A 68,626-nucleotide genomic window follows, 5' to 3' on the forward strand; every position below is an offset into this window, starting at 1 on the left:
AAACATCTTGTGTTTTTACATCTTACACAATCCCCAATGCTCATCATTAATTACTCAATAAGCATTCGGTGATTCTACTCTTCATCCCTTGTGCCAAAAAGTTACATGGATCTGAAATAGATGCTTATGGACAGGTGGGTCTTAAGGTCCCGTCTAAAATGCTTCTTAGGGATGGGACTCATTGCCCACCTGTCCTTCCTTTATTGGAAGTAGAGGTTATTCCTTTTGGCAGTGGTCCCACAATCTCACCCTTGAAACCCTGCTCAGTATGTTGTCATCTGGTGGTAGTGACATACAATAGAGAGGCACCGAGAGGTGGCTGTGATCTTAGAGATCACCAAAGAAGCACATAGTAGTACTTAATAGACACTTCTTGAATTGCCCTGAGTTGCCCAAGGACTCTAAATCTGATAGTAGGTGATTCAGAACTCTAAACCTTTCCCTGGTCTCCTGACTTCTTAGTTGAAAGCATTTTCACTATCTCTGGCTTTTGATTTTTGTATCTCTGATCTGGCATTACCAAAAGACAAAATGAAAAAAAACAAAAACAAAAAACACCTCATTCAGTCTGTTTTCTCCTTTGCATTCTTGAGTCTTTCTTTTGTATTTTGCACAACAGGGGGTCCCACTGATTCCCTAATTGGCTTCCTGTGTTTGGTTTATTTAAAGCATCCCTTTCTCTTATTATTAGCTGAGTAGAATGTCCCACAAATAATATTTTGGCCCTGCTACTTTCCAGTTTAATTCTGAGGAAGGTCAGTACAGACAGAAAGAGACAAGCTGATCAGCATGGGTCACACAAGTAACGGAGTGTGACACCTCGACCAAAGGCATAATGGACTCCTGCCCTCTAGACCAGTTTTGAGGGAACTGCTCTGGGTGGATGGGGAGCATTCTTTGGTTTGCACCTCTGGTTAAGAAAAGTTAGAGCCCTGATGAGTCTGGTAGTGGGGCAGGCCTATTAAGAAGCACAGACAGATTCCCAAACCAAAATTTCTTTCAATATGGTCATGGCCTACCAGTATAGCTTCATTCTTGTCTGGGGAAAAAAAAAAAAAAAGGTCTCACTGTTAGGAAGTTCTCCCTCTTACCTAATCTGAATCTAGTCTGCAGCATTTAATTCATTTCTCTTATTATTACTATGTTTTTTCCTATGACTTTAACAGCCTCATATCTGAAAGGTGCTTTGCACTTTCCAGATGCTGTCATGTGAGTGGCCCCACTTGATCCTGGCAACAACACCACGAGTGAGATAGGGAAAATATTGTCCTCACTTTATAGATGAGCAGAGACTCTGAGAAAGGATGTGACCTGTCCCCATCTCGTTCAGGGACCCACAAGTAGCTAATCAACAGTAAGGCTAGGACTAGAAGCTGGATTTTCTGTCCTTGGTCTGCATGCTTGTTCTAGATTTCTGCAATAGCCTTTTAGCCAATCTTTTCCACTTTCAGGGTTGTCCCACTCCAGTCCTTGAAAGAGGTAGTTTCAGAGCATAGAGAAGTGCATTATAATTGTACTAAAGAGACTGATCTGCGGACATGCCTAGCCTTATCACATGGTATAGTTTGAACTCAGAATGAGAGGAACCAGTTCTTAATAGACTGCAGCCAATGTCTCCTCAGGATCTAGAACAGTTGCTTGGCACATTCTCAATATTTTTTTATTGATTTCATTGTCTGTGCCCCCACCAGCTTCTCTCGATCATGCTTCGAACACAAAAGTCAGTACCTTTCCTTGAAGAACAGATGAATGCGTGCTGGAGGTGTAATGAGGGCGAGGAGCACAGCGTGGGGAGGAGAGGAGGCTCTCAGAGAATGTTTCAGGGAAGAGGTTGCTATTAAAGATGAACGGTTGAGGGAAGAGAAGGACAGACAACGGTGAGGGGACAGTCCAGACAGAAGGAAAGCCAGGAACCAAGGCTCCACGAAGGCGCAGGGCGTGTTTAGGAAACGGCAGATAACTTGATGTGCCCGAGGCATCACGTTACTGGCTATTTCCAGTAAGTGTGTATGAGAAGAGGCTGGACAGGGAGGCTGAGAGCAGATTGTGAAACTGGCTTTTGTCCAAAGGCTGAGGGGAGTCATTAAAGGTTTCTGAGCAGAGAAGGGACCTGCTTGGAGCTGGGTTGAGAGGTGGGGGGACTGGGGCCTGTTCCGGAGCCGGCTGGGTGCTGGCTCCAGCTCTGATACCTTGAGCTTTTTCCTGGCATACTTAGATCTGCGTACCCGTTTTAGGGAATAATGTGTGGATAGAAGTTGCGGATCCCAGCTCCAGCCCTCCCCAGCTGAGACGTTTTGGAACAAAGCTCTCGGTTTCTCCGGACCTCAGGATTGATTCCATTCACGTCCTTTGCTAGTTTTCCTTCATCATTATTCCATGCATTCATTTTAAAAGGCAACTTTGAACGAGGCTTTAATGACATATAGCAGAACGGCAAAGCCATATATATAAAAGGCAACGTTTTCTCAAAGATCATACGGGCTGTTATAACAAAGTAGGTAGAGAAAAACGGGCATCGTTATCAATAACTTTTGTCGATTTAAAAACTCAGTTCTCTACCACACACACACTCAGGCACACTCTTCTCTGTGCCCCAAAAGCTCTGCGCCAGAGAGACAGGGGTGGTCCGCCACCTCTTCCTCACCTCACTTGCCTCAGCAGAATTACTGAGCAAGCCCCAGCAATTCCTCCTCCTGACTAGAGCTTCTTGGCATCTACTCCTCTCCACCTCCATCGCCTCCTTCGTAGTCTGAACTTGTATCTCATCTGGACTTCAAAAATGTCCCACCCGCTCAGCCTCTCTTGCCTGCCTCTAATCCTTCCTCAAATGGCAGCCAGAGTGACCTTTTAAAAATAAATCCACACAGGGGTCAGTTACATCCAAAGCAAATATGGCCAAAGCTAAGATTTAACAAAGCTGGTTGGCGATTATCCAAGGTGTGTTTTATTATTTTTATGCCTCTCTGAGTGCTGGAAATATTTAATAATAAAAAAGTTTTAAACAAAAACATCTGATCATGCTACTCCCACACTCCCCTTGCTTAAAGCGGCTTTGAGGATGAAGACGAACTACTATCCCTGCTTTCCACCACTTCTTCCTTTTGATTCTTATTATGGAAAATCTCAAACACGCACGAAAGTAGAATGAAGAATAGTAGGAACCCCCTGAACCTGGCCCCCACCGGGCTGCTTCCTAAGGCCTGTGAGGGCCTGCGTGACAGAGTCCTTCCCGGCTCTCCAGCTTCCTTCTGCATATACTACCTTCTTACTCAAGTCTGGCCACCCTGGCCTTCCTTCTCTTTTTCTAATGGGCAGCTTCCTTCCCATCTCAGGACTTCAGTAAGATACCCTTTCTCAGGGAGGCTGTCCCTGACATCACAGCCTGGATCTCCTGTCAAACACATTCACAACGCCTTCTCCTTCTCCTTCATCCCACTCAATGGAACATTGAGGCTTTCTGTGTCTTTCTCCCTCACCAGGCTGTAAGCTGCAGCGTTCAGCGGGGACCACAGGCACGGGAAACACTATGTATGATGTGACAGGCGCGGTGAGTGAGGGGGGTGTAGAATGCCGTTGGGAGCCCAGAGGAAGTCCACTCACCCCTGGATAGCCCTCCCAGATGAAGTGGCATTCAAGTTGCATTTGGAAGGATATTTAATAGTTTGTCATGGAGAGGCTATGTGGGAAAGGGATAATACAGAGAGGGAAGGAAAGAGGCCTAGAGGAAGGAAACTGCGGGATGTGTGCAGTCAACACAAGGAGGTCGTCAGTAGCTAAAGGGGGAGTCCGTGGGGTGGGCAGTAAAAGGGTAGGCTGTGCATGACAGAAGATAAGGCTAGAAAGGTGCATTGGGTCAGAGCGGGAAACTCGTTGAGTGCCACGCTAAGGAGCCTGGATTTAAAACTGGCAGCGAGGAACCAGAAGACGGCTCCACACTCAATCCAATCAAGCTAAAATTATTATATATTTTATACTTTATATAATTACTTAGGGGTTACCTACTTCAGCCATCTGCCTATTACAGTTGAAAAACTGAGGCCTGACCATGGTCTTGTGTTCCCGCTTCCCTTATTCTTAACTCATCAGTATGTCAAACCCCAGGGGACAGAAAACTGTGGCAGGTTGGCAGGAAGGCCCTGGAAAAGGTGAGGAAGATGAAGCTTCCTCCCTCCTCATAGAGTGAATAAGAGCATGGCCCCTCTCCTGGCCTTGGGAGGAGGCCACCCCGGAACTGGAAAACTTGGACATCCTAGTGCTGACCCCAAACCCCAAATGTGCCATCTCCTTGGGGATGGTGATTGTCTGGCTTGTGGTGGCCTCCTGGGAACGGGCCAAAGACACGGAGCAGAGTGCCAGGGAGTTCCCGCTAGTGCTCGAGAGCTGGTGGCAGCCAAGAGGCAACGCTGCACCATTAAGGTGTTTGTCAAGCAGCTAAGCTGGGCATTGTGGGCGAGCCTGAGGGCCCTTTTCAGACTGGCTGTAAGTGAAAAGGAAAAAAAAAAAAAAAAGACGGCACTTGGAGGCAAACCAGAGCTAGCGTGGAGGGTGTAGCATGGCAGAGAGAACCCTCCCTAGGAGGCAGGGATGCTAGCTCCATTTCCTCTCTCAACTTGCTCTGTGATTTTGGATAAGTCATTTCTCCCTTCATGTTTTATCTTGCTCTTCTGCAAAACAAGTGTATTAAATCAGATGGTTTCAAAGTATGTTGACCAGTGAATTTTCTAGATACCTGAATGGTTAAGCCTTCAAGTTTCAGATTTTAAAAAATTAGTTATAATGGAGGTGGGCTCAGTGGCAAGGCTGGGACCTCAGTGGTATGGGTGGAGGAGGAAGCAGGGCTCTGGCAAGACAGGAGCTGGGGGACTGACACGATGTTAGGGCTGATCCCTGAGGCATCACCACAGCGTGATGGTGGCCCATCTCTTGCCGGAGAGTGTGGGAGCAAGAACACAGACAACAACATTGTGAGAGTCCTTACTTTCTGCCAGAATCTGCTAAATGCTTCTCATGCATGTATTCATTCCCTACTGCTGCAGAAACAAACTACCACAAACTTAGTGGCTTCTAACACAGATTTCTCATCTTCTGGAGGTCAGAAGTCTGAAACGGGACTTACCAGGACTAAAAGCAAGGTCTCTGTAGGGCTGGCTTCCTTCTGAAGACTCAAGGGAGAATTCATACCTGGCCTTTTCTGGCTTCTAGAGGCCGTCCACGCGGGTTCCTTGGCGTGCAGCCCCTTCCAGCATGGCGCCACTCTGACACGTGCTTCTGTCGTCACCTCTCCTGCTCTGACTCTGACCCTCTTGCCTGCCTCTTACAAGGAACCTTGGGATTACATTGAGCCCACTTGGATGACCTAGGATAATCTCCCCACCTGAAGATCCTTACCTTCATCCCATCTATAAAGGCTCCTTTGCCACGTGAGTTCACAGAGCCATGGGGTCCAGGGGTTAGGATGTAGCCATCTTTGGACGGCTGTTATTTCATCTACCACAGTGCATCATCTCACTGGATCCTCCTCACAAGTCTTCTTTTTCATTCTCTGTTTAACAAATGGAGAAAAGGAACCTTAAAAAAGTGAGGTCATTTGCCCGAGGAAAGAGCTGGACAGAGCAAGATTAGGTAATATTTGACAATGTAGTGATATCTTGGTCCCAAGTGACCTGGCTTTTTAGATAGGACCCTACCCAGTTCCCAGGTGTACAGGGACTAGAGTCTCACTGTCTGGAGAAGACCGGGAACAAGCAGGGAATCTGAGACCTTGAGAAACAGATTAAGGTCATAGCAATCTCAGCTTGGGACCTAAGTGCCAGACAGGGAAACCGAGGTAAAAACCCAGAGTGAGAACTGAGCTCACATAGCAATGCATGGGGAAAGTGATGTTAGGCCACTCTTGATGGCAATGTACAATAACACAATGGAATCTCAATGTTGGCGTGTTGATGGGCCCTGAAGTTAGGACGAGCCCAGGAGATGGGCAGGTGAAGGACCCAGAGATGACGGCAGAGCTGAGGCACCGAGAGCAGGGCTGGCTATTGAGCTAATTTTCTAAGTGGGTGACATGTTCCTGCCTCAGTACGTCAGAGGTGAGAGTGCACACGGCATGCCCATTCCTTCGTGGCACGAGGTCGTCACTCCCGACAGCGATGGGTCCTTACCGCTGCGCTTCTGCACTTTAGCAGGCAGCTGAATCACCTCAGGTGCTCATGGTTTAAAAATGCAGATTCCCAGTTTCCAGCCTCACACAGTCCGGTTTCATAGGGTCTCGGTTCAGAGTCGGGAATATGCACTTTTAACAAGCTCCCTGAACCCTGCAATGCTGACGGCCCATGACACACGAGGACTGTGCGCTGAGACCCAGCCTTGGTGACGGGGCTGCCGTACAGCGAGGTGTTTAGAGTTGCCTGTCACCTCTCAAGAAAATAATAGTCATTATTATTGCTATGTTTTACTGAGGACTTACTACACGTCTTATGTTATTTCATCTCCACAACCACTCCACGAGTCACGTGCTAATGACACGACACGGATGGAGGAAGCGAGCGTGAGGGAGGTTGAATAATTTACCTCAGGTCGTGCAACAAATAAATGGAAGAATTAGGATTTGAACCGAACACAGTTTGTCTCCAGAGCGTACATTCCTAGCCACGACCCTACACGTCCTCTTGAGCTGCCTTACTCCTCACCCCTCAGCAGACCCCACATCAAGGCCACTCCTGCCCATCTGCCCAGATGAGGAAACCGGTTCTCACCCTGAGCCTCGACTTGGGAGGCTCCTGACTGATGCCGTGTGCTTTCCCTCAAACAAAATATAGGGTTGAATGGACCCTTGAAGGATAGTCAAGGCAGCTCTATATGGGAATCTTTGTATAGTAGTGGTTCTCAATCCGGGGCAATTTTGCCCACCCTCAGGGAGACTTTCGGCAATGTCTAGAGACGGTTTTTTTGTTTGTCACAGCTGAGGGGGTGGTGCTACTAGTATTCTAATTGAAGAAACCAGGGATTCTGCTAAACGTCCTACAGAGCACAGGACGCCCCCCCCACACACACACCGAAGAATGATCTGGCCCAAACTCCCGGTAGTGCTGAGTTTGAGAGGGCCTGTCCTACAACAAGTTCTGACCAGATGACTCTCCCTCTCCGCCCACACTTCCACTCATTTTCATTTAATAAATAAGTATCCAAGCCAGGCCCTGAGCTAGGTGTTAGGGTACTGCGGTGGAGAAGGCAGACTACGGGCCCTCCCTCGGGCACTACGCAGTCAAGAGACCAGTTAACAGCATGTGATGACAACACTGCGTGATAAGAATTGTGATAAGTTAAGGGGTCAAGGAAGGCCTCCCCAGAGAGAGGAGCGTGATCTTGATAGAAGGAACAATGTATGGAAGGGTCTGGAAGACTTAGAACACACTGAAACACAGAGTGCTAGGTGGGGAATGGTAGAAGAGGCTGCAGAGGTAGTCAGGAGTCAAGTCATGAAGGCTCTTTGTTTTTTAAAACCACTTTACTGAGGTATAATTGACACCCAAAAAACTGTACATATTTAACATAGGCAGCTTAATGAGTTTGGAGATAAACACCTGTGAAACCATCACCACAGTCTATGCCATGAATAAACCCATCCCTTCCAGAGGTTTCCTCCTGCCCTCGTTATTTATCATTATTATTTTGTGCTAAGAACACTTAAGATCTGCCCTCTTAGCAAATTTTTTAAGCATATAGTACAGTACTGTTAACTCTAGGCACTATGCTGCACAGTAGATCTCTGGAACTTACTAATCTTGTGAAATACTGTACCCTTTGACTAATACCTCTGGTTCCCTCTCCCTGGAAGGCTCTTGATGGAAAGCCCTTGAAGCCTCGGGGGTAATGGTACTTTCTGTTCCCTCTTTAGGTCTCTCGCTCAGATGTCACTTCCACGGGGCCACCTTCCCTGACCATCCTTTATAAAATGGTTGTCCCATCCCTCTTAGCTCCTCAACCTGCTTTATTTGTCACAGAACTTATTGCCCCATGGTTCTTCCACTAGCCTGTAACTCGAAATTAACAAGAATGTTTCTGTTTGCTGTTCTATCCCAGAGCCTAGCATACGGTGCCTGGTACATAGTAGTAAGTCCTTGAAGACTTACTGAATGAATGAATGAATGAATGGACAGAAGCACATCTGATGTTTAGGAAGTAGAACCAATAGTTCTTTGGTAAAAGATGGATGTGGGCTGTGAAGGAGAAGGTAGAGTCATGGGTCATATGAGGCTTCTGGCTGGTAAGTGGGTAGGTGTTGGTGCCCGGCACCGGGGTCACAGCAGAAGAGTATGGAGCTATGATGTTAGGTAAGACAGCACTCTTTAGGAGTGTGAGGTGTAAGATGTCCTGGGAGGGGAAAGAGATGCCTGTCCCAGTTGTCTGACAATATGGAATGCCTGGTTTCATACATATCTGGGTCTGAATCCTGCCACTTATGAACTTTGTGACTCTGGATGCTTAATTCTCTGAACCTGTTTCTTCATCTGCACATAGGGGGATTCCTACCTCCTGGGGCCATTGCATTCTAGGGTGCCTAGCACAATGCCAGGTATATAGTTGGCATTCTAATACAGTAGCTATTATCATTGTTGGTATAATTAGAACATCTTTGTTTCAAAGTCGTTTCCTATCGTGAGTCAAGATCTATGTCCTATAATCTGTGCTGGTCTTAGGTTTGCCCTCTGTGTCAACCAGAATAAATCTCCTTCATCCATAGTCAGTTGGCTTTATGAAGACTGGCATGTTCCCTGCAGCTCCCCCTTCTCCAACCTAAACATCCCTCATATTTCCCACCTAGGACATGGTTCATATGAGTGGTTCCTTCATTCTCCCAGCCACTCCCCCTTAGTCACGCTCCTGTTTGTCACTGTCCTTCTGCATATACACCCTCCAGGATGGGACTTGGACCTCCTGTGAGTGTTGAAGTCATGCCTTGTTCCTGTTACTCACATCATCATCCTAGATTATGACCTCTGCTACCCAAACTCTTTGATCAGGGTCTTTCATTCTCTCTTCCTCATTCTAGTTCGTGCTTCCAGATGTGACACCTCTTGTCTGGTCCTTCTTTGTATGTGTCCCTCTGGCCTTTATGATAATACCTTCCAGCCCACTGCGATCCTGATCAAACATCTGATTCTAATCATTCTCCCGCTCCTTCTCCAGACCTGTGCAGTTGGGGTTGGCCTCACACCCAAACAGGTGCAATGCTCCGGGTTACCCCCAGGAGGCCATGCTGGTCTAGCGGATCCAACTTTCTCTCCTCCTCCACCGCCTTCTCTGTTTTCCAAGAGCGAACAGCAGCACCGCCAGCTGATCTGCTTCTTGCTGCCCCCAATGCCACTTCTAATGTCACCACCGCCTCTGCTGTCTGCCGCTCTCTTCCCTCTCCGGGCCACGTTTTTTCTCCTTGTTATTTTCCACTCTCTCCTTTGCCTGCCACTACTGAATATCTCAGCTTCGGCTTCTCAGGAACTGAAATCCCGCCTTCTGGCCGGCAAACCAATCGCACGTACTGTCTGCCATCTCTAATCTTTGGTGCAGCCCAGCTATTTTGGTCCCTGCTCGCCGCACTCTGAGATTTTTCTCACTTTTTCCTGGGTTTACACCTCTTTCAGTGCTTAGAGGGTGACAGACATCTTAGAGTTGGTTAACTGAGCTATAAAGGGCAGACTTCTGACATGGCTGGTGATTGGTTAATGGATCCAGGTGTAAAAAGATGGAAGGTAGGTCATTGTGTTTAAAACTGAATGGGGCTTTTTTCCCTTTCATGGATTTTACCTTTTTTCGGATGGGACAATGGAGCCTATTGCCTCATCAAGCAAGGAAGTCAAACCACAATAGACTGAATTTCAGCAAATGTTTTTCTCAGCCTCTAACAGATACCAAGAATTGTGCTTGGTGTTTTCTTGTGTATTACTCAGGAAGCCTTCCCAAGATGAAATCCCCTCCTTGGTTGGTATCCAGGCAATGCCCCCTGGACCAACTGTTTGTTCGTTCATTCATTCATTCATTCATTCATTCATTCATTCATTCATTCATCCAGTGATGATTTGTTGTGCCAGGCACTGTTCTAAGTGCCACAGCAGATACAAAAATAAATACGACACTCTCTGCTCCTCAGAACTCAATCTAGTGGGGAAAACATATCAAGCGACAGGTAGGAGGCACTGTGGTAGCTGCGTCTAGAGTGGCAGAGAAGCAAAGCCCTGCAGCAGTAAGGAGGGTGCCCACTAGTTCTGCAGGGAGAGTTAAGGAAGATTTACCAAAGGAGGTAACATTTCAGCTAGACCGTAAGGATGAGTCTGCTAACACACATAAAGAGAATGGGCTTTGTAGGCAGCGGGAATAGCCCGCGAGTATGCAAGGGCAGGGAACGTTTTGGAACTGGTATGGCTGGAATATAGAAGACTTGCACCAACACCAGGGACTTCTGCCCAGACAGGTCAAGAGGGACTGCCTGGGTCACACAGTGGCAGAAGCAAGTGGGTGGCAGAGACTGGGTTAAGCAGCAGAAGTTGGAATTATCTGGTCCCTAGCCTCTTAGCCTCTCACACACGTATACAGGCACACACGCAGGTCTAATCTCAGTGCCTTGCTCCCTGGTTTGGAGCTGTCCTTTGACCAGCCCCCTCCCCTTCCCATTTCCCTTCTTAGGGGTCTGCCCCTGAGCTCTGAGGATTGTTTCCAGTGAACCTGGGAGGGAAGCAGAAGCAGAGCTTAGAGAAGGCTGACCCATTCTAGTGTTTGGTCCTGACCCAGACATTTGCCCAGGACCTGAATCCTTAGGTCCTAGTTCCTGATGCTGCTGAGCTCGACTCAGCACATCCTATTTGGCCCCCAGTGGCTCCTTGCTTGTGTATCCCAGGAACGGAGCTGGGTAAACCAAGTTGCCCTTTACGGAGGAGGAGGAGCTACTTTCAATTCCCCAAAGTGTTCAAAGGCTGGAGTAGGTTTATGCCCAGAGTTCCCTGTTCCTTATCTCTTACCATAAACAGTAATGAGGGCAGGAGGGGAGAAGGTTCTTAATTCCTGTGCTAGTTCAGAGGAACTCCTCAGTTGGCTGCCTAGTTTGTCAGTGGTATCTGTCCAAAGATCCCCAGCCATTTCCCAAATGCCATAATTCATCTTAGCTGGGTTTTTAGAGAGCAGACTCCATAGATAAGGAGGAGTTTGATTTATTTTAGATTCGTACCACACCTCTTTCTGGAAGGGTTTGAGACAGCTTACAGGTTGAAACAAGGTTTGTAAGACTTTTAACGATGAAACATAACTTGGTGGTGGGAAAGATGAAAAGAGTAAGTTACTTCCAAGTCTCACCGTGCTCCATATTTAAGCCATACATTTGGCTGACGGATTCTTGGGGAAAAGGCCAAGAGGGAAAACCACTGAGCCACCCAGTGTCCACTTTCTGAATCCAGAAAACATACAGAATCTCCCGTAGGGAAAACATTTTCCTCAAGCTAGACAGAAAATGATTGTGTTTGGGCCTAAGAAAGTTGAGTGAGGGTGAAGAGTATGCAATTCAAGCCAGCTGTCAGTTCTCTGCCGGGCGGTGCTCCCGGTGCTGTGGGAGAGATGGTCATGGCCACCGGCCACCTTGTGGCAAGCAGACTTGACTGTGACACATACTGCCCTCCACAGGACCCATCAGGACTGGTCCTCGGTCCAGGGAGAATGTGGGAAGGTGGGATGACTCGATTTCAGAAGGCAAAGGAGTCAGAGCCCAAGTTTTCCACCTTGAGTTTGCAAAAGATTACAGAGACAGCATCCCAAGCAATAGCAAACCCCTTTGAGTGATTATGTCGTCGAGGGCATTTGTTCATTTTATCTTAACAGTAATCCTGTGGAGGAGGAATTATAGTTTGCATGTAAGTTATGGTTTGCAAGGAAATTGAAGTTCAGTTTTTCCAGCGTCACATGGCCAGTGAGCAGTGAAGCCAGGATTCGATCTCAGAACTGGGTGCCTCTTTCCTACCATATGCCCTGTTTATTCAACCCAATCATTCTTCATTGAAGTTACCATTAAAAAAAGGGAACATAATGTGCCATTCTGGCTGAGAGGATGTGGCGCAGGGATGTAGTATTTCGATGGCATGACTTAACCTGGGACCAGCAGCCGGAGCACAGGATGAACAGTGGGTAACTTAGCTGCCCTGTCATGTTCATTTCTAGATGATTTACTTGAACCTGTTGGCTGATCCTGGGCCACAGTCAAGTCAAAGTGATTCTCTATAATTTTCCCACTTTGTGAACCAATAATGACATATCATCTCCCTCCATGTCCCTACTTTTCAGCCCTCTCCTTTCATCACACTGCCCTCCCCCATTCCTGTCGTTTGAAACCCTTCTCAGAATCCACCGTGCTCCCCTCCCACAGTTGCACATGCTGTATCCCTCAACACTGCTCCTGGGAGCCTCCCCTGGGTTCCCCTCTCTCCCCGTCTCCACCCCCATGTGGAGAAGGCACGTCTCTTCTGTACCCCCTTAGAACCCTGTACACACCTGACTTTGAGGGCTGTGTTTTCATGGTGGGTTTACTTGTTGGGCTGTGAGCTCCTTATGCACCTTTGTATCCCCAGAGCCTTGCACAGTGCCTGGCAGGCAGTGAGTGCCCACTTACGTTTGTTGAGCAGACCTGAGCAGCAGCACTGTGTGTCAGGCACTTCTGGACACTGGATAAACAGAGATGAGTAGAACACAGGCCCTTCTCTTGAGGCACTTAAGAGTCTGACATGTCAAGTAACAATTAGAACCCAATACTATAAGATCTAGATTATCTCTAACAGGGGATTGGGGGAGCACAAACGAGGAAGAAAATGACTTAGTTTGGGGAGTGAGGGAAGTCTTCTGGAGGTGGTAATTTATGAACGGAACCTTAAAATAATGAAAGATTTTTGCAGTAAAGATGTTATAGTCACCTTAGATGAAATAAATAATAACTTATTTATAGTTGCTGGTCGGCTTCCTTCCCAAAACGGTTCGCTTTGACTTGTAACAACAGACACATCCACAACAAGACTGTTCGTATAGAGACAAGAAGCAAAAATCACAACGGGAATAATATTGTTTCCTAAGTTCTTTCTCCTTCCTTAAATCACTTGGTGTTCAGGATAATTCTTGGAGGATGGGCTGCAGCTTCCGTCTGGCTCAGAGACCAGCTTGTAAAGGCGCTCCTGTACACGCGGGTGGGTTCGGGAGACCCACGGGTGTTTTCCTCATTTTCCAACTGATGCCACAGATATTTGCCGGTGCTCTGGTTTCTTCAGGCTTCCAGCCCCTCCCGCCTGTCAGCGGGAATAAGCATCTCTCCTTTGCTGTCCTTCAGAGTCATTGTCTGTTGCAGCTTCTTCATCCAAGTTACTTTCAGACGCTCTTGCCCTTTTGAACTGTTCCTCCCCTTTTTAAATGACTCCATGCATAAAACTTAGAAAACAGAAATGCTCCCCCGTGATACTGTAACACAGGATGCTCGTGGTTAAGTCCTTTTTTATTAAAAAAAAACTTTTTTGACATCATTTCAGGCTTCCAGAAAAGTTTTCCAGAATAGAACAAAGAATTCCCAAATACCCTTCACCTGGATTCCCCAATTCTTAACACCTTACTACATTTGTTTCCTCTCTCTCTCTCTCTCTATCTCTCCCTCCTCTCCCTCTCTCTTTTCTGAATCTGTTTAAGAAAAAGTTGCAGACATCGTGCACCATTATATAAGCCAAAATACTTCAGTGGATATTTTCTAAAAACAAGAAATTCTCTTACATAACCATGCTATTATTTTTTATGTGTGCCCTTCTGTGCTTTTTCCTACGCATACATTATGTATTTATATTTAAATTAAATAATGCATCGTTTTGCTTATATGTACGTATGATGGCTTGCTCTTTTGGAGGGGTTAACAATAATGCCTGTATACAAGCTCATGTCAATAAGTATTCTACAACGTGATTCTTCAGCAGACTCTGATGTTAGACACAGTGGTTTCTGGAGGGCACATTTTAACAGGCCACTCTGCTTCAGAGAAGGAAGCATTCTTGGGCTCTTGCATGTCTAGTCACATATCAGCGGAAACCACTGCATAAAAGAGTAAAGAGGCAGGGTACCGGAAAGCCTTGAATGCAAATTTAATCTTTACTCTATAGCCAGTAGAGAGCCCATGAAGGCTTTATAGCGAGGGAGAGAGCCAACGAGAGCTGGGTTTTCTGGAGATTAGTTTACCAGTGTGCGCAGGAGGGAACAAAGGGGAAGCAATCAGAGCATGAGTCCATAGGTCCCTTCGGTAAAATGATCCAGAGTTTCAAGGGCAAATCTCTGCCCAGGTAGCTCAGAGCCTTCTCCAATATAATGTGTCCTTCTCTTTCCTGTGTCTTCCAGAACTGGTTAAAGTCCTATGGCTATCTGCTTCCCTCTGACTCACGGGCGCCCGTGCTGCACTCAGGGAAGGCCTTACAGTCAGCAGTCTCCACTATGCAGCAGTTTTACGGGATCCCAGTCACCGGTGTGTTGGATCAGACAACAATCGAGTAAGATCTGCGTAGGGCATCGTGCCTTGGAACTTTCCAGACTTATATTTGGGTTCTTAATTGTCAGAGCCCCGTGTATATACCGTCCCCATCCAACCTTCCTGTCTCACTCCTGCAGTATCGTCCAGGGAGGGAATACCCCAAGGTGCCCTTTCCTATGTGAGCTTGGGAGGTGCTCTGCCCTAAATTTGCGGTGTGACCTTAATCCTTCTGGACCTCAGTTTCCTTATCAGCAGAATGAGGGGTTTGGTGAGAGAGAGTCTTAGATCTCCTCTGACTCTAATAGCTTTTGGCTTTCAGAGTCACCCCTCTGGATTTCCCTGAGATGTACACATCTCGCTTGATACAAACAACTCCTGAATGATAAGGAGTTGGCAAATTGTTCCACTTTTTCTATTTATCAAATATTGCTAAATGCCTACATGTGCCAAGCACTGGACTTGATCCTACGATCCCTGCCTTCCAGAGGCTCACCATGCCGTGAAAAGTACAATAGTCTGGCTGTACCAGTCCAGAACTCAGAAGGAAACGCTGATTTTCAGGGAAATACTCAGGGGGTGATAACAAAGAAGCCAGACCATGAGGATGGTCGCATTTCCTCGGGGGGAGTACAAAAAGGAGGAAGAGACAAGTGATAGGAATGGAACCCAGGATGCAGGCTGAGAAGGAGCAGCCAGAGGGGTGGAGGAAGCCAGGGGTTCTGTGTCCTGGTACAGAAGGGGGGTGGTCAGCAGGCCAGCTGCTGCAGAGTGATCAGTTGGGAGACCGAAGAGCATGGGCCGAGTTCAGCAGCGAGGAGACCAGCGCAGGCTCTGTGGACTGGTGGAGACAAGGTCAGACTGCAGTGGGAGGAGGGGAAGTGGGGGGTAGAGGTGGCGAGTGGAGGCAAAACTTTCTAGAAGCCTAACAGTGAGGGAAGAATAGAGGGTAGCTAGAGGTAGATAGATTTTTGTTTGTTTGTTTGCTTGCTTGCTTGTTTGAGGATGGCAGAGAATTAAGCATCCTTACATTTGTTCGAGAAGTAGACATAAAAGTCATTAAAGCTACACAAGGAAAGCCATTGCCGCCATGAAGCCATGGCGTTGAGCTGGGGGAGGGTCCCAACGAGGTGGGGAGGGGGCTCCCAAGCCCGGGTGGAAGCAGGGAGCAGGACCCCAAGGCGGGGTGCAGGGAGGTGGTGGGTGATTGTGGATCCAGGCTCGATCCACCCAGGGTGTGAGTCACCCCCTGAGAGAATCATCTCTCTGGGCCTCCGCTTGCGCATTTGCGAAAGGGGAGAGCTAGATTACGGCTCTCAAATTCTAGATCCGTTATTCTAAGCTGTTAAAATTGGGCTGAGTCTGAGGTTTTATGATCTTCTAATTCTGTACGATCATTTTCTATTCCTCGGGTTCTCTGCGAGATTGTGAACTTCTGAGACAATATGTTTGACTGCTGCTATGATGGCGTGAGGACGGTGAATGCCGTGGCCCTGTGGCCTCCGGAGTGAGCTGGTTACAGAGAGCCCGGCCATATTCAAAGCAGAGGTTATTTTGAGGGCTTTGTGCAGGCCTCGTGGCGGTGCATCCTGGGGCAGGAGCACTGGTGTCTCTGCTGAGGCACCACCTGGCCTTGGGTTTTACTCGGTTCCAGAAAGCCCCAGGCCTGTTGGACAGGGTTCAGAGAGTGGCAGGTGGACGGAGAGAGGAGGAGGTGGAGGGAACGAGCTGAGGGAGGAGGATGGCATTTCCCACTTTCAGTACTGCCCCCATTTCTTCGTAGGAAGGCAGGGAACGTGGTCTTGGAGGCAGGACAAGGGAGAGAAGGTGCTCACGCTTAAACCCAGACCTGAGTGGGGAGGCTGTTTTGGGGGTAGAATTTAAAGACCTTAGTTTCTGTTGCAGCTCTGTGACCTTGGGCAGTGACTGCCTTTCTCTGGGCCTGTTTCCTCCCGGGGGGCCCTCCCAGGCCTGGCTCAGCCTCGCTGTCACAGAGGCGGCTCCTGGTTCTTCCCAAGGACTGTCAGGGAAAGGAAGCCAGGGCAGCCATTTAAGTACTACTTTTTGAGTGCCTCCCTCAGGAAACGTCACACATTCCTTCATTCAGCATATCCTCGAGCCCAACCTTGTGCTAGAGCCCGAGGAAAGAAAAGCCCCAGCTTCTGTTGGCTTGTTTTGTTTAAGTTGCATTAATTACTCATTCATTTATTCCTTCAGCTAAGTCCATGTCCTGCCTCAACTGCCGTATTCTGCAAGTTACTCAATTTACCTGTGTGCCTTTTCCCTCCTCGGCAAAAATGAGGATAAATAATTTCTGGTCACCTCGCAGTTGTTTTGAGAATCAAAAAATGTCTTTAAAAGAACCCCACGCACTGTAAAAATTAGAAACGTTTATACCAATACACGACGTTGTTATTATTGTGTGTTTTAGTATTGATTTCTGAGGAGAAGCACTCGAGGCAATAGGAAGGCTGCAAAGATGAGTAAGACCTGGTTAAGTCCCTCGAGGGGCTTTTAATATTTGGTTGAAATAGTCTCTGTCTCCTTTTCTCTATATCGCCAACGGCAACTGCTTTCAGCAACGCACAAGAGATGGACTGTTGCCCCTTCCAGCTGTCTCAAGCTGTGCTTTAGTGAGTTGGTCATTAGGCCAGCATGGGACATAAAATGCAAGGGTGGCCTGGGCCCCGATCAACAACGATCTTTTCAAATCTCCTACGCTGTGCCTTTTTTTATATGTCCCAAGCTTACGGTTCCCTAATGTCACTTACCCTGACGACAAAGTTACCAGGATTCACTTAGTTCCGGGCACTGGGCTAGCTTCTGGGGACACGATGATGAATACGATGCCATTCCAGTCCTCAAAGAATTTGCCATTTGTTAGAGGCGGTAGCCTAACAGATTTAAAATCACAACCCAGCGTACTAAGTGCTGCAGAGAATTCTGTTCCAAGACCTACAGTTGTTTAGCCACTTTCTGAACAGCTCCCGTGAAAGGGAATTTGCCGTCTTATGAGCTATGCCATTCTACTGCCGGGCACTTCTGATTCATTCCCTCATTCGTTCAGCACATCATTAGCAAACACCTTCTGTGTTAGGCGCGGCACAGGCAAGGTTCCTGTGTTCATGGAACTTAGCATCCGCCAAGAGAGACAGAATAAACAAAAAAGCTAATATATGATATAATTTCAGGCAACGATCAATGCTATGAAGACAAATTAAGCAGGATGAACAGATCGCTGTAGGATGGGAGGGGGAAGCTATTTCAGATAGGGTGGGCAGGGAAGTCCTCTCTGAAGGGGTAACATTTGAGCAGAGACCTTAAAGAAGGAAGGGAGCAGACCACGCCGTGAAGAAGAAGAGCCTTGCTAGCAGAGGGAACGAAGACCCTGAGAGTCATCTTAGCATGTGCAAGGCCAGCAAGAAGGCCCCTGTGGCTGGGAGCCAGTGTATGGGGGAGGGGGAATGAGGGTGTCATCTGACTCGGAGACGGGGGCTTGATCATGTGGGTCCCTGTGGGCCAACGTGAGGAGTTTGCATTTTATTCTAGGTGTTTGGGGAAATCATTGGATGGTTTTAAAGCAGGGAGTGAGGTGACCTAATCCCATTTACAGTGTATTCTCACATATACTCCCTCCCTTAAGGCTTGCTACAACCTAAGAACAGCGAGAGCTAGAATTCTCGTGTTTCAGATGGGGAAACTGAGGTTCACAAGGATTGGCTTGCCGGGGCTCCCACGATGAGTGGTGGAGCTGGAACTACCAAGCCCATGCCCCTGACCCCCGGGCTCGAGTGCAACCCCGTGTCTTCCTAATCGTTGTGAGTGAATGAATCAAGTAATCGGTCGATGGTGCTCCCGATGGGGGGGAACCCATCAAAGCCAGGGCCCCCGCAGCCAGGGCGTGGTTGCACGCTGCCATTTAGACTGGGACTGGGAATGCTGCATTGCGTGCCTAGAGCGTTCAGTGAGCACAGCGTGTGTGTGTGTCCTGTCTCTGCCCAGGTGGATGAAGAAGCCCCGATGCGGTGTCCCTGATCACCCCCACCTAAGCCGCCGGCGGAGGAGCAAGCGCTACGCCCTGACAGGACAGAAGTGGAGGCAGAAACACATCACCTACAGGTGCTCAGACGCCCTCTCCTCCTCCCTGGCCTTGTCCCCCACCCCACCCCCGCCCCGGTTCTGTCGCCGCCTGAGTTTGAGAGGCTCCTGCTGCAGGTGGTGGGTCTGTGAGCGGGGTGAGAGCCAGGTATGTGGGCATCAGGACCAGGTGCTGAGAGCCTGTGATCCGTCCCCCTTGGGGCTTCCAGATGATGCTGTGTCTCCAACTTCAGGTTGGTTTGTGTCCTGTTTCGATTCCTACAGTTTTCAGGAAGTGGGGTATGGATTGTTTAGCAACTTTCCGCTGTGATAAAAAATGGGCTGAGCGCACTTTCCCCCTCGCTGCTTGCCACACCCCACTCCCTTCGATCTGGAGCCCTTCACTGAGCCCCATGGACTTCACCTGAACTTCCCAGCACAGATCCAGTTGTCTCCCAAGGGAACTGAATCGCCACAGTGTCGCCCCTGAACTATGCGGGGAAACCAAGGGCAGGAGAGGATCACTCTCCATGTCAGACCAGTGACCAAGGGCAGGGATGACGGAGCCCAGCACAGCAGACTCAGACATCACGGTGCAGGGTGGGGCTGAGGCAAAGGCCAGGCACAGACCAGGCTCAGATGGGCTCCGGTTGGCACTCTCACGGCTCTGATTCCATCTCAGGTAGATGCCCTGGGTTCAGGGGTAGGATCCAAGATAGAGATCCTTTTAAATTTTTTTTTTAAAGATTTTATTTACTTATTTGAGAGAGAGAGAGCGCGCACGAGTGGGGGTGAAGGCGCAGAGGGGAGAAGAAGCAGACTCCCCACCAAGCAGGAAGCCCGACGCGGGGCTCGATCCCACGACCCTGGGATCACGACCTGAGCCGAAGGCAGACGCTTAACTGAATGAGCCAACCAGGCGCCCCTAAGGCAGAGATTCTTAAAGCTGAAGAATGAAGGGCTCTTCTGCTGATGAGCTATAGAGACCAGAAAGGGATTTTTTCCAGAAATCTGACAAGAGAAGGAAACATAAGAAGAATCTGAGTTAGAAACTCAGATAGACTCTGAAGGTCTCATGAAGAGGTAGAATGAATCAAGAGAAAGAACTGGCTTCTAACCTTAACTTCTATCACTCGGCCTCTCTGGGCCTCAGTTTCCTTACCTATAGAATGGGTAAATAATCCTTACCCAGGTGTTCATGGCACAGAGCACCCAGGAGTGTTGCTCTGTTATGGAGAACCATTCAAATAGCTAGTGTAATCTTAAATCGCTGAGTCTCTAACTGACTGAATCGGATACCACCCTATACCAACGTCCCAGGTAGACAAGCAGTAGATGCGTAGTTGGTACCAAATATTTGTAAAAGGGATGTTTCACTTAAACTCTCCACTGTTTAAATATTTCTATAACTTTTATGTTTTATAAATACTTTTTATGTATTAGGAGAAAAACTTAAAATTTAGAAAATGCTATCTCCCCACTTAATTGTTTCCTGCACATTGGAATGGAATTCTGTATTCAACACAAGCTTTGTGAGAGATCAGATATAAGACTTCGATTAAAGCAAAGCTGTGTGGACTGAGGCAGGGGTGCAGACCCAGAGCCTTGCCCGCCCGGCCTCTTCTTCAACCCCAGGGGTACCTCAGCAGAATCCTAGGGTTCAAAAATTGAAGATGACTGGGCTGTATGGCCTCTGACTCTGACTGTTCCTCCCTAATGACCCTCCCCTCTCTCACCAGCATCCACAACTATACCCCGAAGGTGGGCGAGCTAGACACGCGGAAAGCAATTCGCCAGGCTTTCGATGTCTGGCAGAAGGTGACCCCGCTGACTTTTGAAGAGGTGCCATACCATGAGATCAAAAGTGACCGGAAGGAGGCAGACATCATGATCTTCTTTGCTTCTGGTTTCCATGGCGACAGCTCCCCATTTGATGGAGAAGGGGGATTCCTGGCTCACGCCTACTTTCCTGGCCCAGGGATTGGAGGAGACACTCACTTTGACTCAGATGAGCCGTGGACACTAGGAAACGCCAACCATGATGGTAAGGCCATGAGGGGGACAGGGGGTCAGTCCTGGATTGCTCAGTTGTCAGGGAAGGGAGTCCTGAGGAAGAGCTTGGGATGCTACAGATGAGTTTCCTGCTCTGGAGCTTCAGGCCCAAGAACTAAGAACCTAAGAGGGTGGAAACTGCGGTCTCTGATAATGTTCAACACTGATCCATCCACGGAGTCGGGTCAGTTCTCTTAGTAAATGGTCTAAGGGGGGTGAGTCCAGAGGGAGGGGTCAGGCCACGAATAAGATGAAGTAATGGATCAGAGGCTGGAGAAGAGGTAAAAAAGTCATTAAAGCTGAACTTGGGGTCTGAAAGTGGTAGGCTCTGGCCTGGCTGGTAAGGGCTTCAAAGGCCATCGTACAAGACGGCCTGACTCTCTCTCCTTTATGTCAACTTCACGGGTGAATAACGGGCCCCAGAATCACTCTAGTATCCGTGGATAGCTCAGCGAATGTTATATGGAGCCAGGTCAGATTGTACAGTACTAGTAACAATACTCTTCAGCTTGCAAAAGCACTCCTCGTCAGTATTTACTCCTAGGGCACTTGCTTAGTAAGTAAGCAAGTGTACATCATTATGCCCATTTTCAAGAGAAAGGGCTTGGGGCTCAAATGGCATAGCTGGTAGCTGGCAGCACTAGGGCTCAAGCCACAGTCCAACCACCTAGCTGTGTGATTAGGGGCACATGATTCCCTCTCAGCCTCCTCGTGTATAGAATGAGGGGCTGGACTAGTGATCTCTAAGACCCATTCCAACACTAGTGTAACATGATACACAGCCCAGGGTGGGGTGTGGGGGGGAGGGTATTCAAACATTTAAACAAAAAAGACACAGTCTCTGCCCTCTGATAGTCCACAGTTGAGTGGGGGAGACAACGTGTGCATAAGTCACTCTGTCACAAAGCAGACTACTGAAGGATGTAGCAGAAATACCAAGGAAATAAGAAAATGCAGAGGGAGCCTGGAGGAGAAAGGGATAGAGGATTCTGGCTTTTAGATGAGAACGGGTAACGATTAGCATGTTGATATTCTAAGGCCTGTGTCAAGTGCTTTCCATGTGCTATGTAGTATGTATATATTATTATTATCATCCCCATTTTACAGATAGGTAAACCAAGGTACATAGAAACATTAAGTAGTCTTCCTACAGTCCCCTAGTCAGTGAATGGTGAAATAAGGCTTTGAACCTGGGCATTATGACTCCGGAGCTCATACTCTTTTTTTTTTTTTTTTTTTAAATAACCTCTACACCCAGCGTGGGGCTCAAACTCATGATCCTGGGATCAAGAGTTGCATGCTCTAGTGACTGAGCCAGCCAGGCACCCCTGGAGCACATACTCTTAGCTACCAAGCTAAGCTCTATGGTTCTCAAACTGCAGGGCACACCGGAATCACCCAGAAATCTTTCTAAAGAATGCACATTCCAGGTTCCAGGCCCCTAACCTCTTGCTATTCTGACTCTCTCATTCTGGGACATCTGCACTTGGTGTAATAAATTCTCCAGGCACTTCTGATGTAGGCGTTCCATCACCTTGAGAAATACTGTCTTGATCCCCGGAGTTTCCCTCACTTGCCTGGTCATAAGCATCACCTGTGGTTCTTGTTATAAACAGATTCCCAGGCCCGTCCCCTGGGCATTCTGATTCTTAAACTTAGGCATGTTTGGGAACACAGGGCGTTCTCTCTCCTCAGCTATGCTTCAGGCTGAGAGCAGACTCTTACAGGCCCATTTCCTCAGGCTGAGTCTGGTGTCGGGGGATGGGGACAGCCTCCTTGAGAACATTTCAGATCATTGTGTGAATCAAGGATCGGCCGCTCTTGGCTTATCTGTCAAAGAGTGGTTTGGCCAAGGCTCAGCCTCGGCAAAGATAGGAAACTTAAATTTCTCTTTGTTTCTTGCCCCCTTCAAATGTTGGTCCTCTTTGCTATCTGGCATCATTTCCTCTGCCCTGCTACCCCTTCCTTATGTCCTGGGTGTGCTTCCTGGCTTTCTGAACAGTTATTCTTTCTTCCCTTCTTCTTGAATCAGTGTCAAGGAAGGGCTGTCTGTGCTAGCTGATAAAGTGTGAGGAGAAGAAACTAACATTTTTGAGCCCTGTTATATGCCAGGCACAGTTAGCTGACAAGATTTTAGTTATAGCCCTGATAGAGACAAATGAATTCTTAAAGGGATGTTGGCCAGAGGAGGCACAGGGAAGACACTCCTAATAACTCTGCCCTCCCCTTCCCAGCTCTGGGGTTTCTACTGTCTGCAAGCCCTCCTTGTGTTGGAGACCTTGGGCCACATCTCAAAATCCCAAGAATTTCTGGTGGCATGTGTGGGAAGGAGCTGGGACCTGTGTGTGGGCACAATCTCAGCATCCTCCCGCCTGTCCCACCCCATCCTGAAGAACAATTGCCAATTCTGATAGATCATCCAGTATGGCCAATATCTTCTTTGGACAAGAGTCAGGACTTTTCTGTGCTCTGGAAAGCCAAGCATGAACTGTTCAGATGCAGCCCCTAACCTTAGCAACAGGCCCCTGACAGGTGAACTGCAATGCAGCAGGTTGCCCTAGGACAGTTTCTGGAAGGAGATGAAAGGAACCAAGATTTATGGAGCACCTGTATATTATCTCGTTTAATTTCCACATAAATTCAGCGAGGGAGTACTTGGAGCCTCCTGGGAACTTTGTGTTTATTGGCTTTCTTCTCCCTTCTAAATTTCCATTATGGAAAACCTCAAACTCACAAAAGAAGGGATAATGATAATATGAACCCCCAGGCGCCCACCACCTTGCTTCAGCTATTCCCCACATGATGTCACTGCCACCTCACCTTCTCTCCCCCTGCCACTTTTATTTTCTGGCTGATGTATTTTAAAGAAAATCCTTGGCACAGTATCATTTCACCTGTAAATACTTTAGGACATACCTCTAACAGATTATTTTTAACACAACCACAAAACCATTATGAAACCCAACAAAATCTTCAATAATTTCTTAAAATCCAATTCCCAGTTTGGGTCCATTTTCCCAGAATCACCTCAAAAACGTCCTTTACAGCTGTTTGCTTGCATCCGGACCCAGACAATACTCGCATGGCATACACGGTTGACGTCTCTTAAGCGGTTTTTGTTTACGCAGTCGGCTCACTTCCCCACCCCCCGGCCCCGTTGAAGGAACCGTGTCACTTGTCCTGAGTAAGGTCATTTGGCTTGATGAGATTCAGATTTGCCTTTAACACACCTCCCTTCCTCCTACATCCTGAATATTGGTCATTAGACCTACAGGCCTGACTAGACTCCCTTTTGGGCAAGAGCTTCCGAAGTCGTCGACCCTCCTGCCCCGCACGGGGACACTCGGCTGTCCCACTGCTAGTGGTGCAGAGGTTGAGCAGCTGCTTCGGGTTTGTCAGCCCGACCCAATCACTATAAGTCACTTGGGGGACTTTATATTTTAAAAACAAAAAATGTTACCTAGGTCCTACCTCGAGCTCCTGAATTAGAAGCTGCCTCCATCTGTGTGTTTCAAAGGCTCTCCCCGAGAACCGCTGCATGTGAGGGCAGAAGGGCGAGTCCGATTGTCCACGTCATCCGAGTCTGTGTGGAGGGCAGTCTGGGCCAGCGTCCTTCCAGCTCCTTTCGGGGGCTGCTTCCAGGCACCTTCTGTCCTCATCTCTTTTCAGTGAGTCAAGCACTGACGTCTGAGTTCACTAAGCTCTGATGAGAAGGGAGCCCAGCCCTGGGGGAAGGTGACAAGACAGGGAGAGTCACTGAGCCCAGACCCTCACAGAGTAGAGTCCCTCGGCAATGACTTCTGTGACTCTTCCCCCACCCTGGGAGTTAGACCAGGCAGGGATCATAATCTCACTTTAGCAGATGAGGAAAGTAAAGCTCCCGGTGGTTATAAAACCTCATATAGCAAGTGGCAGAGCCAGGTGGGAACCCAGGACTCTGAATTTTTAATAATCACCCCAGGTGGTTCTGGGGCAGGTGGTCCAAGGACCACACCTGGAAAACTACGGAACATCTGGCACTGTTCCATCCTGGCTGCTGTCACCCAGCTCTGTCCAGCACAAAGCCTGCCCTCCAGAAGCTCACAGTCCCGGGGCTGAAGAGAACGTGTGCTAGTGGCTGCCACGGATGGTGGAAAGGGGTCAGTGCCATAGAGACGATTCAGATAAACTGCTGGGGAGGTAGAGGAGGGAGCACTCACTGCCAGTGGGGGGAATCAAGGAAGTCTTCCTGGAAGATGTGGCAGTGAGCTTGAGCTTTGAAGGAGTAAGGCTATTCTGGCTGGAGGGGACAGCAAGGGCAAAAGAATAGAGGCAAAGGGAAATGTTATAACCTTTTTGGGGGTTGGAGGGGTCAATGAGATGGGATTTAACAAATACAGAGGTTCCAAGAACAGGAAATGGAGCAGAGACAAGGTATATTTGAGTAGCTGAGTAAGACGTTTGGGTACTTGCTAGGAGGCCCTAGGACTTGAGCTCGAAGCCCATGGGAACACTCCCTCTCGGGGATGTTGGTTCTCGCACACAGCTCCGTGTGAGCCTGCTGGTTAACAGTAATCCGTGGTTCTGTGCCAGGAGGCAGTGTGAGGATTTCACATACCTTGCCTCATTGACCTCACCCCCATTCTTAGATTGAAGGTACCGTTACTCTCTGCATGTTACAGAGGAAGAGATTTAAACTGTCACACGGCTGTGACATGGCGGAGCTGTGACTCGTGTCAGTCTGGCTCCATCAGACTTCACTTCCAACCACTCTGCTTCCTTGCTTCTCACCCTCTTGGAGGATGAAGACCCTAATAGCCTCCTGCCCATTAGGTACTGGGATCTCCTCCCTCCTTCTGCTTTTCCCCTCACAAGCTCCAGGGAGTTCTTCTGCTCCTCTCTCCTCTCCTTCCATCTCCCCAGAGCAGCCCCCACTAAACAGTCTCTTGGTTTCTGTGCAGGGGGGTGCCAGCTCCCCAGCTCCTCTCTGCCTTTTGGTCCCTGGAAGAAACCCACAGTCCTCTTTCTTTCAAGGGCTGACTCCTGTTCTCTGCAGAGACCCTGGCACAGAGGCTATCAGAGGAATAGACGCAGGCTGAGGACACAGGTTTAGAGTCTTGCCAAGTGCTCAGAGTCCTGCTCCCTGGTTCCCAGCAGAGATCCCTGTGGATGCCCCCAAGGAAGAGCCTGGTCAGGAGACAAGAGGCCCGAACAGCTTGTCCCTGGTCGAAGAACAGGTCAGGAGCAGAGCCAGGCAGGACCAGCCCCCAGGAAGCAGAGCTGCCTTCCGCTGGCTCTAGTAGCTGCCTTTGTTTGGGATGGAGCTGAGAGATGAGCTCACCCTTCCCCGCTGCCAGAGAAACCAGGACCTGAGGAAGGAACTGGGGGCGGCCTGGCCTCCTCCTGCCAGCCTGCCCTTCCCCAGCAGAAGGCCAGCCCCAGGCTCTTGGCCAACCTTGCACTGATCTTGCCCATCCCCACTTCGCTGAAGACACCGGTGGCGTCAGCAGAGAGTCGGGCACGCACGTGTCTGGGTCTGCCCGCAAAAAACTCTTTTCTCTTCCCAAGACCTTAACCAGAAAGGCCAGCAACCAGCCCCAGCCCCATCTGACCCTCACCGGGCCCTCAACTTTGCCAGTGACACTGGAGCCAGAGTAGGCACTGGACTGCTGACCACCTCCTGGGCTCCTGGCAGCCTCCCCTGCACTTCGAGGTGGCGGGAAGGAGCTGCAACATGCCTTAGGGCTGGGCAATGAGAGGCAGGGCTCAAAGGCCAGAGGTCAAGGCAAGCAAGAGTTTATAACTGGACAGACAGGGGTCAGGACTATCGGTGCAACTGCCTGCCCAACTCCCTGTCCCTTGTGTTCCTTTCCCAAAGCTGGGGTTACTTCACCCCCCACCCCCACCCCCAAAATCAGGCCTTGCTCTGTCCCAGGCCCGATCCAGAGGCTCAGAGGAGTTGGCTTAAGAAAATCTGGTAGCTGGAATCCTCCTGGCCTTGTGCTTCCTTTCTGGTCAATGGGCTTGTTCCAGCCGCCAAGCTTTCATCGTCTGTATGCTAACAACAGCTAGCATGCAGCTCCGCGCCCTTTCCACATATTATCTTATCCGATCCTCACACAACCCTATGAGGTAGGTACGATCTCCTCATTTTACAAGTAAGGACATTGAGGCTCAGAGGGTAGACCAGCTGGCCAAGTTCATAGTGCTGGTGGGGCAGAGCTGAAAATGAAGATCTGTCTGGCTCAGGGGCCCACACTCGTGACCACTGTACTGTGTTGCCGCCTAAGCTTCGTGCTCGGAATCCCGTGTCCCACTTTCAGCACCTGGACCTTGTTTTCACTCACATTTGAGTCCCTGCCTTGATCTTGGCCATGGTTCAGTTCTTTCAGGACCGAGGTTCAGGACCGAGGTCTTGCCGGTCCGAGCGCTGCCTCGCAATCAGGGCCCTGCCTGCCCCTGGGCCTCCTGAAGCTGACTGCCAACCTGCCACCCCCTGACCTCCCCTCTGCTTGTCCTACTCCCTCCCCTGGCTTGGCCCTTTTCATCTCTCACCCAGACCCTTCTCCCAGCTTCCAACCCGGCCCCACCGATGCCCTACCTCTGGTCTCCTTCCCCCCATCCCTCCTCCAGCCACAGCGCAGCCAGAGTGACTCATCACGTTGCCACCCCCACTCCTGCCTAAACCCCCCACTGGCTAAGAAGCCGACCCCAGTTCCTTTGCGTGGTATCACAGAGCCCCACTTGCCAGGCTGGCTGACCTCATCTCTCTCTCTGCCCTCCCCTCGTGCTTTGTTCCAGAGCCAAGTGGAATGAGCCTGCTTGTCCCTGGATCTTGTTTATAGCCTTCCCTCTGCCAGGAATGCCACCCCCACCCCTCCCTCTCCTACCCGCTGAATCCCTTCTCCTGACTAACTTCTTATCTTTCCTGAGTCGACTTAAACTTCACCTTTATGAAGCTTTCCCTGAACATCTTCAAGTTTAAATCACTCCTCCCTTCTCCGAAACCTCACTTGACCCTTACAGACATCTATTAAAGCACCTGGAACATTAATCTCACTTATTTTCTTTCTTTCTCCAAATCCCCCACTATATCGAGAGTTCCAAAAGGCAGGACTGTATAGGGTTTCTCTGTAGATCCCAGTGTCCAGCACAGGGCCTGACACAAAGTCTTTGCTCAGTGTTTGCTGAAGCAATGGATTGACTGATACCTAAGTGGGTGCCTTGGGCACCTCCCCACCCCCCTCTCCACAGGGAATGACCTCTTCCTGGTGGCTGTGCACGAGCTGGGCCATGCGCTGGGACTGGAGCACTCCAACGACCCCAGTGCCATCATGGCACCCTTCTACCAGTACATGGAGACACACAACTTCAAACTGCCTCAGGATGATCTCCAGGGCATCCAGAAGATCTACGGTGTGTGGCAGGGGAGAGGGGGCCACTGCTCCTTCTTCGGGGCTGGACTGTGACTACCTGCCTGAGGGGTTGGGGCGGGGGCACTGACATCCATCACCATAGCGGCTGTCTGACCTTTACAGACTTCTGAGGTCTTTGCCTGACCCACTGGAAAACCACAGGGAGGGTCTGAGCTGCCAGAAGTGAGCGGAATCCCACCCACTCCCTCTTCTCTACCTCCTCCCCCTCCATATACCTCCCTCTCGCCTCCTGTGTTACACTCTCAAGGGGACCCCCAACCTCTAGTCCAGAGATCCTTAAACAGGAAAAAATGAGAAGCCAGACTGATATTTTGATAAGATAGGAAAGGCCTCCCTCCCAGTTCTCTGTTCACACTGGTATGTGAAGGTCTTATTCTTATCAAGTCAGTTGAGATGGGAAGACCAGTTACTTGAGCAAATGCACGTCAGCATAGCACAGGCCGCCTCAGCCCCCAGGCTATGAAGTGCAGGAGAAGGGCTCCCTCTGGACTCCCCAAGAACCTCACAGAACAGAGGGCCCCAATCAGAACCATGGAGGATGGGCAGGATCTCCTTCAGCGAAGCAGTGAAGACCAGACAGGGGAGGTGGTGACTGTAGGTATTTTGAAAGTAAAATGGACAAGATTTGCTGATAGATCAAACATGGGGGTGAGGGTCAAGGATAACACCAAGATTTCTGGCTTTTCTCATTGTGGGGTAATAGGATTTACCCATCTGCTGCTCAGAGATCTGGGCTGGGGTATTGATTTGGAATCTTAGGTGTCCAATTTTTAACCACCAACCACATGTGACTGTTGAAGTTTAAATCTGTATTAATTAGAATTAAATAAAATTAAAATTTCAGTTCCTCTGTCACACTAACAACTAGTCACTCATTTCAAGTGCTCAACAGCCACACAGGGCTGGATGCTACTGTATTGGACAGTGCAGACACAGAACATTTCTGCCATCATAGAACATCTTACTGGACAGCCCCGACAATAGAGGGTCTTTGAGGCCATGAACCTGGGTGAGATCACTTAGAGCTAATCAATTCTTAATTAGGGGACCCATTGGCATTACCTTGGGATTTCAATAAAAAGTGCCCACATTCTCAGAGATTGGGTTCTAATTGGTCTCGGGTGCCTTCTGAGCATCGTTTTAAAAGCTCTCCCAGGGATCCTGATACGCTGTCCAAGTGAGAAAACTGACCTGGGGACAAAAATAGAGAGGAGAGGACCCAGGAGCACTCCAACCTTTAGAGTAGGGCGGGCGAGGAAAGGCTGCCAGCAAAGGGGGTAGAGAAGGAACAGCCCATGAAGCAGAAAGAAAACCAAGTCAGTACAGGCTCCTGGAAAAGTGATCTTGCTACTCAAAGTGTGGGCCTCAGACCAGCAACCCTGGCATCACCTGAGAGCTTGAAGAAATGCAGAATGGCAAGCCCCACCCCAGACCCTCTGAGTCATAATCCACATTTTATCCAAATCCCTGGATAATTCAGATGCACACCAAAGTTTGAGTCAGTAATGCTTGCATCTGGCAACATGGAGGTCATTGGAGATCTTGACAGACAGGACAGACGCTGTCTTGGAGCAGGATAAGGAAGGAAGGGGAGAGCGAGTGAGGCTGGCATGTGTGGAGGGCACAGAGGAAGATGGTATGGGACACTGAGCCTAAGAAAGGACATGCTCTTCTCTTGTAACAGAAGAGAAGAAGAGAAGATACCAGATTTGTGGGTGGAAAGATGAGAGTCCCATTTCATGGCTCTTTTCATCTATTTTCTCAAAGACTGGGGGAGAGTAAAAAATGGGAGGAGGAACAGGGGGCTGGTGGGTGACAGACCCCAGTGCTGCCTGGGTGGTGACGAGGCACGGGTACTGGGAGGCCCTGTCTAAGATGCAGCCCCTCTCTCCAGGACCTCCAGCCGAGCCCCTGGAGCCCACAAGACCACTCCCCACGCTCCCCGTCCGCAGGATCCACTCACCAAGTGAAAGGAAGCATGAGCGCCAGCCCAGGCCCCCTCGGCCACCCCTGGGGGACCGGCCATCCACACCGGGTGCCAAACCCAACATCTGTGATGGCAACTTCAACACAGTGGCGCTCTTCCGAGGCGAGATGTTTGTGTTTAAGGTAAGGCCATACCCAGATGGTCCCCCTCCCACTCGTTCCCCCTCTGTGGAGCAGGAGAAGCCTGCTGATCTGGGATTAGGCCTCCTTTGGGCCTAGCCGGCAGCTGGCCCAGTGGCCAGGACACGGGGTCCCTTTCTGGTGCTGCCGGATGATTTGACTTGTTTCCAAAAAGGAGGTGGGTAGACTGGTGATCCTACACCTTCCCAGGGGTTAATGCTAGGGGAAAGTGCTGGAGACCTGCTTCTGGTCAGTGACTTTGAGCAAGTCACCTCCCTTCTCTGGACCTCAGTTTCTCCATCTGAAAGCTGGGAGTCATTCCCCTAATAGAGAGTATATGAAGACCACATGAGCGCATGGCCGTGAAGACAGAAGCCTGGAGTAGGGGCTGGGACGGTGGTGGCTGAGTCTGTCTCCAGATCCTGCCAGGGTTGAGAGGCCAGTACTGAGGGATGCCCGATAGGAAGCTGGCCAGGCTACATCTTGTCACTTGTCCTGTTCCTGTCACTTCAGCCATGGGCTGACCAGGTGGCAGCCTGTTTGGTGGGTGTGCTGCAGACTCTGAGACAGTGTTTGGAATGCAGGATTTTGATTAGGAAGTACCTTTGGGATCAATGTCTGTGGGAAAGAGGGAAGGAAGCAAGACTGGCAGGAGATAAGCAGCCAGTAGGTCCATTGCAGAGCTGGCCACCTCCACAGGGAGCTCTGGAGCTAGAATGGCCCATCGGAGTCATCCCTCATGGGGCCCAAAAAGCTGGGACTTTGTACCCCCTGCTTCATTCAGTCATTGGATGAGAAGGGGTATGACCTTGGGGGAGCTCTCTGAGGCTGAGGCCACCCCCAGATAGTCTGGCAGTTGAAAACAGCCTGCTGACCACATCCCGGGCCACCACGGCAACAAGCCCTCCACTGAAGGGATCTGGCCAGCGTGTCTCCATCACACTGGGTGGCTGTGGGGGGCTGCCCCACTCCTCTCAGGGAGTTCTCCCAGCAAGCTTTGAGTACAGAGCAAGAATCAGACGACAGGGGTCAACGCCAATCCTGCCTCTTACAGAGTAGGTCTAGGAAAGTCACTTGGCCTTCCTTAAGACTCGCTGTATCTCACATCTACTTAACAGACTTACGAAAGTCAAACTAAGGTTTAAAAAACTCAGTGTGAAAGTACTTTGTAAAACACCTTAAAGAAAACCTTTTCTAGTTTTTGAGCCATCGTTTACACATCACATTCATTCTTCTGCACTCTGATCCCCCACTGAACGGCTCCTAGGCAAGTCTGAGTTTTATCATCCCCATTTACACCTGAGAAAACTGAGGTCCTGGCAGGTTACAGGCCTTGCCCAGACCGCCTACCGGCCACGGGCGCTGCACAGGCACAAGACACTAGTTTGAAGAACAGGGCTTTGATCAGACACTTGGCCTACTGAGCTGCCATTTATTCACCATCGACTCTGTGCCCCCTGCTGTTTTAAGGCACTTTACCCATAATCTCTCACCTGATCCCCATTATTACCCACATTTGTAGGTGAGGCGCTTTGAAGTGCTGTGCTCACAGTCATGCAGCTCTGAGTGGAGGAACCTGAATTCACACCCAGGTCTTGAGCACCCACAGCTTGCTTCCCAGGGTCCTTGCCCTGCTGGGTGGAACCAGCCAGTTCGGGGAGCTCTCTGCTTAGGCTCAGTGGCCAGCCTGGGGAGTGGCCCTCGGATGTCAGTGACACTCTGCTGCCCTCGTGTGGCCACTCCGGGCCCCGGCATCATCCCTTCCAGCTCCTCCACATGTTATCCCTGCACCAGGCCTGTCTGCGGTCTGTTTCATGGCTCCTCAGGCAGCAAGAGCCATCAGAAAGCTTATATGAAGAGAGTTCATGGGCATCCTGTCTTCCTCACAGGGCACTGGAAGCTAGAAGCAGTAGATGGACAGACATCACTAAGGGTTGCAAGGCTGGGCCCAGGGGAAGCTTTTGGGTTATTGGGGCTTGAGCCCCCGAGCTGAGATCATCACTAGGTTGAGGCAGGGCCTGCCATGCCTTTTTCTCCACCCCTCCCCTTTACCCCCAGGATCGCTGGTTCTGGCGCCTGCGCAATAACCGGGTGCAAGAGGGCTACCCGATGCAGATCGAGCAGTTCTGGAAGGGCCTGCCCGCCCGCATAGATGCAGCCTACGAAAGGGCCGATGGGAGATTTGTCTTCTTCAAAGGTAATACAGCCTGTGCTGAGAGACCTGGGACAGTTCTCTGACCTTCTTGGGACCCCCTTTCCCCATCTGCATACTGAAAGAGGTGGGGCGAGAAGCAGATGCCCTCCAAGGGCCCCTCTGGCCCTAACAGAGACACTGACTTCTTACAGGACAGATCGCTGCAGGTGGGCAAAGCACAGTCTGGGGGAATCAAGACACAAAGTGATTGTTGAGGGTCTGTGTGTGCCTGGTTGGTGGCATAACAAGGCTCAGCCACACTGGACGGTCCAGGCACCTGAAGACCCTGCAGTGCTCCATGGAAGGCCATCCCAGCAGTTCTGTAAGAGGTAGCTGGGAGAAGGCTACACAGGCTGGAGAGGTCAGGGAAGGGGGCAGGGAGAGCTAGCGTGTGGCATGCCCACCCGGTGCTAGGTTGTTTCACTTCCATTATCCTGAGGTGGGCCCAGGCCAGAAGGGTAAGATACAGATAGTGAGAAGTGAGGAAAGCAGTCCAAGGGGAAGGGACAGCTTGGGTAACAGAGTAGTACTGTGGGAATGTGCCGTGCATTGGAAGAGCTTAGAAGACCCACTGACCAGCCACGGAGCCCCACATTGGAGAGCGGGGAGCAGTGGTCTGGAAAGGAGAGTGGAGGAGAGTCCTGAGGAGCCTTGGTTGCCAGGCTAGAATGCAGTCTTGACCCGAGAGGGCAATGCTGGAAGTTCACTGGATGTTTCCGAGCCATGGAGAGCCAGAGGGCAGGCGGCAATCCAATAGGGCAGAGGTGGGGAGGCCATTCTGATCAGTTGCTGGAGAGAAGGGGGCGAGTCGAGGAGGCCACATCCCGGAGCACCAGTGAGGCAGAGTGGGAACATCTAAAAGATGCAAAAGGCCTCAGGAGAGGCTGAACACTGAGAGGAGAAGGAAAGGGAGGGTCAAGGTGATGCTAGGATTCTTGTTGGGGAACTGGGAGGCAGAAGGTGATGAGGGAGGGAGCCCCCTGTGGAGGTGATGAGGAACTCTAGGAAGCAGATGTAGAAATGCCCAGAGGCTGGGATCCAGGGTCCTCGGTAGGGGCTCAGGTCCAATGGGAGTGGCTGTCAGCCCTAAGAGTTGGGTGTCACTGGTGGAAGGTGGGAGAGTCCTAATATGTGTGAAGCCACAGGAGTGGCTGAGGACACCCCAGAGGAGAGGAGCAAGTCACATGAGTGAAGAGCAGGGTGGGGCATGGAGGCTGGGCAGCATGGGGCTGGTTGCCCAGGATCTGTGGTGACTGGCCTCTGGCTTCTCGCCCCCATGCTCTGCCAGGGCCCAGGTGCCTCAGTGTCCCACAGAGGCCCTCAAGCAGGTCTTGGTTGTTTCCCCCTGACACCTGGCTCTGTGAATGACTTCAGTCCTAGAAGATGGACCTGTGGCACTAGCCACCACCTCTGGCACCACGTGACTGGGTGATCCTGGGCTTCTCTTGGCTACAGGCGACAAGTACTGGGTGTTTAAGGAGGTGACGGTGGAGCCTGGGTACCCCCACAGCCTCGGGGAGCTGGGGAGCTGTCTGCCCCGAGAAGGCATCGATACGGCTCTGCGCTGGGAACCAGTGGGCAAGACCTACTTTTTCAAAGGTGAACGGTACTGGCGCTACAGCGAGGAGCGGCGGGCCACGGACCCTGGCTACCCTAAGCCCATCACTGTGTGGAAGGGCATCCCACAGGCTCCCCAGGGGGCCTTCATCAGCAAGGAAGGATGTACGTAAGAGCCTGGCTGTAGAGGGGGTGGCTGATTTTATGTGGGTGTCAACAGGGCCCACGGGCATACTCTCAGGGTACCCAGATTTGAGAAAGGTGCCTGATGGTAAAGACAACGGCCTCATATCTACCCAGGTTCACACAGTCAATGCATTCTCTTCCCAGCTACCAAGTTACACTTCTTATCTGCAGGGATGACTCACATTTGAGAGATGTTTCCACAGATTGACTTCACCCCTTCGGACAGCATTTCTCAAACAGTGGTCCTCAGAGGTACTCTAGTGGTTCCTCGAGTAAGCAAATCTGAAAAGCAATGATGGATACAGGTGCTTTCACAAGTGCTTGTGTATAAGGCTTGAGGGCAGGCAGATGGAAAGAGAAGCCTTTTTTATTTATGAGACATTTCCTAAGCTCCTCCTGGAGGCCAGGCTGGGAGCGTCCCACCAGACTAGGAACTTCTCAAGAGGAGGGGCTGGGGTGTTGCCAGGTGCAGAGTGAATGTTTGTTAAATACATTTCCCCCAATCAGGTCAAAAGCACAGGCTCTGGAGCCTGGCTGGCTGGAGCCTGGCTGGCTTCACGTCCCACCTCCATCACTTACTAGGAGTTTGGGCAAACCACCTCAGTTTTCCCAGCATCCTCATGTATCAAATGGGGATAATAGGGGTACCTACCTTGTTGGCATTTGTAAGAATTAAATAAGATAGATTAAGTAGAGCCCTTAGACAAATGCCTAGTGCACGGTCCCTGCCACAGGTGTTTCAGCTGCTATCATCATGGCCATCATCAACATCTTGCTGGTGTGTTTTATGTTATGTAGAATGACAGGAGTCATTCAGTCACTCCCCAGTAATTCCTGAGAGTCAGCCTGTGTGGGAGAGCTGGGGAAGGAGCAGAGAACAAGCCTTGCGTTGCATCCCTGGCTCCCAGTCTAGAGGCAGAAAACAGCTAAGGTGGCAACAAATGCTTCTAAGGGAAGGGAAGGCAGTGGAAGAGCTGGGGGGTGGGGGTGGGGGCGCATTAGAGAGCATCACTGGGAAGGCTCTCCAAGGAGATGTTACTGGTAAGAAAGCCAAAAATCTCAGGGGCAGAGCTGCTACTTGGTGGCTCTCCTGTGTACCTGACGCTTTACACACACGGTCTCGCTTTCTGGGAGCCTCAGAAACAGGTGACATCAAGGACTTTGGCCAATGAAAATCCCAGGGTGGGGGGCTGGCCAATAGGAGAGTCTGAGTGAGTTGCTTTGCTGTCTCTAGACTGGCCGGGCCCTGAAGGCTGTTGCTGGGAGCCTGGTGTGGCTCTCCAGCCCCTCCACCTCCTTTCTTTCTAGGCCCTTCCTCAGCAGGGTCCCAGAGACCCTGCATCTGTGTTGTGATGTGTGACAAGCCAAAGAAAATCCATGATAACTGTGACAAGGTGGTGTCCACTGTCAACAAAAGGAGAAATCTTGCTCCCTGTCTCCCTTGCTGCAAGCGGGAGCTGGACTGTGGTCCTAGAACGATGAAGGCAGTGCTGTCCAAGCCCTAGCTGGGAGTTGATCTCACCCATGTGTGTTGGGGGGTGGTAAAGGCAAATGTGTGGAGCTGTGACCCCAAGGCAGGGAGGCACAAATTGGGACTTATCTACTTAAAGCCCCTCAGTGCCTTCCCAGCACCTCTGAGATGATGGGCTAGGCTGCTCCACGTCCTGGGCGCACCTCTCTGCAACTGCGCAGGTCACACTCTGTGATCCTGCCACACTGTGTGTAGAAGGTGCCAAGCACTGCCCTCGCCCCACCTCCAAGCCTTCCAACATGCTGCTCCCACCCCTTCATATGCCCACCCCTCCTTCAGAGCTCCTCTTGGACTCCAAGGTGGGAGAGGTGCCCTTCCTCCACACTGCCCTCTCACAGTGGGTCAGAGCAGGTGCAGACAAGTGTCTGGGAGTGGTGATGCTGGGCCATGTTTCTGCAGATTACACCTACTTCTACAAGGGCCGGGACTACTGGAAGTTTGACAACCAGAAACTGAGTGTGGAGCCAGGCTACCCACGCAACATCCTGCGTGATTGGATGGGCTGCAACCAGAAGGAGGTGGAGCGGCGGAAGGAGCGGCGGCTGCCCCAGGACGATGTGGACATCATGGTGACTATCAACAATGTACCAGGCTCTGTGAATGCCGTGGCTGTGGTCATCCCCTGCATCCTGTCCCTCTGCATCCTGGTGCTGGTCTACACCATCTTCCAGTTCAAGAACAAGGCAGGCCCTCAGCCTGTCACCTACTACAAGCGGCCAGTACAGGAGTGGGTGTGAGCAGCCCAGAGCCCTCTCCGTCCACTCGGTCTGGCCAGCCAGGCCCTTCCTCATCAGGGTCTGAGGGGCAGCTCTGGCCACTGCCCACTGAGGCCAGCAGGGCCCTAGGCCAGGGGTCATGCAGCTGAAGTGGTAGGTACATTGGCCTAGGCTGAGTGTGGGGCAGGGAGTGATGGTGGCTGTGCCCCACGGTGGGTGTCTGGCACCCGGCTGCCAGCCTTCTGTCCTGGGTAAACTGCTCCCTACCCGAGGGAAGAGGCCAGGCCCCATCAGGAGGCAGGGACCATGCCAGGAGGAGGCCCTGTGGTCACTGAATCCTGTGGTATCAATGAGGCACCACAGCTCTGTTCCTGGCTGGACCCAGCACCTTCTGTGGAAGCCAGCACTAGCACTCTCAGCCCCATCTGGGAGATGCCACCAATCCCGGTCCCCCTTTGCCAACACCTGCTGGTCAGATGTCCCCCCACCCCCACCCCATTGTCCTCCAAGGCTACAAGACCCCTGCTGCCAACATGGTGGGCAAAAAGCCTGGGTTTCCCCTGCTGGCACTCAGCAGATCCCTCAGGAAACCTGCTCCACACATCAGGGTCTCCTCTGAGACCTAGGATTTAGGGTCACATGTTGCAGGCAGTGCTGTGGCCCAGCTGGGTCTGACAAGGACCCAGCTGTCACGTCGTGAATATTTAAATGTCCTGTCACTACTGTTTTAAAAGTCCCATTCTGCAAAGGCTGCTTGAGGCATTAGGTGAATTAGAGGTGACTATCTTGGTGATGAGGCCAACGTGGCCGGCCCTTCCCCAGGAGATAAGGACCAAGGTGCTGCTAAGGCCACTCTAGCGCCCAGACACCCCAGGAGCTAGATTCTGTCATGAGGCTAAAGGGCTGGGGCAGGAGCTGACCCTCTTTCTGGAGGCTGATCTGAGTTGTGACCATCCTCCTCTCCTCTGTCCCTCTTCCCCACTCCTCTAGTCCCTGGCCCTGTTGCTTACGGTCTGGGGCTCAGCCTGACTAGTTAGGTGCGGCAGAAATGGCTCCAGGCCAACATTCTCATGGCTTTGGGGTAACGGGCCCAGGGCAGCCTTCCGAAGTGTTCAGAGCCCACACCCCCAGCCACCCTGAGACCAACTCAATCTCTCAGCCTGGAAGCAGTGTTTATACAAGCTTGGCCCTTGCTAACCCAGCTCACTGGGCCCATCTTCCTGCACTGCTCTTTGAAAAGGGGCACCCCTCAACTGGTAGTAGTCCCAATGCTAGGGGCCCACCCTTCACTGTTGCTGGCAGGAATTCCTAGGGCTCAGCTTGCCTCTCTCCAAGCCGGTGGAGGCAGCTCCCTTTGTCACTGAGAGCCCTAGGCAAGACCAATGGGTTCAGTGGTGCCCACGGGCTCTCTGCCAAAGCCAAAAGGAGGTATCAGTCCTCAGGGTGCTGGCAGAGCCTCAGATGCCATCCTGGCTCTCTGAGCGTGCATGGGCCTTGCCCCTACCCTGTGGCCTCAGGGCTTTGGGTTGGCTTAACCTGTAGCAGACAGGGACTACTATTGCCCTGGGAGCTGTCTTGAGCAGAATCTCTCTTGTCCCAGAGGCACCTATGTGGGTCCACTGTGTTCCCTGTCATCATCCTTCTGTTTTTTCTCATTTTGGCCAAGGGCAGGCTCCCTGGGGCGGGTTGGGAACAACTGCAGAGATATTAGTGATTCATAGGTTTGTATAGTGTTTTATACTTTGCAAAGCACTTTATTAGCTCATACCTGTCCACTCACATGAAACTCGTGTAGGCCCTGGGAAGCCTAGGGTAACTCTCGCCGTGCCCTCAAATGAAGCACAGAGAGGTTGTTTCTCGCCCAGGCCATCAGGTGGTCTGGCTGGGCCTTGGGTCCCCACCTATGGACGCCTCTAGGGTCCAAGATGAGATCAGAAGGGTCTCTTTTATCCATCTCTTCCTGGCCTCCCTTTTCCCCTTCTAGGTCCCTCTCCACTCCTCAGGTTGGTGCTCTCACTTCTTGAAAGCTCTAGGCTCCCCAGGCTCCCCACTGGCTCCTGGTACTACCGAGGTCAGCTGAGAAAGAGCAGGAGATGGAGGCAGGCAGCGCAGGCTGCAGATGTGAGGGATGCAGGGTCAGGCCCGGAGAGGGCTCAGCCTGGAGGCTTCCAATCTCGGATTCTCCTGTCTTGTGGTCATCTGTTTGTCCATCACCCCAGGACAGGGCAGACAGAGGGGCACAGCACTGGGGACCCCAGAGCCCAGCTTCCCTCGGCCTGGGGAACATCACAGCATTTCAGTGTCGGTCACATTTTAAACTGATCAGCCTTTGTATAATGTTTTTTAAATCATTTCTAAATAAAACAAAAATACAGAGTGTGTTGTTTCCTTGGGATATGGGAACAAGGATCAGGTTCTGGGAGTGGCCTTAAGAACCTTCTGGGACAAGGGGAACAAGGTGCTTTGGGGTGTCTGGTAACTGTCCCATGCATCTCATCTCCCAGCTCAGCAATCGGATGTCTCCTCTCTCCAAAAGACTGGCCCTGGAGGCCCAGTGTTACTGGGGTTCCCGGAACACAGCCTGATAATGCCCCACTGGGATCCAGGATGACAGAGCAATCTCCCCTAGGAGGAGTATGGGGAAGGTCACTGTGGCTAGGTCTTCTCTGAAGCCAAGGCATATGGCACCATAACCAAAGACAAAAGCAAAAAGCCTGGTTCTCAGCAATAAGGGCCAGACGAGAGGTCACGTCAGCAGTCTTGGGGTCTTACCAGGAATCTTGGCCTGGTTTTGGAAGCCAGTGCCGGAGAGGGCTTCCCCAGGACCCAGACCGCTGAAGAAGCTATGGGGTGGGGGTGAGCACGAAGGTTTGAGCTGCTGTGGGTGCAGGCTGAGAAGTGAACAATTTCGGAGGGAGCTAGAGGCCAGCCGGTGCCCCATCCATAGTCCTCCGTGACCTCCTCGACTCTCCGAGCGTCTCCTGGGCACCGGGGGTGGAAAGAGACCACAAGAGACGAACCAGGTGAAGGCGGACAGAACGACAGCTGGCAGCGGGCAGTAACTGCGGAGGGCGGCTTGTCAGTACCAGGAGGTGCAGGCGATGAGGAAGCGCACATCGTCCAGCGGCCCCCAGGGACCGGGTTCAGGCTGGGGCCGCTCAGGGGCCTCGGGCGCCCCGGGTTGGGGTTGGGGTTGGGGTTGGGGCTCGGGCTCGGGCTGGGGCTGGGGCTGCACCTGCTCCGGGGCGCCCTGGCCGCCGCTCAGCCGAGCGCCCATGGTCTGCAAAGAGAGGCCGTCAGGTGTGGGCCAGCCGCATGCCACCCAGCCTCCCCGCCCCGCTCCGGCCCGGCCCTGCCCTCACCTCGCGCCGCCCGAGCCTCGGGTCTCCAGAATCCCAGCGCCGGCGTCAGGGCTTCGCAAGCAGCGTAGCGACGCCGGGAGGGGCTGGCGTCGTGACCTCACAGCGCGTCGACCCCGCCCCCCCCCGCCCGGCGCAGCGCCGCTCCACATCCCGGGGGCGGGCCCGGCAGACCCGACTCCACCCACCAGCCACCGGCCAATGCCGCTCCAACGTCCCGGGGCCCGCCCCGCACACAGCCCGGAGACACACAGGACTCCTCCAGACGCTTCCCACACCCACTGGAGCTACTGAGGGAAGTTGCTCGGACCTTGTCCGGGGCAGCTGGCAGCCAGGTCAGCGACCTCTGTCCACCTCGGTCCAAGGAGACAAAACTGCCGTGTAACCAGGTGCCCCAGACCCCTTACAGGTCCTCATACCTGCCCCGAGGCCAGCTGGAACAGATTCTCATTCCTTGAAGCCCGGAAGTATGAGGCTGAAGTTGTATGGAAAATGCGAGAACTACAGTAGAGAGAGTGCTGCTTCCTCTTGCCCTGGGAGGAAGCCACCCATCCTGATCATGGGGGAGGACAGTGGGAGATTGTGAAACTGACGCTGTGTGTGCATCCTACCCACTTTCCCCCAGAACAATGCTAAGGAAGGAGGGTTGCAGGCCCAGGCCCCCAAACAACACATTCAAGAATAGCCAGAGGAAGCTGCCCTTTAATGGGGGTGGTACAGCAAACAGAGCGGGTCAGTCAGGAGCCCTTAAGGCCTGACAGCACAATATGGCAGATTTTTGCAGTAACTGTAGATTCAGATGGGCACAGGTGAAAAGCTGGGCATCCAGCCACTCAGTCCCAGTGAGCTCTTTGCCAACTCCCTGCTAGCAACCAAAACAGACTGGGTGGGGCATGGAGGGAGCCAAAGTCCAGAGCCAGGAATCCACAGAACAGCATGGAAGGTGACTCAGGTGAGGCTAGGGAGAGAAGAAGGAATACTGTCAGTAGGTGCTTCTCAGAGCACACCTCATATTCCTGAGATGCCTGCCTCCACCCTTACCGCTTTGTTCCAGTTCAGCCCTGAACAGCCACACTCAGAGCACCCCCACCAGATTACACTGCTTCCTTGAGTCACAATCCAGTCTAGAACTCTTCGGTGCTTAAAAACTAAAAGTAACTCCTTCCCCACTCAACTCAATAATTTGTTCAAACTTATTGATCATAAACCAGAACCTCAGAGGTCAAGTCCAACAAACATCAGAGAAGGGAGTAAGGGGATTCAAAAGAGAAGGGGCATGTCCAGACCACAAATACTCCAGTGGTAGGAATGGGGCCAGAACATTCTTCCTAGAGGTAATAATTATGTGTACAATTATAAAACTGGAATATGTATTTCTAATTACCTACCTGAACCCATCATTATGAGCTCTCATGGGCACCTCGAATCAATGCGTTCAAAACCAAAGGAAGCCAATGAGTTTTGGCTCTTCCTAATACCCACCTCTTTACCTTATCTAACTGCACGAGCTAGGATCACCGTATGCTGACCTGTGTTGGGGACTGTGGGCAATTCTGCCTGACTTTAAGAGCAATTTCTGAAGCTTCACTGTTAAATACAACATTTACTGTAGTTTTTTGGTAGGTACCAATTATCAGGCTGCAGAAATTTCTTTCTGTTCTTAGGCTGCTAAGAGGTTTTAAACTTTGTTTTTTAATTAAATGATTGTGTACATACTGTCTTCTTTGTCAGATTCTATGTTCCACAAGGGCAGGGAGGGTGCATTTTACTCATCAGCCCATCATGACTGTTTGGCATAGCAGATGTTCAAAAAAAGAGCTATTGAACAAATGACAAAACCACTGGTACCACTTTCCCATTCAAACCCTTTCAACTGCTCTCTCAATGCTGATTCCCCATCAGAATCACCCAGAGAAACTTATTAAAATAAACCACACATGGTTGGGTCTCACTCCAGACTTAGGCGATCAGTAAGTGAGGGGTGATGGCAGGAATCTACATTAACAAGCATCACAACACAGACTAAAGGTCAAAATCACAGGCCTACAGCCAAAACTTCTTGATGTGGCCATTCAGGGTCTTTGACACTCTGGCAATGCAACCCTTCCTCTTCACACTCTCCACACTTCCCCATCTCAGGGTCTGTCTCAAGTGCTTCCCCACTTCATCTCTGCGTATTCAAATACCTACTCATTCCCCCGGGGTCCAGACTAACTGATGTGTCCTGCACAAAACCTTCCTGGATACCACAGTGTCTCACTGGAGCTTCCTGAGCCACTTAGGGAATAGGGCTCAATGCACAGCAGGTGAACGAATGAATGAAGAAGGGAGAATGAAGGATAATTTTGGCTGTTTTAAGTAGGGGGTCTGTTACTGGGTGCTTGCTCTACTCTGGCGTTCCCCTCCTCACAGACTCCTGTGATACTTGAGGGTGGCATATGCCTCGAGAAGAATCCTCCATGGGAAGGGTGAATATCCACACCTGCTGCTCTTCCAAAGGAAGAAGAGATTCCAGAGACTCACACCCCAGACTCTCCAGGGTTAGGGCCCAAGAACCCACTTTTTTCTTAAAAGCACAGAAATTCAGACAATTGTGATTTTGATACAACCCCACCCCCAACAAGCCCCTTAGGGTCTCCTCAGTTCCTAAGAGCAGCTTCCCCTCCTTCCCTCTGTAAACAGCTCTTTTTGTCTCAGGCTCTGGGCTGATGGCTGGGGACGTGGATACACAAGCAGCCACAGACAACAAAACAATGTGGTGAGAAAATAAGATAGCCCAGAGAGAAGCATGGCTGAGCTGCGCCTTCAGAGATGGCGACGAGCAGACATTCAGGCAACGCTTGCTGGCTGTGCCCCGTGACCCCCCTCAGCAGCGCTGCAGGTGTGCCCTCCCACACGAGGAGAACCTACCAGTATGAATGCAGAGTGGCTCCCATTCTAGCTGCCATCTCCTTCCCCTACCCTCAAAAGGCAGAAGAGAGGCCCACATACCTGTCGATGAGGGAATCCCGCATGCTGGTAGCAATGGTGCTCGGCTGGGCTTCGTTCAGCTTGAAGACACTCTCCACCACTGACAGCTCTGTGCTGGTTGTGTCCAGGCCACAGAAGGCACACCAGTCGTTCACCACCATCCCAGCGGCAATCACCTCACTGCCTCGGTTCACAGTGCCCGCCTGCCAAGGGATGGCTCAGTGTGGCTCATGGCACCAAAAGCCAAAGTCTTGCCGCTCCCCGATGAGGACATTCCCCACACCCTGCTCCCTGCCCTGCAAACCCAACTGCAAACTGTGACGCGTGGTAACGCAGATCCTTAACACTGGGCGAAGGATCTGCCTCAGCAGGAGACGGAGGTCAGAGAAAGGAATGCTTACCACAAGGGGGACCTGAAGAAGAGAGGACAGCTCATCTTGGTCTTCAATTGAAGTCTTCGGATGTACCAGGCCTCCCTGATTGCTAAAGACAGAGTAGCTTCCTACTAGCACCTGGTCAGCCACTGTCTGTCTGAAGACTTCCACCTTGAGCACATCAGCCAGGATTTCTTCTGTTTCCTGTTAGCCAAAGGCATGGTACTCAGTCCAGAACTTGCAGGTCAAAGAACGCAGGGCCCTCCATGCCCAGAACCACCCAGGACTTGGCTCTCTACGCCCCTCATTCCTCTGCTACGTAGCTGCATATGGAAGCTTCGCACAGAAAAAGGAGGGAATATAGCTTGGAGCAGAGTCTAGACCTGCTAGGGAGCCCCTTATATCTGTGCATGCCCTGAGTAGACAGGCTGGTCTCCACATCACTCTCTTCTCTCTAACCCACACTCAGGAGTTCAACTGTCAATTATCTCTCCTGGCGTTGGTTGCAGGATGGGATGGGTCCATCTCCCTGATTCTGAAGGATTAATAGCCTTCTCAGCTTCTTTCTGGCACTGACCACACCACAGAAGGCCTCTATTATTACTATCCAATGAGTGTCTGACATGAGACAGCCCAAGTATAAAGAGAAGCCACAAGAGACACCCCTAAGTCCTGCCTGATAGGCAAAAACAGTGACTAACCCCTGACTATGCTGGTCCTGTGACTCCTGGGCCAAATCAGGCTATCTTACCCTGTCCAGGTCTGGGTGAACCAAGGCCACGTAGTCGTTGCAAGTGGTGACGTTGCCCAGGGCTGAGAGCCGCTCCTCCACCCGCCGGATCTGCACTGAGTCTGGGAGGCAGTTGCGAATGTGCTGCAGTTCCTGGTCGGTGGTGTTGTTGGGCACCAGGAGACCGTGTCTATTCCCTAGAAAGACCCAAATTAGGAGGGAGGGCGAGACTGGACCACAAATACATAAGATGCCTGCTAAGCTCTGGGAGCTGAAGACAGCCCAGTTAGCTTCCCTAGGAAAGCAGTTAGGCCCAGACCCCACCAATCTACTGATCCATGCAACACCCAGGGGGACCAGGAATCCCACTGGGCAGACCAGAGATAGCCCAGGAATCTGTCCCAACACACCCCGCCCACTTTGCCATCATCAACCAGGGGGAACCAGGACTAGCAAGAGGAACTCTTGGCATTAGTTGTATATTTTGCTACTTAAAAATTGAGGTAACACTACACATTTATTTTAAAGACTAAATTTTTAAAGACTAAATTTTTAAAAAGAATGCCAATACCACGTGTTGGCAAAGATACATGGAACAACCAGTAGGAGTGTAAATTGGTCAACCACTTCAGATGATTATCTGGCATCACCAGCTACATATATTCACATACCCTGTGACCTACACATTCCTCTCCGAGGTATTACATATCCAACAGAAACAAGTCCATGTGTTCACTGAAAGAGCAACACTATTCACTGTAGAACGAACTGAAAACTATTCAAATGCCTACTGTCAAATGAATATACTGTGGTTGAATATACTGAATATACTTACACAAAATGCAATAAGAATGAACAAACCACAATTATATTGTGACAATAACTAAACCTCCACCTACCATTGCAAGAACACAACTCTGAACTTCTGAACTCCGAGTTACACACATTATAAAAAAAAAAACACCAAGCATCACGTCCAAAGGTCACGATTAGGGATAAGAGTGTTTGGCCTGAAGAAGAAAATACTGAGGCCAAGGTAATCAGGCTTATGATAAAAAAAAATAAAAGAACAAACTCCTACATGGCCCCAGTGAACAGAACTAGTAGGAAAGGGTGATAGTAAAGAAATAAGGGGTGACAGTGCGACAGACCCAGCTCATAGAAAGGACCAATGGTCAGACTCAACAGTGATGGGAAGTGGGGGAGTATGACAGGGATACCACTCAGAGACATGGTAAAGGGGATTAGGATTTAAATGGGTAACTGAACAGGATGACCTAGAATCTTAGCTTGTCATTTTGTAGTGGCAGAACTGGCTCCTCAGAAAGAGGAAGCAACTTGCCTAGAGTCAGTGGCAAGGGAGAGATGACATTTCAGTGTTCCCTCACACTAGGTGTGGAACCTGGTGAGTCACTTGGGTTCTTTGGATCTTAGCTTCATTAGTCAGATTAGGCAATAATGCCTACCTGCCAGGGTCTTCCAGAAGAAGGAAAGAAATTAAGTGTAAGAGTGAAAGTACTTAATGTTATCTGTTATTCTGTGATCCCGAAGCCTTGGCCCGTGTCAGATCAGCGGACACTTTAACTGGGTCCAGCGCACGCCTGAGAGATTCTCTAGACTCTGGACATAATGGAAGAAAGACTGGAAACCCAAGGGTCACTCGGGGTTCCCTCTAAGGCTACAATTAAAGGCTCTGAGCGGCTCCACACCCTCGCTCCGCGTCTTCCACCCGGCTTACCCACACACATGCGACCGATGATGCGGCAGCCGGCGATGGACGCGTGCACCACGGGGATGGTATCAGCGAGCTCACCCTCGAACACACTGTAGGAACAGGGACTCAGTGGTCACAGGGCTGAGGGGTGTGAGCCCTCACTCTGCCGGAGCTCCCGACTCCCAGCACCCTCCCCGCCATCCAGCCACCCCACTCCCACGGGCCCCGGGGCTCCCGCCGCACCTGTAGAAGTTCTCTGACCCTCCGATGGCCACTAGGCAGTAGGTGTTGGTGAGTTTGGCAAAGCAGCCGATCTCACAGTTGTTCTCGAAAGACGCTCTGACCGCCATGAGGCCTAAGGGCTGCGGGACCGGGAGTTTAGGGCCCGCGGATCCGATCCCGGCCCTGGGTCTGGGTTCGTCGGCCTCGGCCCCTCTGGCCCCGCTGCGACCACGCCCCTCTCGGCCCCTCAAATCTCGGGTCCCGCCCACTGGGCCCCTCTAGACTCTCTAGCCCCGAATCCTCTGGCTCCTACCACTAACGATGCGGGGAGTCCGGACCTGTCCCTTCCGGTGTTCCTCCACACCGGCTCACCGATCGACCACAAAGTCCGCACGCGGCAAACGCTTCTACTCGGCCCTAAGTAGGTTTCCGTTTCCGCCTCCGTCCAGGGAGACTTCCGGGAGGGCACGGCGCACCCCGCCACGCAGGCGGCAACCGTAGCTCCACCCCCTGGGAGGACTCTATGGTTACAAGTGGAAGGGCCCGGACCCCACTTGGCCCCGCCCCAAGCATGATCTCATTCATCAATTCATTCATTCATTCATCCATCCATCCATCCATCCATCCATCCATCCATCCAGGAGCTTTTTAGGAGATACAATTGACCGAGACCCTGGCTGGTGGGATGCGAGGCACAAGAGAGGAGAAACCAGGGCTGTCTCGTAGAGACACGATGAACTGAAGATGATGAAGATGCTTACTGAAGTAAAGCCTAAGAAGGAAGAGCAGGTGTGAGGAAGGTGACGGGCCGAGCTTGAGGTGCGAGACAGACGTCCAGGCCAGATCTGGAGCCCAGGGGAGAGTGAAGGACTGAGATTTGGGGCTGAAGCCTGGGGTGGATGAGGTCACCCATGGAGCCGTCCAGTGGGGAGAAATGAGACCAGGACAAAGGCTGGGGAAGGAGGCATGGCCAGCGAAGTAGAAGAAACCAGACTGAAGAAGGTACTGGAGAGAGGGGAGGGTAAATGGGCAACGGTGTGGGTCCTGACTGACTGCCGCTGTGTGCGCCTTGCATGTGCTTGAGCACTCAGTCAGCAGCCACTTTCTGCCCCCGAGATAGATGGTGGCAGTCAAGGGACCTGCTCTCATGGATCAGAGGAACTTAATCTACATTTTGTAGACTCCACAAAAGCCCCAGGGCCTCTAAGAATGTCACAGTGAAAGTAGAGGGGGCCTGGAGCCTCTGTCCTCCCCTCCCCCCACACCCCCAGCCCTTCTGCAGCCATCCACACTCCCTCAGGGACCCCTCCATAGTTGGACTGAATGGTGCCCTTTCCCAGCCCTCAACATGCAGTTCCATAACTCCGCCTTTCTCGGAATACGCCAGGCTGTCACTGGGTCATAGCATATCTGCCTTTATTGATTTGTATTGTGTAAACTGTCCCAGGCAGGTAGTAAGCTCAGGAAAAGGATGTACAACCTGTCAGAGCCTGTGCTTCTAGGGACACTCAGCAAAATGATGTGTGAGCCTGTGCGTGTGTCAGAGTCTGAGTATCCATGCCCTCTACATCCTCCCCAGCTCATCTCAGACCCACCCCTCCAGTCCTCCCCCTGGCCTCTCTTCATCTGCTTCCTTCTGCCAGGAATTCCTCTTCTCCTCCATCCATCCAATCCTCCCCATCCTTCAAGGCCTGGCTCAAAGGCTGCCTCCTTTGAAACTGCTCATCACTCCACCATCACCACCACTCTCTGCCCTTCCTTCTCCACCATCCTGTCACTGGTTAGCCTTTAGTTAGATACAGCTCTGTCTTGCCCGCCAGTGGTTTATGCATTTAATCCTTGTCTCCCAGGAACTGAGTCTGATTCACTTGTCAGCCCTGTGGTATGCTCAGTACAGGGCCAGGTACACAGCTTAGGTCAAAGAAGATACTGGTTGGTGTGCATGCCTCTGTGTGTGTGTGTGTGTGTGTGTGTGTGTGTGTGTGTGTGTGGTTATGTGCATATTTATCACCTGTGGATCCGGAGGGGTCTACTGTGTGCACTGAACGCATGGATTTTGTGTAGCCATTCATTTAGCCATATAACACTTATTGAGTACCTGTAACTAGAATTTTGAGTATTTGGGTTTATCACATGGACCTTTGTGTACTTACTGTGCATCATGGGTGTGCAGTTCGTGGATGTGAACCCTGTCAGTGTATTGTGTAGGCATTTGGGGCTTCTCTGTGATGTGCGTATTTTGTGTGCATGGACATGTGAACACTTGATAACAGTGTGCCATGTGCAAAAACACAATCTTAAGAGTCAGAGACGTGGGTTTGGGCGCTGGCTCTGCCACTGACTTGGATCTGACTCCAAGCAAGCCATTGAACTTTCTGGGCCTCAGCTTCCATATTTATAAAATAGGGAAGATAATACCTATGACCTTAGAAATGTATACCTCCTAGAGGTCTATCTTGTAGGATATTGTGAGGATGAAGGATGAGAATTAACCGGTGTGAAGTGCCCAGCACAGTAGCAAATGGCAGGTACTGTGGGTTCCATTTCTGGGTGTGTGCGTGTGTGTGTGTGTGCATAAACAATCCTGAACCCAGTGAGTGTCTAACCTGGGCTTCTAGACACCCTCTACTCCCCATGCAGCCCCTGCTGGAGCACCCCAGAGTCTGGAACCTTGGTAAATCTAGAGTCTAAGTAGATAGTGGAGGGACACATCCCTGCTGGGAGTAGGACTAGGACTCAAAGCGGCTTCGGAGCAGCTTGAACTTGGACTTGTTGTACTTAGTGATGAGGTCCAGTTTGCTGTGGCCCAGGGTCAGCCGCTTCTCATCCCCAAACAGGCCATTGTTACTACCATTGTGATGTCCACCTGTGGGGACTCCAGGGAGGCCAGGCTCAGATCCTTGCCTGGCGCCCTGCAACTGATGATACTTGGTGATGAGGTCCAGCTTGCTGTGGCCCAGGGTCAGCCTCTTCTCATCCCCAGAGCCCACTCCAGCCTTTCGAGCAGTGCTTGGTCTGGGGAGACCATTGGACCCAGGACCCTCGCCCCGGAATGGGCCAAACTTTGTGATGAGGTCCAGCTGGCTGTGGCCCAGGGTCCGTCGTCGCTCATCTTGACCCTGCTTGCCAGCCCTGGCTGAGGAGCTGGCTTCAGGGGGCACTCTGGGGCCCCCAGCCTTGGGGGACTGTACCAGGAGGTCCAGTTGGCTGCGGCTGTAGTTTGCGGACAGTCTCTTGTCCTCTGGGATTCGATTGCCAGGTCTGGGGGAACCCGACTCAGGGGTACCCCCAGCACCCTGGGTCTGGGGCAGGAGATCCAGCTGGTTGTATCTCTGGTTTGGAGACAACTTCCTGTCCTCTGGGGCCTGCTCTCCAGGCCAGAGGGAGCCTGAGTTGGGGTTAACCCCAGAATCAGGGCCTCCAGCTTCTCTGGCTCTGGGGAAGGGGACGAGGAGATCCAACTGGCTCTGGCTCTGACTCATAGACACCTTCTTCTCCTCCACTGTCTCCAGGGCTGGGCCAGGTACCCAGCGACCTCGTTGGGGTCTACACTCCTGGCTTCCCAGGAGCCCATTCTCTGGGAGCCGGGACAGGGCTACAGTACCCTGGGGGAAGGGGAGCAGGGGGCGTTGGCGAGCAAGCAAAGGTGATCCCACTGCTAGGGTCAAGGGGCTGGCACCATTGTGGTTGAGGGCAGGAGAGGACTGGGACCATGGGGACACCCCCAGCTTGCCTAGATTGGACCTGTAGGGCCCTAGCAGGGAGCCATGGTTTGGGTCTGACAGCTGGCATTGCAGAGAGGGCTGGCCACTGGCCTCGCGGCGGGCAGGGCCCAGGGATGAGGACGCCATACCCATGTCACTGCAGCCACCATCTCCTGGTGGAGCGAGGTAAGAGGAATGGCCCATTAGAGGTGAGTGTTTGATGCTGCTGAGGCTGGTGCTGGAGGGTGAGGAGGATAAGGGGCTTGGCATACCACGCCCAAAGCCCACGGCTGCTGGGGGAGGACACAGTGCCCTGCGAGATACGGGATCCTCGCCACCGCAGAAGCCCTCCACAGGCCGAGACTCGGCATACAGACAGCGGAACTCCCGGTCAAAGTCTTCCACGATGCGGCCCCTCAGCTGCAGCACCATGCTAGTGTGGGCCTGGCTGCAAAGCCAGGTGAAGCTGGGGGCAGAGGGTCAGGGTCAGAAGGCAGAATGCAGGACCCTGGGGTTAGGCAGGGGTCACAACCAGGGGAGCGTATCAAGACAACTCTACCACCATGAGGACCCAATTGAGGGGGAGGGGGGTACAGAGCTCTGACTTAAGAGTCTGTGCTAGTCCAAGCTCAGCTTAGAGGACTTGGGCCCATGGTTTCCCATCTCAGGGCCTCATCTCCCATCTGTAAAAGGGACTATGGTGAGATTCCCTGAAGTCCGTCCAGTTCTGAGGTGCAAAGGCATTAAAGCAATCCTTCCACAGAATGAGCTCCTCTAGGTCCCAGCCTGGGGCTGTCTTGCTCCCCACACTACCCCCTGAGCCCTGCGCAATGCCTGGCACGTGGCGGTTGCTCGGTCCATGTTGGAAGGGATGGATAGATGGAGGCCAATTCAAGCCGCCAGATCCCGGGTGCCCTCACCAGCCATGGCGCAGCCCCCGGCCCCTTTCTGCCCTGTCCACATGCTCACCTGTAGCTGCCCGCCACCACCTGCTCGCAGTCAATGACGACAAACTTCTCCAGGGCCTGCCCCGTGAAGCGGCGGCCTGCCTTGCTGCAGTATGTGTCCCCACACGTGCTCCGCACACGCATATTCTGGGCCAAGAAGGGAAGGAGGTTGGGTGGTGCCCTAGAGAGAATGGGGCTCAAGCCATGTCTAAATCCCATGCAGTCTCTAACCTTAAACAGCTAAGGGAACTCAATCGCCCACTCCCATCGACCTCCAATGCTTACTGACCACCCAACTGACTCTTCTGCCCTCCCTGACTCCCCGCCTCCCCACCCCCCGTAACCGCCCCTGTTCCTCACTGACCGGCAGGTGCCCCCCATTGAGGTCCATCTTGTAGCACATCTCCAGGAAGTGCCTGAGGTGCTCCTGAGCCAGAAGCAGGTAGACGGGGACACCACGCCGGCTCGAGGCCTCCATGAGGTCACACAGAAGCTCCATGTCAGTGAACACATCCATCACCACAGCCACCACCTGGGGGATGTAGGGGAAACTCAGCCCTGCCTGGAACACTGGCCAGCCCAGGGGTAGGAGCTGGGGTCCCAGGAAAAGAGAACTGGGCTTAAAATCAGGAGGCCGGAGCCTGTGAGAATATCTGGACTGGAAGGGCTTTTAGCAACAGCCTAGCTCAGGGGTTCTTAATTTCGATACAGGGAGGTTCCACTGTCTCGAATGCCCAGAATATGCTTGGAAGTTTCTGAGTGCATATTTTTGAGGACAGAGTGTTTATCTGTCATAAGCTTCTCAAAGATATCTGTGGGGAGACTGAGGCCCAGAGTGGGGGAGTCAGAAGCAGAACCCAGACCCCGATTCCCAGTGCCCCTTATACTCTCCCACTAGCTCTAGGCCTAGCTCTGTCGGAGGTTCCCTCCTCAATAATTAGAGCTGCAAGACAGTTATTGGGATCCTCAAGCCCTTTGCCAGACCTGCCTCAGTTTCCCTGTGAAGCTGCAGAGGTCTGGCATGGTATCTTATCCCCACAGACTCCCTCACTTCCACCCACACAAGGTGGGACCAAGTTTTGTGCTCAGTTGTGGGGCTGGGGCTTGTGGTCTCCTCCTACAATGGACTGCCTCAGAGAAGTCCAGAAAAACCCCTTGCACCATCAAGCCGCCAACTGCCCTTTTTTCCCCTTGCATATATGTGCTGTGAGAACTGCCTCTCCTCCTCCAGGCTGAGACACAAGAGGTGCAAGGCAAAGTGATCCAGTTCTGGAGCCAGACAGAACGGGATTCAAATCTGCACTCTGCTACTTCCAAGTGATGCGGCCTTGAGCGAGTTGCTTTAGCTCGGCAGGCCTCAATCTCCTCATCCGTTAAATGGGGACAATGATAGCTATATGTTGTAATTCTGGGGGTTATATGTGAAAATACTCAACACACGACAGGCACTCAATAAATGTTCCCTTCCTCTTGCCTGCTTGACAAATAAGGATGTTGGCCCACAGGAAAAGGAAGCACTTCCCAAGGTTACTCTGAGAGTCCGTGGCAGTCCAGAGTGGAAGCATGGCTCCTGGCCCAGAGGGTGGGGGTGTGGGGGTCTAGATGGGGTAAGGAGGCAAAGTGCTGGAGGATGCCTCCTTGGCACAGGCCTGGCCAGGGGTGGGGGGAACAAAGTCAGGCAGGGAAGATCAAAGGGGCAGGAGTGACGACAGCAGCCACCTCACTAATAACCCCATTCCCAGTGCCAATCAGGCCTGGCCCTCCCCTGCCTGGGGCACAGGCAGGTTTGCCAGGGAGGCTCTGGAGGTACCCGTGAGATCCCAGCATGCTGGCTCCTGATCTCTGCAGCAGGCACCCTCTGGGCTGCTCCCCCAGACAGAGACACTGAGCCTAACTCACCTCAGATCCTTCCTGGGGTCATCTGATTCATTCCCCTGCCTCCAGAGTCAGAGATCAGGGCTCAGGAATGAAGCTATGTTAGTCTGTGGCTGGAGCTTTCCCAGGTACCGACCACCCATACCAGCTCTGCTGCTTCTCTTTCTCCTGAGCCCCTGCTCCCCATCCCTGAGCCCAGAAGCCTCCATTCCTCTTCCCTTTTGGTGCAAAACTACCTTTGGAGCCCAGTCCTCCACTGCCATGCTGAGGCCCAGGCACCAGTGCCCCTTCCCTGCTTCAGGCCCAGCTGGAGATGCGGTAGGTGAGGGGTGAGGTGTGACTGGGGATATGCACCAGGAGGCAGAGCCCCTTCCTCTCCTCCCTGAGCAAGTTCCAGCCCCCCTCTGGCCTCCGTTTTCTCCTCTGTAAGTCAAGGTGGTGACTCAAATGTTCACCAAGGTTGGAGTTCTTAGTTTGGGATCATAAACCTTTCTGAGAATCTGATGAAGGCCATGGACCCTCTCCCAAGAAAGATGCAGAGGGGAGCCCTCCCTGCAATATGCACAATTTTGCATGCATTTCCAGAACGTGTGTGGACTAATGCTCTTGAATGCCAAGGGGTTACGGAGGTAAACATGCCCACCCTCTAGAGCAGAGGTTCTCGTCCCATGCTGCCCCCTAAGCTGCTGTATGGCCTTGGGTTGGTCCCTTTCCCTCCCTGGGCCTCAGTTTCCACATCTGTGAAGTAAATGTCTGAAGAGATAAGGCCCTTACCGTGCGGGCCTGGCTGAAGAGAAAACGCAGAAGGTCCTTGATGTTCTTGGCCTTGTCCCGCTGAAAGTGGACCACAGCCTGGGTGGGGCTGAAGCCCGTGGCCTGTGGAACCTCAGGCCAGCCCAAGTCTAGGTCCGGGGGGTCTATGTCGGAGGCCATGGGGAAGTAAGTGCCCGAGGTGACTTCTGAGAGCAGGCTGAGGCGGTCAGGCCCTGAGGCTTCCAGTCCCTGGGTCTCACTGAGCTCAGGGCCCCCATGCACATGGCTGGTCATGTAGTCCACGTCCAGAGCGCTCAGGAAGGGCAGCTCCCGCTCCTCGGAGATGACCCGCAGGTAGGCAGCTTCGCCCCGCTCCAGGAGGGCGTCAGCGGCCAGCCGGGCAGCCTCACTGTGCTGGAGCACGAGTGGGGAGGCCTCCCGCCACCATGGCCGCTTCAGTTCCTCCACCCTGCCCCGCAGGGGTCCCGCCATGCCCTGGGCTCCCAAGTCCCCAGGCCCTAGGCTTCCGAACATGCCTGCCCACCTGGCTGCCCTCACCCTCCAGCAGGCTCCATGGGCTGCACGTTGGGGCTGGCTGCAGCAGGAGAGAAACACCAATCGAACCACTGCCTGCCTGCCCGCCCTGGATGTGCCAGGGCCCCCAACCTGTTGCCACCCTAAGTCAGAGCCATGCTCCGCCCCATTGCCCCTGGCCTCTAGAACTTGTCAGGTCAGCCTCACCTGTCTGCCTGCTGTTGAGACTCGCCCGCCCAGGGAAATGGCAGTGCCAGGCCCTTAGCACACACTCCTGCCCACCCCCACCCTGGCCCCACCCCAGCATCATCTGCCCCATCCCCACCAGGCTCCTAGCAAGCTTCCTCCAAACCCTGACCTTCCAGAGCCCCCAGGGAGGTTGGATTATGGTCCAGAGGTACCCAGGCCTGCTCAGGGATACACACACACACACACACACATACACACCAGGGTGGATAAATGACTCAAGACATGGAGATAAAGGCGCGAACACATAAGCAGATAGGCTGACACATGGACAGTCGACACATGGACATAAGAGTATAGGCTGACATACGCAGACCACACATTTTGATCAAACTCATGTAAACAGACCCAAATGCTAATTCAGAGTCGAGCCGTAACCCCAAACCACGGTGGCTATCCCAAGCCTTGACACACCTGCACACAGGCCCTAAATAAGAACCGAACAGAGTGTCACACACAACTGTCAAGGACATCAACACCTGTCTGTCCCCATCCGGACCTCTCTGCTCCCATAATGGCTCTGCCACTCTCTACCTTCGTAACTGTGACACTCACAGTCCCCTGCCCAACCCCCAACCCTGGCTCTGAGCCCATCCTCCAAGGATCTAGAGTGGTGGCTTTCACCTTAGATCCCAGGAATAGCTGAGAAATGTTAAAATGCAGATCCCCAGGCTCCACCCATCTGAGATTCAAATCGAGGAAGTCTGAGTAAGTTTCTGGAGCCTGTTTTTATACGTACCCCGGCGCACCTGGGGCAGTGGGCCCAGGCCCACACCGGAGAAATGCTCTTCCAGATAGCTAGGTTTCCAAAACCCTCCACTCCAGGGATGCTCTTGGCCTGGCATGGGGCACGCCGCAGCCTTCCTCCACAACTCAGGCGCTGAGTAGTAAATGTTAGTAAGAGAGGTTGTTTCAGGGGCGCCTGGGTGGCGCAGTCATTAAGCATCTGCCTTCGGCTCAGGGCGTGATCCCAGCGTTCTGGGATCGAGCCCCACATCAGGCTTCTCTGCTGGGGGCCTGCTTCTTCCTCTCCCACTCCCCCTGCTTGTGTTCCCTCTCTCACTGGCTGTCTCTGTCAAATAAATAAATAAAATCTTAAAAAAAAGAAAAAAGAGAGAGGTTGTTTCAGAGGATGCGGGGCACCTGCAAGGTCAGGAGGCAAACAGAGTAGGCAGGTTTCTGTTCTCTGCCCCCAACAAAGGCTAGAGTCCCAGAGTCCTCAGGAGCATGGGTAGGAGGCTTTGCTCAGGAGAAGAGGGGTCAGCAGATGGCAGTTAGTGAGGGAGGCAGGCCAGGCAGACGTGGTCACAACGGTGCACAGTGCCAGCTCGAGGTGTCCCACTTCTAAGGAGGGCAGGAGACCGAACACTATGTCTCACAACCTTGTATGATACTGATTGCACTTGCTTTATAAGGTCATGTTCAGACCAGACACAGATCCTATGTCCACAGAGCTTCACACGGGGCCCAACACATTCATGGCAGGGGGCAGAGGGATTGAGAGGTTCCCATGTCGAGCTGGGCCCTGGGACCAAAGATGAATGGGGATGTGCCTTTGTCTTTGAGGAGCCTGGAAGGGAGGAGCCCAGGGGTCAGGGTAAGGCCAGGAGGTGAAATGTGGGGCCATTCCATCACATTCCAGGGGCAGGGGCAGAAATTGGAGCACCAGGTGCTCTAAGGAGGCCCTTCCCTAGGGGAGGGGAGGCTGCGTGAGGGGCAGGAGGTTGAGTAAGCAGAGCCACCGTGGGAGGGTAATGAGCTGTGGGGGTATCCAAGGAGGCAGGGCCTTCATTAGGGCCTTATCTCCAGCTTTGTTTAAGGGGAGAAGAGGGGCCTATCTGGGTTGGAGAAGCGCTCCTGGGAGGGGAGGCAGCGCGATTCTGTGTTGCTGAGTTCCTGTGTTTATCCCTCAGTGTTTACACGTCTATCTGATGATACATATTTTTGGCTATCTTTTTAAAAATTATTCTTAATTGTGGCAAAATACATATAACATGAAGTTTACCATCATAACCATTTTTTAAGTGTACAGTTCAGTAGCATTCAGGACATTCATGTTGTTGTGCAATCATCACCACCTTCCATCTCCAGAACTTTTTCATCTTCCCCAGTCGAAACTCTGTACCCTTAATTAAACACCAACTCCCCGTTCCCTCCTCTCCCCCAGCCTCTGGTAACCACCGCTCTACTTTCTGACTCTATAAATATGACCACTCTAAGCATCTCATCTGAGTGGAATCAAACAGTAGTTGTCTTTTTGTGACCGGCATATTTCACTTCGCATAATGTCCTCCAGGTTCGTCCATGTTGGAGCAGGAATCAGAATTTCCTTCCTTTTTAAGGCTGAATAATATTCCATTGTGTGTCTATACCACATTGTGTGTCCATTCATCCACTGATGGACACTTGGGTTGTCTCCACCTTTTGGCTATTGTGAATAATGCTGCTTAAATGTGGGTGTACTAATTTGGCTCTAGATTTTTGTGGATTTCCCTCCATGCCCACGTTTGTATTAGATTCTCTCTCTCTCTAAGACTTTATTTGAGAGATAGCATGAGTGGAGGGAAGGGACAGAGAGAGAGGAACAAAAGATTCCCCACTTAGCAGGGAGCCCAATATGGGACGTGGGGCTTGATCCCAGGACCCCGAGATCACGACCTGAGCCAAAGGCAGACACTTAATCGACTGAGCCACCCAGGTGTCCCCCCGCCCCCGCCCTCTTTTTTAAGTAAGCTCTATGCCCAGTGTGGGACTTGAACTCACAACCCTGAGATCGGGAGTCACATGCTCTACCGACTGACCGACTGAGCCAGTCAGGCATCCCTAGATTCTATTTTTGTAAGTAAAAAAAAAAAGAGAGAGAACCAAAACAAAACAAAATGCAAGAAAACACTGAATATTGGTAATTTCATATGGTTCAACTCAACATACCTACACATGCCCATGCATAACCATACCTCTATGCACGTATGTACGTGTACATACTATCTGTGATATTTGTATTTCTGCTTGGTTGTCTTTAGTCGTATGTCAGTGGATGTTTCCCTGTGTACGCATGTGTGTATGTGTACCTGTGTGCACATCTGGGTGCAGATCTATTTGTGTGCATGAGTGTCTGGGCAGCAGCGGAGGTCTTTGACCCTAACTCTGGAGTGCCGTACTGGGTGTGTGCACAGGGAGCTCAACCGAGAGAGGCAGGGATGGGCAGACTGAAGTGAAGTGAAAAGGGCTCCAAGGTAACCCTGACATCCTGATCATGAAAGCATGCAAATCAAATCAAATTCCCCAGGTGGCAGGACTGGCTGCCCTTGCTACGGGCTGAATGGGTAAAGGGCAATGGGAGGGTAGACAGGTGTATGCTGGCTTGGGGCTGGGCCTCGGGGTGGGGACCCAGCGAGATAGGAGCATACAGATAGCAAAGCCCAGCCCCCGGCGGCAGTGTGTTGGCACGGGCCCTTAATAACTGTTATTAAAAGGACGAAAAATATTGTCATGTCCAGAAGATGTGTCAGGCGCCTGCCTGGCAACACTCTGCCATCCTGGGGGCCATTTAGCCCTGTCTGTTGTCTCTCACAAGCCAAGTGGCGCCTGGGTAGGTGACTGTCATGTGGGGACGGCAGGGGCAGAGGCTGGGCTGTCGCTCTCCCATTGCAGGCTGCTCCGATGCCGACACTGCCACATACATTTTATTTCTGGGTCAGGGGAGACCATATTCCCGGGACAAGCCGCCAGGGATAGTAGGAGAGCCAGGGTGTGCCCAAATCCCTTGAATCAAGGTGAAGTGACATACAAGCTAGAGACACAGGACATGCGGTGAGGGTTCCCAGAGCTCGATATTAAAGGATGGGAAAGACTTGAAGGTGCGCAGGATGACAAGCAGGGCATTCCCGGGTGGAGGACTAGAGCGGCGAGGGCGTAGCTACGAAGGAAGATGGGGGCTGTGGCGCAGGGGAAGAGCTGCAGGCCACACGCTGAAGAGGGCCTTGCTAAGTTGCTGGCTCTGGTACAGACAGTGGCGCAAGGTTGGCAAGATTCCTGGAGCTGTGTTTTGGGATAATTTGCGAAGCCGACCCCCAGGGGGAGAGGGGCCTGAAGCACCAGACTGCCAGAAACCACCCAGATGGGTGTGGTCCTCTGTTCCTGAGCACCACACAGGCCTTCAGGAGGCCCCACCCGCTCCAGCACTTCATGGGTAAATTGAACAATCACAACTCTGAGTCACAGTGGCTCCATCCCTAAAATAGGTCCAACATCACCTCCTTCACCAGGTTTTTGAGAGGAATAAGTGGGTTAGTCTATGGCAAGTGCCTGAGAGGAGCAGTAGTTCAGTACATGCTGGATTCTAGAGCTTTCTGGCCATGAAAGGGCAGGGGCTTGGTGGAGGTCTGAAAACAAATGAAGCAGCAACCAGAGGAGCTCCCCTCGTCAGTCTCTGCCCTTTCTAGACCAAAGGCTGGCTCCGAATGTTAACATGGCCCTCTGGCTGTGTCAGTGGAGTGTGGCTCTGAGATTTGGCCTCTTATTCCAGCTCCCAGGAAACAAGGTCCTCTCCTCACCCTTCATACACAGATGAGCATTCTGGCAGGCAGATCACAAGAATGCAAATTTAGGAATTCCATTTTGGAAGGGTGGCTGTGTCTGGGGTCTAGACTGCAGACACTGTGATGGTGGGGTCTCCCTTCCCTCAACCCTCCCCCCCCATCCATTCATCCACCTCATTCCATCTGATGGTGGGAGACTTGTCCTCAAGAGTGTTTCCATACAGGGAGGGAATTCCCACTCTACTTTCCTGGAGGGGCAGGTGCAAGAGGACCACCCCCCTCTTTTCTCTTCACTCACCCTTCCTCTCCAAGGGAGGAGGATTGTCTGATTGGTGGCTTAGAAGGAGCTGGCCTGAAGCTTTCTACCCCACCCCCACCCTTCTCTCTTTTGGCTCTGTTGTAGGCAAAGATAGCATATTCTTCATTGATCTACATGGTAAACTTCCAGAGGAAGTTCTGCCCCTGTAATGGGGAGGGAGAGGTCTGCTCTTTGGGGGAGGGGTGGGGAGGTGGAGGTAAGCATGGTTAGTTTTAGGAGGTTTTTTTTTTTTTTTTTTTAAAGATTTATTTATTCATTTTAGAGAAAGAGAGCACATGTGCAGAAGAGCCCGGGGAAGGGGCAGAGGGAAAGGAAGGAGAGAAGCAGACTCCCTGCTGAGCGCGGAGCCTGCCATTGGGGCTCAATCCCACAGCCCCAAGGTCATGACCTGAGCCAAAATCAAGAGCTGGACGATCAACCAACTGAACCACCCAGGCACCCCAAGTTTTAGGAGGTTATTAACAAGCACATTTGGCCTGAGAGTGAAAACTACATTCTTCAATCAGCTTTGTCAGAAATATTGGTAAAAAACCAGTTTTCGGGGCGCCTGGGTGGCACAGCGGTTATGCGTCTGCCTTCGGCTCAGGGCGTGATCCCGGCGATCCGGGGTCGAGCCCCACATCAGGCTCTTCTTCTGTGGGCCTGCTTCTTCCTCTCCCACTCCCCCTGCTTGTGTTCCCTCTCTCGCTGGCTGTCTCTATCTCTGTCGAATAAATAAATAAAATCTTTAAAAAAAAAAAAAAACAGTTTTCATGTCTGTCTGTCTGTCTCTTATGTCTTATTTCTCAATTCATTTTGAACCTGGGAGGAGATATTATCTAATGGTCTCTTAAGCCCCCAACATTATTAGTCCAGCTACCTCACCCTCCCCATCCTATCCCAACCTCTCCCCTCCCTCTGTCCATCCAGTTCATCCAATATGTATTTAATGCCTCCTTTAGGGCAGCACTGTGGTCCCAAAGATGAGTAAGACTTGTTCTCTGCCCTGGAGGAACTCACAGTTTAGTGGGGAAGGCAGACTCATAAATAATTATAAGACACAGGTTAAGCCAAGGTATAAACCATGTGCTTTGGGGTTTAGAGCTCATGACCCATTCCGGAACCTTAGAGCAACCATGTCTCCACCCCTCATCTCCACCAGGGTACAGCCCTGCGGCAGGCTTTTTCTCAGATGGTAACTGGAAGGTAAAGAGACATTTCTGGCCACAGGGAGAGAGAAAATTAGGAAGAAACAACCCAGCACAAGCCTATGGCTCTGGTTCACAACTGTGAACCTTGAGTGAGCCTCTCAGGATGACAGCCTCCTATGGATAAAGTAAGAAGGCTGGGCTGGAGGTCTCCGAGTCTCCTCTAGCACTCATATATTCCATCACCTTTTTTTCCCCCATCGCTGTTTGACATTACAGGTCAGTACTTGAAGACTGCCTTCCTGGGAATTCTCCAGTCAGGATCTCTAGGATCTTTTCTCCCCTCAGTAGGGAGTCTTCAAGTACTGACCTGTAATGTCAGGTCCTGGGTTCACCAGCATGGCTCCAGGGAAGTCTCCTGGAAGCCACAGATGATTTGCCATGGGTGGTTAACACTGGGGCAGGGGTGAGTGGGCAGAGGATCACGGCCAGGGCCTGGGGTCTGGCTTACCCCTCGCTAAGGCAAAACCCAGTGGTGGGGGTGGGCAAGACATAGCAGGATGCTGTGGGGAGGCTAGAAGTAGGCAGAACCAGGGAAACAAGTACAGGAGGACTGCTCCCAAGGGAAGAGTTCACACATTTTGGGACCGTCTCGTTCTCTGCCCACCACTCTGTCTCCCTTCATCCCAATGGCTGATAACTCTAGGTTCCTTGGGCATCGAGACTAGCATTGGTTGGCCTTTCCCCTCTCAGCCCTCACCTCAGAAATCCCTTGTCCCCATCTGTGCTCCAATCTCTAGTCTCAGGAAAAAGTTCCTTCCTCCCCTCCAAAGCCAGGCTCTTGTTCTCAAGACCAGGCTCCCACTTCCAGAGTGATCTAATAATTCCTAACATTTATGGGAGGTCTCCTACTCCACTGAGTGCTTCACATTTAATCAGGCTCTTCCTCACCCCCAAGCCCATCTTCAGCTTTCTTCTGTGCTGCAAACACCTTAGTTCTTACCCTACTCTCCTAACTCCTGCCCAATTTTTCTCCATTTCTTTTCAGCTAGGCACCTACCAAGATACCACGGCTGCTGCCATACCCTGCCTTCTTAGCCCTCTGCAATCTCTGTATTCTCTCAAAAATCTCATTCCTGGAATACTCTAAAGCCTCATTCACTTACTCCCTGGCCCCAACTCCAACTCTGCAGCATGCAGCATTAAGAACCTCCTCCTTCTCGAAGCTTCCTCTCCCCTGACTCCTACCCCAGCCTCTACTTCCTATGCTGGTTCCTGCTCTTCCTACTCCTCCCCCTCCCACCCCACCCCACCCCTGAATGCTTTCTCCCACACCCACCCCAGTCCCTGGTCAGCCCTCTACATTTCACCTCTGGGAAATCATTCACTTTCATGATTTCAAGTGCCCCTTCTACACGCAAGTCAAGGCCAAAGTCTTTAGCCCCTCCATCCTAATCATCCCCTGAAGTCCAGCCCCTCTCTTGCCCTCCCTGGAGCACCTTCCACCTGGTTGTTTCCCATACAGATACAACCAACATACACCAAAAGCAATGGAGGAGGGCTCAAAAGAGAGGAGGCTGTTCAGCTTTGCTACAGGGTCACCTTGTACCAGTTTGTGGCAGCTTCTCTATGGAGCTGTTCCCCTATTGCATAATGGGGGTGATAATCCCTGTCCCATCCATCCCGTGGGATAATGTAACTGGCGCTTGGCAAAAACACAGCACAGAGAATTCTTCTTTTCGAGCTTCCCTCTTCTGCCTGACATCGCCATCTTCTGGTTCACAGGAGAGCTCTAGACGGCTTTCTCCAGGCTCCAGGAGCAGGGAGGTATCAAGTCCCTATGATTGCTCTGAAATATCTCTGGAGTTTGAGCTTCCCTCAGAATTCCTACAATCAGCCCCCAGGCCTCCAAGCCTAGATGGCTGGTTCCTGACCAAGCCGATCTACCTTGCATACCTCTGTACATCTTCACTCCCAGCAGGTCACCGTCCTTACCCGGAATGCCTGCCCGGGCGCAGCGTTACCCAGGCCACCCCCCACTCGTAGCCCCACCCGGCTGTCTGCAACCCTTTCTGCCTTTAGCAAACCACTCAGCTTGCCCACTTGAGTCTGAAGAAGCTTCCTACTCCGTGCCTTCCCCTAGGCAGCTCATTTCCTGTTCTTCTTTCCACCTACCTAAACCTTGCCCATCCCTTATGTCCCGACTCCCTCCAGGGCTTTTCTGAGGTCTAACCCCCTTGTTCTGATTTTTGCTGTTGGTATGAGAATGTGTCCACACAAGCCCACGTGGCTGGAATATTGCCAAAGGATTCCTTTTACTTTTAAACTGTAGCACAATGGTCCCTTTCCCCACCCAGTACTCCTTCTCTGAAACTACACGCATTGGACTTGGGTCTCAGAACCACCTGAGTTCTGCACGCAGAGTCAATTTGGGCCCCCCTGAGCTTCATGTAGTTTCCCTCAAAGGTAACAGGAGCTTAATAACACTTACTGCACAGTTTTGTCACTGAACATTAAAATAGAAAACAAGTGAAAATACCAAGCAGTGTCTGACACAGAACAGAAATGCAAAACATACTGGCTGAACGGGGGTCTTGGCCTTTATCTCCGTTTGATGTAATAAACAGCAATTATTTATGGTTCTCAAACATATGGGCAAAACTGAAATCTTAGAGGTACTTCACTGCATTGTTCAGTGTTTCTCATTTAAAATCCCCATAATACATTCTTCTCTGAAACATTTCTTCTGATGAATAAGTATACTTTCTTTTATGTGACAGTGGGGACTCAGAACCTTGACTTCCATTTCTGCCTTTGGCTCCCAGGAAGCTCAGAGCAAGGTTTTATACTCAGTTGCAGATTTCCTCGCTGACCTGTGGGGGGCAGTGTGGGATGGGGAGAGAGCAAGGGCCCTGGGGTTGGAAGATGGGAACTGGGGCACGCTGGGCCCCTTCTTCCTGTGGCTGGATAAGCTGAGCCTTAGTCCCCTCACCTGTAGAAAGGGGGTAAGAACAATGAGGACACCTATTTTACAGGAACATTGAGATAATGTGTTAAAACTACTTTATAAATTACCAAAAAAAAAAAAAATCCCATGAAAATTGGTTATTAGCAGTACCGGTTTTCTGACATGATTATTTCCCTTTCCCACCTCCCAATACTTGCATCTTATCTTTTAAACTTGTTCTAATCATTTTTGCAGTTTTATTATAACTGTGTCTTTTAATTTGCTGTGATCCTTTCTGGAAACATAAATGAATGACAAAACTATTTCTAAAGAGCAATCTCCCTGAGGGCAAGAAATGTCCTTCACTTGTTTTGTGTAATAACAATTTACAGTAGAAATATGTGTAGCTACAGGAACGCCTTGCTGGCCCAGTCAGTGGAGCATGTGACTCTTGGTCTGGAGGTTGCAAGTTTGAGCCCCATGTTGGTGTAGAGATTACTTAAAAAGAGAGAGAGAAAGAAAAACATGTAGCTACAGAATGAACATTTAGCTTTTGTTCCTATGCAAAGGCCAATGGAGGTATTTTGTACTGAATTATTAAAATAAGCGGAACTGTAGGTCAGAGAATGATCCAGAAAGGAACTTTTTCGTTGGACTTGTACTGATAATGACTGATGATCTAGTCATGCATTCCTTCTTTCATTTGTCCAAGCTTATACTGATGCCTACTGTGAGCCAGGCATTCCTGGGGCACTAGAAAAACAAAGGTGACTGATCCAAACACAGTGCCCACTCTGAAGGAGCTCACAGTGCAGGATGGAGAAGGCTGTGTCAGCCATAGTTTGCATCTGGGGCAGACAAGGCTGGACAGAGGGTGGGTACGTGAGCACACATGGGATTTCTCTAGTCAGAAGGGGAAGCAAGGATTCAGGTAGAGGAAACATACAGGGTCATCTCTTCAGGTAACCCCAAGCGGTTCAGTTTGCTCAGCGAAGAACGAATTCCAGACTCAGAAACAAGCACAGGTCAAATCAAGAAGAGCCTTGCAGCCTCCAGGAGCCTGGATTTTATCTTGAAGGGGAAGGTGGTGTGTAGTGGGTGAAAGACGCCGACAGTCTGGAAGTGAGGGCTTTGGGACATCCCCGACCTGATAGAGCCAATTCGGCTCTTCAAAACGCAGCTCCGTATTACAAGGCACACTGTTTCATGATTACTCAGCTTATGGACACGACTTGGCTCTGCAGGCAGAGGGATTCATAAACGGCCTGTATGGACAGAGGCCAACTGGGATGCTGAGAAGGGGAGTCAAGTTCTGGACCGAGGCTGGACTAAGTGACCTCTAAAGTTTCTTCTAAATCTGCAGTTCTGTGATTCTCAAGCAAGCCCAGTAGCTGAACTGGTGCTGTGGGCTGGGATCTGTGGCTGGGGAGCTGCCCTGGGCAGCAAATGGGTTAAGGCTCAAATAACTTTTATATATGAATTAATGTGTGGAGTTGGGAGCCAAAATCTGTTCCATTAATTTTTCCATCCATTCCAGGAGCAGTTAGGTACACACAGTAAAGTTTATTTTGGTGCATGGTATACTTCACTCCATTAAAAATAAATTAATCAGCAAATTCCTGCCTGGCTCAGCTCTGGTTTATGTAAATAGTGCCCAGCTGTAATGAGTTACAAGGTGTTACTATCTCACACACACAGAGGGGGCTTCACTCTAGAACTCTGCTCGCAACAAAAGCATCTTAAATAAACTCAGAAAAGGCGGTCTGATTTGTAATGTTTTCACAGAAGTGGGATATACCTCACCCATATAGAATTTCTTTATATGACTCATTTATAGCAAGTTAAATGAAAGAAGTTTGATGGGGGAGGGAGGGGCACTATGGTTCCCCGCCCCCTTTCTTCAATGCAAAGAAATCCCCCAAGAGATGACCTGTGCACACTCAGGAAGGAGGGGACTGATCCGCAAGTGCAAGACCGAGCTGGCCCTGCAGCACATGCTCCAGAAGTTGGGATGGGGCTAGAAAGGGGGGCACGGGGCTGGGCCAGTACAACGAAGCCAGAAAGAATTTTCTCCTCTTCTGCCCAGTATCTCACATAAAGGGAGTCAAGAGAGGAAAGAGAGCATGTTCCTCACCTCGTTCAGCGGGCAAGTGACAAAGGGACCTATGTTCTTGGAGCTTCTTTCCAAAAGACTCAGGATGTTTCAAGCCCCTTGGCCATCAGAGGCCTCCTGGGTCCCAGAGGATGGAGCCTGGCAGGCTATGGCTTGGCCAGAACAGTGACATCTCCGTGAACTGGAGACAAAAGCAGCGGCAGAGACCCTCCTGACACTCTCACCCTCCCTGTCTCTAACTGAGCTGGGTGGTGGTCCTCAGCTTATGGTAACTGCCATCTCAGATAAGTTTCTAAAAACCCTGGAATAAAGAAGAGCCATGGCAGAGATAAGTCTCTGATTCTTTTAATGGCCAACTCAACCCCATGGCTCAAAGCCAGAGGACAGAGCGTGGTTACCCGTCTTGACTCAGCAGCATTCCAAACTGCCCCCTGGCTGTGGTGGACCCTTGGTGGAAGTACCCCCTCTCTAACCTATCCCCATCCCTCTGCCTTTGGGAAAAGCTGTCAATCACATAGTCACCAGAGGGGACCAGGAGAGTGTGTGCTGGGGAGCTCTTGCTCCAGGCTTCTCCTGTGGGGGAGGATACCTCAGAAGAGCTAAGGGTTCTCCCAGCACTGTACCCCACCAGATCAGACTCCTGGGCATTACTAAGAGGAAAATCAACACAAACGGGGCCAGGTATTTGACAGATGCTGTTCAAAGGTCAGTTCAGGCCACTTTCTGCAGGGTTCGGGGCCAAACTAGCACCTCTCTCCTGGCAGTTCCTCAAAGCCAGCTGGCCAGCTGTTCAGAGGCACCAGCCTATCAAAGACCCTCGTCGTTATAAGTTGGGGAATGGGGCTTCAGGATGCTCTGAGGATTCTTCTCCACAAGAGGGCGCCAGCTCACCTCCCCTGTCAGAAGCAGATCCTCACCATTCATGGAGTCCAAGTACTGCATCTGCAACAGGGGGAACAGGGACACGGGCAGGAGAGACATAAGATGGCATAAGGAACCAGCCTCCAAATGGAGAGGACGGGGAGGGACCTTGTNCTGACTATCCCAGCTCCCAGGACAGCAGGTCTCTGATCTCCCAGATTATTTCATTCAAGTGGGTTGGGAGAAACGATTTACTGGGGAAGCTCACTGGGAAGGCTGTAGGTAACTCCCCATCATACCCCTGAATAGACAAACAGACACACAAGCCCTGACTTTCTGGACTGCAAGAACTTCCTAGGGAGGATGTACTGGGGGAGACATGTCCTTGGGATGTATGTGAGTTTTATCCGTCTATTCAGGGTAGTGATGCTACTCAAGGTGACTCCATTCCCTTCTCTGAGGTTTAAGTTTCCTTGTCTGAGAGAGGGGACAGTAACATGTACCCCACAGGACTCATGAAGAGATTAAATGATACAACATATGTACACTGTAGTCACTGGAACTTTTTAAAATTTTAAGTACGTATGCCTTTACTGTCCTCTAGTGAGCTCCGACCCCACAATTAGTGGGCAGCCATGCTGACCAGTGGGTCCAGCTTTGCCCACTAGGATGGCTGGGGGAGTTTGTCCCCCTGAACAGCAAGTGGAAAAGGGACACCTGAGATGGAGAATGGGGAGCAGCTGCAGGGAAGGTGAGGTTGGGCAGTTCTGCAAGAGGCAGGTGATCTAATGAGTGGCCAAGTCTCAGGAGATAAAGGTGGTCTCTGGGAGGATCCCCCGGGCTGCTGCTAGTAAGAACAGCAGAATGAGAAATACTTTCAAGTGGACAGGAAAAATCAAGGGGACAGCCGGATCACATCAGGAGTGAGCACTGGATTCAGAAAAGATGAAGCTCCACTGGGGGGTGAGAAGGCATGTGGGAGAACAGGGGCAGGAGTCCAGGCCTCATCTTAGTCCTTGGATCATCTCCCTCTTCCAAGAATTCTTTCACTCCTGTTGTTTCACCTTCAGGCTGCTGACCCTTGGACTCAACCCATCTTCACATATACCTCAGGTCTAGATTTCCACACATCCAGCTGACTTCCAGTGCAAGGAGAGCAAGTGACCCATTACCATTACCTTGACTAAAATATACTCCTCTTTCCAACAGCTCCATTTCTGTACCTAATGTCACCTCTCTGGCCACCTTCTGCACTGAAAATCTCAACATAACCTCTGATTGGCTCTTGGGCTACCCACCAGACCAACTAGGATCATGGCACAGGACTAGTCTGTTGAGGGCCCAGCTTCCTGGTCCTTCCTTATCTGCTCACTCCTAGTCTCACCTTTCTTTGGCCTTCCACAGCACTTTGTTCCTACCTGTATCACATCACAGACTGACTTATTCCAGGGTTAGCCTTGTGCCTGACTGGCTCCCTCACCAGACCACAAGCTGGCTCGAGGGCAGGTCTGGTCCTATGAATCTCTGCTTTCTCAACAGAGTGCCTGGCACAGCAGATATTCAGAAATTTTGCTGACAGGACCAGGTCCCCATCAAAGCTCCCTCCTTCCCTAAGAGCCAGATCACTGTTTTCCTATTGCCTGCCTCTCATTGGACAATATGGGACTTCTTATAGGGGACTGGTGTGCAGTCCCTTCTTTTAGGGCCCTCGAAAAGGCCCCAGCTATGCCCTTGTTGTGGCCCCTGGCACAAGCCCACCATGGCAGATGGAAAAGTTAGGCTGGTCTCTCAAAAAACACAGCATTTGCTTTGCCAATTGCTACTTGTGTCTGACGGTGAGTCCAGTCAACAGTGTGAGTCTCGAGAGGTCTCTGTGGGTGGAGCCCTCTGACCACAGTGCCTTCTCCCAGCTCTGGCAGATCTGAAAAATGGTCAAACAGAAGTCCTGGCTTCTGGGATTCTCTCTCTGGGTCTGAAGAGTCCCACTGTGTGGTTTTTCCAACAATTGGCAAGCTGCTCCTGCTAGCCCTGTCTTCTCCCTAAGTGCCAGGGCCTGGCCTTCCCCTTCCTGGCTGTTGAAGGCTTGAAGGCCGTGGATACAGGTGAATAAGAGAATAACTGTGGGGTGAGGCCCCTTCAACTCCAGGGCCAGGCCCATGAAGCAAAGGTGTGACTCATGGGACAGCCTGAGCTGATGAGCTGTCTGGAGCAGCAAAGGCCTCTAGTGGCTCCATGAATCACCAGCTTGGAGTTGTAGGCCAGCTGTGCAGGCTGACTCACTGGGAGACCCTGGAAAAGCCTCTATGTTCCTCTTCTCTGCCACTCAACTCACTCATCTATAAAGTGTGGGTTTCTCCATCAATACAGGATCAGGGGGCAGAGAGATCAAGAAATGAAGTAGCCATGGTTTCAAGGAAAACTATATAGTTAAGCAGTCCCCACTCTGGAGTTTTCTCTTAGAAATTCTGGTGCCAGGGAGCCCCAGGGGACGAGGGGGTAGGGAATGAAGTAGGGGGACCCTACTTGACTGTGGCTAGCACTCAGTGGGAAGAGGCTTGAGGGATGTCTATGGAATGCTGCCTGGAGCCCAGTCCTGCTAGAAATCAGGAGCAGGAAACATGAACGCTGGAGTTTCAAAGTGGGGACAGAAGTGGCTACAGTGGGTAACTACACTGTACCCCATTCCTATATCCTACAGGACTGTGTGTGCCCGGGGTCTCGCACAGCACTGGACACATAACACGCAATCAAATGTGTAGTGAATGAATGCCTAAAAGTTTCTGAGAGCAGACTACTCAGTTCTTCTTCTATCCCATTCCCCACTCCCTGCCTAGCTCATGGCTGGACACACAGAAGGTGCTCTTCATCAGCACCTGCTGCTGACAGGATGTAGTTAGAATTCCCTCAGACCAGCCTCTGGGAACTCAACCTCTCACAA

The 68,626-nt window shown here is 51.4% G+C and overlaps 6 protein-coding genes across 8 annotated transcripts in view; 1 reads left to right on the forward strand and 5 right to left on the reverse strand.

Annotated features, from left to right (window-relative positions):
- LOC103669810 (ER degradation-enhancing alpha-mannosidase-like protein 2) overlaps positions 1 to 5,537 on the reverse strand; it is a gene marked incomplete in the record, with an annotated part of 79,638 nt that extends 74,101 nt beyond the window's left edge. The window contains 1 exon segment of the mRNA XM_008698165.2: positions 5,389 to 5,537.
- A 7,842-nt stretch (positions 5,538 to 13,379) lies between these two features.
- On the forward strand, positions 13,380 to 36,432 carry MMP24 (matrix metallopeptidase 24). Its single transcript, XM_040638230.1, has 8 exons — positions 13,380 to 14,540; positions 18,521 to 18,637; positions 20,335 to 20,639; positions 27,881 to 28,042; positions 29,957 to 30,171; positions 32,227 to 32,365; positions 33,818 to 34,084; positions 36,036 to 36,432. The coding sequence occupies exons 1-8, from the start codon at positions 14,362 to 14,364 to the stop codon at positions 36,371 to 36,373; spliced, it is 1,722 nt and encodes a 573-aa protein (XP_040494164.1). The 5' UTR covers positions 13,380 to 14,361; the 3' UTR covers positions 36,374 to 36,432.
- Positions 36,433 to 38,085: 1,653 nt separating this feature from the next.
- On the reverse strand, positions 38,086 to 39,839 carry MMP24OS (MMP24 opposite strand). Its single transcript, XM_040638233.1, has 2 exons — positions 39,715 to 39,839; positions 38,086 to 39,632 (listed from the first exon to the last, which is right to left on the reverse strand). The coding sequence occupies exon 2, from the start codon at positions 39,627 to 39,629 to the stop codon at positions 39,432 to 39,434; it is 198 nt and encodes a 65-aa protein (XP_040494167.1). The 5' UTR covers positions 39,630 to 39,632; positions 39,715 to 39,839; the 3' UTR covers positions 38,086 to 39,431.
- A 556-nt stretch (positions 39,840 to 40,395) lies between these two features.
- Positions 40,396 to 46,198, reverse strand: EIF6 (eukaryotic translation initiation factor 6). Of its 2 annotated transcripts, none has more exons than XM_008698162.2 (7): positions 46,060 to 46,198; positions 45,743 to 45,861; positions 45,524 to 45,609; positions 43,807 to 43,982; positions 43,083 to 43,259; positions 42,703 to 42,884; positions 40,396 to 40,669 (listed from the first exon to the last, which is right to left on the reverse strand). In XM_008698162.2, exons 2-7 carry the CDS (start codon positions 45,847 to 45,849, stop codon positions 40,660 to 40,662), a joined length of 738 nt encoding a protein of 245 aa, XP_008696384.1. In that variant the 5' UTR covers positions 45,850 to 45,861; positions 46,060 to 46,198; the 3' UTR covers positions 40,396 to 40,659. The 2 variants fall into 2 exon arrangements, with proteins under 2 accessions (XP_008696384.1, XP_008696383.1); XM_008698161.2 differs by having other exon boundaries at positions 46,035 to 46,190.
- Positions 46,199 to 47,115: 917 nt separating this feature from the next.
- FAM83C (family with sequence similarity 83 member C) lies at positions 47,116 to 53,706 on the reverse strand. Its single transcript, XM_008698159.2, has 4 exons — positions 53,022 to 53,706; positions 50,737 to 50,904; positions 50,395 to 50,519; positions 47,116 to 49,891 (listed from the first exon to the last, which is right to left on the reverse strand). Exons 1-4 carry the CDS (start codon positions 53,532 to 53,534, stop codon positions 48,451 to 48,453), a joined length of 2,247 nt encoding a protein of 748 aa, XP_008696381.1. The 5' UTR covers positions 53,535 to 53,706; the 3' UTR covers positions 47,116 to 48,450.
- Positions 53,707 to 64,257: 10,551 nt separating this feature from the next.
- Positions 64,258 to 68,626, reverse strand: part of LOC103669803 (ubiquinol-cytochrome-c reductase complex assembly factor 1) — a 92,497-nt gene continuing 88,128 nt past the window's right edge. Inside the window, exon 9 of one of the 2 annotated variants that reach the window (XM_008698158.2) lies at positions 64,258 to 65,769. In XM_008698158.2, coding sequence (XP_008696380.1) covers positions 65,635 to 65,769 — 135 coding nt within the window. In that variant the 3' untranslated portion in view covers positions 64,258 to 65,634. The remainder of the gene's footprint in view (positions 65,770 to 68,626) is intronic. The other variant, XM_008698157.2, reaches the window with a different exon arrangement.

Source organism: Ursus maritimus, unplaced genomic scaffold (assembly GCF_017311325.1).
Source record: "Ursus maritimus isolate PB19 unplaced genomic scaffold, ASM1731132v1 scaffold_22, whole genome shotgun sequence".
NCBI lineage: Eukaryota > Metazoa > Chordata > Mammalia > Carnivora > Ursidae > Ursus > Ursus maritimus.

Coding starts and splice junctions, on each gene's coding strand:
- MMP24 (XM_040638230.1), top strand. CDS start 14,362: ATGTGTCCTTCTCTTTCCTGTGTCTTCCAGAACTGGTTAAAGTCCTAT. Junction 32,366..33,817: donor GAGATTTGTCTTCTTCAAAG/GTAATACAGCCT, acceptor TCTTGGCTACAG/GCGACAAGTACTGGGTGTTT. Junction 34,085..36,035: donor CTTCATCAGCAAGGAAGGAT/GTACGTAAGAGC, acceptor ATGTTTCTGCAG/ATTACACCTACTTCTACAAG.
- FAM83C (XM_008698159.2), bottom strand. CDS start 53,534: ATGTTCGGAAGCCTAGGGCCTGGGGACTTGGGAGCCCAGGGCATGGCG. Junction 50,905..53,021: donor TCTTCAGCCAGGCCCGCACG/GTAAGGGCCTTA, acceptor TACATCCCCCAG/GTGGTGGCTGTGGTGATGGA. Junction 49,892..50,394: donor GTGGTGGCGGGCAGCTACAG/GTGAGCATGTGG, acceptor CTCTGCCCCCAG/CTTCACCTGGCTTTGCAGCC.
- EIF6 (XM_008698162.2), bottom strand. CDS start 45,849: ATGGCGGTCAGAGCGTCTTTCGAGAACAACTGTGAGATCGGCTGCTTT. Junction 43,983..45,523: donor CATCGGTCGCATGTGTGTGG/GTAAGCCGGGTG, acceptor GGGTCTTTCTAG/GGAATAGACACGGTCTCCTG. Junction 42,885..43,082: donor TTCTTCAGGTCCCCCTTGTG/GTAAGCATTCCT, acceptor ATCCCTTGGCAG/GCGGGCACTGTGAACCGAGG.
- MMP24OS (XM_040638233.1), bottom strand. CDS start 39,629: ATGGGCGCTCGGCTGAGCGGCGGCCAGGGCGCCCCGGAGCAGGTGCAG.